Raw genomic sequence first — 70,241 nt, 5'->3', positions numbered from 1 at the left:
TCTATTTTTATAGAGTCTTGTCATCTCCTCCATTTGACTTAAATGTGCCCCTTCACCCGAGGGCGCAGCTTCCTCCTAAAGTGACTCAACTCCTCTTCCGCCTCCAAGCTCCGTGGGTCGAAAAGTAGCCGTAGATTGAGGCTCCTCAGTTGACATAGGAAATACAATCACTTCTTGGTTGTTCTTATGGATGGTGTGACACTACCGTTTCGTATTTAGGCTAACGATTTTGATTCCCAACCGATATTGAGGCGCTTTCAGTCGGATTGTTTCGTTTTCATTTTCCAATAATATTCATTTCCAACAATCCATACCGTATTTGGTTTCATTTTTTAGGGATATAAAAAACTGTGAGATTGAAAATGGTTTTGGCCTTTCGGATTGTTGCCCCATGTCATTGTCACACCGAGATTGATGATACCTACGTGGCGATAATCTATACTATAAGGATCCAAAACAACTGAAAGTCACACCCACCAATAAACTTACCCCCACCCTCTCACAGAAGGCCCGCATGTCAGAATTTTTTTCGTCGCTCCCAGGCTCGACGAAACCGTCTATCGCGAAAAACAATGATTCGGCGCTGTTTCTGCCTCCCCCGGTGTTTTCTTTCTCACCGTCCGGCCTACCCGTACCTGCCCACGCGCCATGCCCGTGAGACGCGCTTCCGTGATTGCAGCGCGCGCACGTCGATTGACGAGGAAAGGAGGTTACATTCCCCATCCCCTCCCCTCCACTCCCCTCCGTGGACTCCATCCATCCCGCAGCCATGGCATCGACGCGCCGGGGGCCGGGATGGAGGGTGGGGCTGCGCCCGCGCTTGTGCACCTCGAGCGGCGTCTCCCCCCACCCTCCCAAATGCCGGCCATGGCGAGCGGTCGGAGGAGGCGGCAGCGGCGGCGGCCCGCGGCCTCCTCGATTGAGACGAGGCGGGAGGAGCTGACGACGAGGCTTGCGGCCTCGGGGCCCGCAGCCCTGAGCGCGGGCCGCGGCGGTTCTGGAGGCTGCGCCGGCACTCCCCCTGACCCTCCCAGATGCCGGCCACAGCGAGCGGCGGTGTGCGGCCGGAGGAGGCAGCGGTGGCGGCGGCCCGCGTCCTAGATGGGGACGAGGCCGGAGGATCTGACGGCGAGGCTGGCGGCCTCGGGGCCCGCAGCCCCGAGCGCGGGCCGCGGCGGTTCCGGCACCGGCGCGGGCGTAGAGGAGGCGGAGCACGAGCGCATGCAGGCGCTGCGTGAGATCAAGAACCAGATCATCAGGAACCGGAACAAGAAGCTTCTCTACCACCACCTGGCCGCCGTGACGGCGCTGGCAGAGCCTGGGGCCTCGCTGGCTATGCCGGCCCATATCCTGGTTGAAGTATTAACTGTTTCTGCACTAGACTATATTAGCCTCATATATTATCATGTTGATGTTTCTTCTTATTGATGACATGTTCTTGGTGCTTGGGGACTAGGCTGGGAGGTTTGGATGGATGGCATGGAAATCACACAGTTCACATATTTTCAGCAGGTAGATCCAACAAAAGAGTATGCATTACTTCGCCGCCTACACGGTGAGAGCTATTTGAAGCGTTATTCAGTTCATTTGCAGTGAAAAGAATGCAATGTATTATTGAAAAAGCAGCCGTGTTCGTAGTAGTATCATTTCAAACATACCATTATACACTATCTTATACATACCATTTACTTATTTTTATAATTATATACTTTTTTCATGTTTTGAATATTTTGTCTGTTTTTACCATAATTGAGACCTCATAGTTTGTTTTCAATATATATATTTTTTAAAAAATGCTTGTTGCAACTAAAATTTAATTGTTATGCATGTTATGAAGGAATTAGGAATTAGTGATCAATTCTGTAATTAAGTAATTAGATTAATGACATCATTATGATGTCACTAGGAAGTTACCATGCATGAAGGAGTCATCCCAAAGGGACATGTCCCTTGGGCCCTTGCCTTTTGGTCTTGTATATAAGCAACAATCAATCAATGGAAATACACATCCATTCACGATCATTCTCTACTCTTTCATTCACCCGACGACACATTATCACGCACGTTGCTTTCCTGGGCACAAGAAGTCTCTTCGCTGAGAACAGAACGGCAACTCACCATGGAGACTGAACTCGCCGACGGCGGCGCACCCATAGACGAGAAGGCGGTGGCCAACGGCCGGCCCTCGGCCAGCACAAAGAGAAGCGGTCCGATTCAAGAAGAAGAGGACGATCAGGGCGGCGCTCGCGTTGTGGCAGTACCGCCCAAATTAATCCGGCTCAAGTGCGCTAACCATCACCCTAAAGGTAATCCCGGCTTACAGGCACTTCAAACGGAGTAATCCGGCAGGGCTGTCGGGTAAAGTCCCGAAGAATCCACCTGAGCGTCGATCGAACCCAAAGATTACATGCAACCCACACGAAGGTGAGTCCAGAGAGTACAACATTTCATAAATACATTACATTACAGAGTCTTAACTTAATTATTACAAACCAAGTTTGAAATCTCAGAAAGATACTTAAAGTTCAAATTGAAAGTAGTTCAGAGTTCAACTACAGCGGAAATAAAAACGAGTTCTAAACGACGATACAAGATGTCATGATGAAGCCCGTACATGACATCACTCGGCATTGTCATCGTTGGCCGGAGTCGTATCCCACTCTACCGACCAACCAGGAGGTAAAGTACATGGCCAAGTCAAGCTAGCTATCTGATCTTCAAACGTATCACCTGAAAACAAAGTTGAGCCACAAGCAAGGCTGAGTATACTAATACTCAGCAAGGCTTACCCGACTAGGATATACTTAGCCCTCTAACTAGACATGCAAGGTTTTTGGCTTGAGGGATTTGTTTTTGCCGAAAAGCAACAAAGAGTAAGTCCTTATTTTCAGATTTTAGCTTTCAAGTTCTAGTTCGATTAACCATTCTACAATAGCATCTATCCAATAGCATACATGGTGAAAAACAATTATTTTTCATCATCCAACCATATTCCTCATCATCATTGTTCCACTTCTTACTCTATGTGGCAAAAGGGTTAAGCAGTCCCAATATCCGTGAGAGGCGGACGATTCGAATCGAATTTGTTAACCTTGCAAGGCAGACCTAAACACACGTCACGTGGTTACTCCCAGAGTCACGTGCAACATTTCCCCTTTCTTTCCGGGTTGTGGATCAGGGTCACCGTCCTCGACTACAGAGTACGACGACTCTGCACCCGCATGTGCGCGCATGTGAAACGACGTTCAAAGAAGGTGAAAGTAAAGTCCACTTGCCGGGCCAATCAGGTACTTATGCTTACCGATTACCATATTTCTCGGCATGTGGTTAGGACGTTCAAACGCTTAACCACCACTACCACACACCACGGCCTTATCCATTTTCACTAAACTGACGGGGTATCACAAGTACAACAACCCCGCCCGTAAACCTTATATTGCAGTGTATAGTAAACATCCAACTCCTATAATTCTCGCGAGTGACAGGAAATCACTCGACTTCTACCGAACCATTAGCATAGCCAACTAGCGACCTATACATGCTAGTATTCAAACATAGGTACTTAAGGTTATGCAACTAGGGTTCCAAGTAATTCCTATAAACTTAAATGCACAAGTAGATAGGAATAACAATAAGTTGCATAAATTTAAAAAAAATAGACGGGACATGCTCCGGGGCTTGCCTACCTGAGCGGAGCTAGCCTTGGGCTCTTCTGAACTTTGGTTTAGGTCTTCAGTAATTTCAGTTAGATTAACTTGAGCTTCACGCTGCTCACTCTCGGACTCTGGCACCAGCTCGTACGTACCGTCAGCGAGAGTAGTCAAATCTACATGAAATGCACATGCATGAGTTGTGGTGATGGTAACAAACTTAATTTAATTCACTATAGAGTTGTAAAATATTTTCTTTACATCTCCTTGGGCAATCATTTATAGAGTATTATCTAGATTAACTATTTCTTATTAAGTAAGTGAGGGTTTTGTTATTTTTAGAAAGGTTATTTTCAAGTGCAAGCATGGAATATTCCAAACAGCTGATGGGTATAGCTTCTGAAGATGAAATCTTTATGGAGAGTCAATTACTTAAGTACAAACCTGACACAAAATTTTCAGCTATTTTCATTGAGCATATTAATTATTAAAAATACATTAAACAGCTACTGCTAGGATTAAGATTCATTTATACAGAACAAACTCTACAAGTAAAGATTCTACCATTTTTACTGAGTTCTTCTCAACTTATGTTAAGTCTACTGTAAAAATTTCAGATTTAACTAAGCATTAAACAAGGCATGAAAAATAGCACAATGTATAGCTGCATGGATCAAAACTAAATTTCACAGACAGTTATACCAAGATTCTGAGCCTTAAAATTTATAACAATGGTTCCCAACTTAAGTAAAGACTGTAGTAAAAATATTAGATTTTTCCAGGTACAGGAACTATTTTTCTTGATTTATTACATTTCTTCCCACCATAAATTATTTGGATCAGTTTGACATAACTAAAAATTGCATAACTTTTTATGAAGAATACATGCATCTATATAGAGCAACTGTAAAAGTTTCACCTCATGAATCATATCAAAACAACTTGGATAAATAAAACTATTTAACCTAGGCATAAAGCAGGACCTAAGTAAATCTATAGCTAGGCATGATAACTGACTACGAAATTTTTACACAAGGCTATGAATATAACATGTAACACACTGACCAAAAATGGCCAACAGATTATGTATGTAACTTGAGATCTAATAAAAGCTATATTTTCCTTGTGTTTTAAATAAAGAAAACATATTGAGCAAATGAAAAAGTGCACGTAACAAAAGTTGTAGATATCTTTGCAAGGATTCCATAACAGTTGAGTTTACATTTTTCTACAATTTTTAAACAAATTTACAAGTTCGCTGTTTTTGAAAACCAAAAAGAAAAGAAAACGAGATCTTGCATCTAGGCCCCTGGAAGATTTGGGGGCTCGCACATACGCCCCTGGCCGTAGCCAGGAACAGAGGAGGCGGCAGCGGGTGTTTCCCGGCGAGGGAGCTCGCCGGCGGTGGGGGTTAGGTGGGGGAAAGACAAGAGGGAGGCGAGAGCTACTCGGAGGTGGTCTTGCCGAGGTCGGGGGCGGCCGGGAGCGGGGTCGGTGGCGGAGCAGCGGCTCGCCGGCGGTGGCGAACGGCGGCGGCGCCACTCCAGCGGCTCTGGGCGGTGGGGAGCTTGCCATGGAGGTTCAGCGGACCAAGAGGAAGCAAGTTTGGGGGGTCAATTTGAGTCGAGGAGGGGCGGAGCAGGGAGTTCCGCGGCGGGCGGCGGCCGGCGATGGCTCTGTACGCGACGGCGGCGCGCCGGCGGCGATGGGGATGATCGGCCGGGTCAAGGAGCTTCGGGGCGGCGAGGATGGCCCGTTCCGGGGTTCAGTTGGGACCAAGGAAGGGCGGAGAGTAGGGCTCCACTGTGGAGCTCGAGCAGCGGCGGCAATGGTGGGGCGGCGGCGCCGTTCTGGCCCAGGGACGGCTCGGCTCGGCTTGGTGAGGGACAGGGAGTGGAGAGGGAGGGTGGAACGCCTCTTGGCGAAGCAAATGGGGAGGGGAGACCTCAGCAGGAGGGAGGGCGTAGCAATAGAGCGAACTCGGCGCGTGGCAGCAGCGTGGCCCGGGGGCGTGCGCACTGGAGCGAGGTGGCAGGGCACGCTCCTCCGCTCCAGCTCGGGGTCAACTGCCATCGTGCGGGAGCTCGGCAGCCCTGGTTGTCGTCGCGTCCTCGTCGTCCTCCTGTGGAGTGTGTGGGCCTGGCGTGCGGCAGCAGTCGGCATCGCACGGGCAGCGGGGCTTCGCTGCCCACCCTGCCGTGGCGCCAGAGAAGGAACATAGGAGGGAGAGAGAGAAGAAAGAAAGAGAAGGGAGGAGGGTCAACCGAGTTTGACTCCAAATAACTCAAATTTTTGTATTGAAACTAAAAAAAAGTGAACACCAAAGTTGTAGGAAATTCAAAGGTTTGCAACTTTCGTGTTGGGCAAAACTCCAATCGAGTTATGGTTCAAAAATTATTTTGAATTTCCAAAAACCGTGATTCGAATGACTTATCATTTCATGTGAAAAATTTTGTTTTCTCCCCTAGTCTCCAACTAATCATTTGTTTATTAAGACAAGGAAAAGGTGCCTACTCAATTTCACAGGCAGAAAATGGATTGATTTGAAATTTACCACGATTTATAGGTCACTACACGCGTACCCTTACACATAACCTCATATACGTATACGTATATGAAAATCCTGATTTAATTAACTTGGTTATTAACTATTAATTGCAGTTTTAAATAGTGCTAAACACCGGAGGTGTTACAACCTACCCCCCTTAAAAGAATCTCGTCCCGAGATTCAGATAAGCAAGCTAAGCGAGGAAAAGGGGGTGTACCTCCAGTTGAATTCAGAAAACCGGGGAAATTTTGATTTAGGTAGCTTTCAGTTTCCCAGGTAGCTTCCTCTTCGGTATGGTGACTCCATTGAATTTTGTACATTTTAACTGCTTTTCTTCGAGTGACCCTTTCCTTTTGATCAAGAACCTTGATAGGATACTCGACATAAGAGAGATCTGGTTCTACCAATATTTCTGTTTGTTCAATGATCTCGGTGGGAACTCGAACACATTTCTTGAGTTGAGAAACATGGAAAACATCGTGTATTGCTACAAGTCGAGGAGGAAGTCGCACTCTATAGGCCACGGGTCCACAAATCTAAGTGATTTCATAAGGGCCAACATATCGGGGAGCTAATTTGCCCTTTACTCCGAATCTCTGCACACCCTTGGTTGGCGAGACTCGAAGATAGATGTGATCACCCACTTCAAATTGCAAAGGGTCTCTCCTGTTATCAAAATAACTCTTTTGTCTAGACTGGGCGGCTTTTAGATTCTCATGTATTACCCTTACTTTTTCTTCTACCTCTGCTACGAGATCGGGTCCGAATACCACTCTTTCTCCGACTTGCGACCAGCTCAAAGGGGTATGACACCGTCGACCATATAAGGCCTCAAATGGTGCCATTTTCAAACTCTCTTGGTAACTATTGTTGTATGAGAACTCCGCTAGAGCTAGACATTTGTCCCAACTCTTGTCATAATGAATGACACAAGCTCTCAACATGTCTTCCAGGATTTGGTTCACCCTCTCAGTTTGTCCATCAGTTTGTGGGTGATAAGCTGAGCTTCGAATCAATTTTGTCCCAAGAGATGCCTGCAACTGTTCCCAAAAGCGTGCAACGAACTGTGTACCACGATCGGAAATGATTATCTTGGGTACCCCATGCATGCAAACAATGCGATCGAGATAGATCTTAGCATACTTCTTGGCAGTGTAAGTAGTATGTACCGGAATGAAATGTGCCGTCTTGGTGAGTCTGTCCACGATAACCCAAATGGAATCATGCCTCTGACATGTGTTTGGCAATCCAACAATAAAGTCCATACTTATGTCTTCCCATTTCCACGATGGGATAGGCAAAGGTTGAAGCAAACCGGCTACTTTCAAGTGGCTGGCTTTTACTCTCTGACAGGTATCACATTCTAAGACATATTTAGCAATTTCCCTTTTCATCCTAGTCTACCAGAAATTTTGCCTAAGATCTTGGTACATCTTGGTACTGCCCGGGTGAATAGAAAATTTGGACAGATGTGCCTCGTCGAAAATTTGCTTCCGAAGATCATGATTTTTCGGAATAACTAGACGACTTTCAAACCATAGGACTCTGTTATGGTCTTGACGAAAACACTTATATTTCCTTTCTCCTTGAGAGAGTTTTTGTTTAATGATCACAACACCTTTATCATGTAATTGGGCCATAATGATTTGATCCTGAAGAGTTGGTTCAACTGAGATGTGATTTAAAGTGCCTTGGGGAATCATTTCCAACTGGAGCTTCCTCATCTCATGACAGATGGTTTCAGAATAGGATTCCACGGATAGGCAATGAGCTTTGCGACTTAGTGCATCTTCTACAACATTAGCCTTGCCTGGGTGATAGTGCACCTCAAGATCATAATCTTTGATTAATTCTAGCCACCGTCTTTGTCTCATATTTAGGTTAGCCTGAGTGAAGATATATTTGAGACTTTTGTGATCGGTGTAGATATTGCAATGAGTACCCATAAGATAATGCCTCCATATCTTTAAGGCATGAATGACAGCTGCTAACTCGAGGTCATGAGTAGGATAATTCTGCTCATGGGGTCGAAGAGCTCGTGACGCATAAGCAATAACTCTATTGTCTTGCATGAGCACACAACCAAGACCAGTACCCAACGCGTCACAATACACGTCAAAGGACTTGGTATTATCAGGTTGAGCTAAGACAGGTGCTGTAGTCAACTGCTCCCTTAGGGTGTGGAAAGCCTTTTCACATTTTTCATCCCACACAAATTTTACTCCTTTCTTCAACAGTTCAGTCATCGGCTTAGCAATTCTGGCGATAATATCCGTCTAAACCAAGAAAACTGTGAATCTGATGAACGGAGAAAGGAGGTTTCCAGTCCATCACTTCTTGCACTTTGCTAGGATCCACAGCTATGCCTTCGGTAGAAATAGTGTGGCCCAAGAACTTCACACTATCTAGCCAGAATTCACACTTGGAAAATTTAGCATAGAGCTGATGGCCCCGAAGACGTTGGAGAACAATGCGCAGGTGCTTAGCATGGTCTTCCTCATTCTTGGAATAAATAAGGATGTCATCAATGAAAACCACGACGAACTTGTCAAGCTCAGGCATGAATACCGAGTTCATGAGATACATGAAATAGGCAGGTGCATTTGTGAGACCAAAAGACATGACTAAATATTCATAGAGTCCATACCGCGTGGAGAAGGCAGTTTTAGGAATATCACATGGACGAATCTTGATCTGATGATAGCCAGAGCGAAGATCAATCTTTGAGAAAACTCGAGCTCCAGCTAGTTGATCAAAGAGAACATCAATGCGGGGAAGTGGGTATTTGTTTTTAATTGTCACCGCATTGAGAGGTCGGTAGTCCACACACAACCTCAAACTATCATCCTTTTTCTTTACAAAGAGAGATGGACAACCCTAAGGTGATGCACTAGGTCGAATGAAACTTTGTCTAGAAGTTCTTGAAGTTGAATTTTTAACTCGGCCAACTCCTTAGGTGGCATTATATAGGGTCTCTTTGAGATAGGGGCAGTGCCTGGCTACAACTCAATAATGAATTCAATGTCTCTATCTGGTGGCATTCCTGACAAGTCATCCGGAAAAACATCGGTATACTCGCATACCACAGGAATTTCCTCTAGTTTGGATGCGCTCATGGCAAATGCACAAGAATTGGTGCACTGTTGGAAGGGTAAATAAAGAGTAGTGGCTCCTTGGATCGGGGAATTGATTTCAACGGCCCAAGAAGGAATGTCCAAGGCCACTCCATGCCTAGTCATCCAATCCATTCCCAATATTATATCTAGGCCTTCTAGTGCCAACAGGATCAGATCGGTTTTGATGACTTTACTACCCAGTTTGATCGGAACATTTCTTATGATTTGATTTGAAGCAATCTTCCCATCCGGTGTGGATATCATATAGGACCCTTTTGTGTGACAGAAATCCAAACCCAGTTTTGCACCAAATTTTGCATTAATGAAACTATGGGATGCACCGGAATCAAATAGTATAACTGCAGGTTTGTTGTGGATAGAAAATGTACCCGTCATCATTGGTGCACCCTCAGGAAGTTCAGCGAGAGTGGTGAAATTGATGCGCCCTTACCTGACCTAAATAGTCTACTTTCTGCCCTTGTTCTTGTTGTTCTGATTAGAACCTTGGCCCTGGTTTTGTCGCTTGGGTTGTGGGCACTCACGGGCGAAATGAGTTGAGCTCCCACAATTGAAGCAACGATTTCCATCACTTGGACGGGCTGGCGGGGGAGCATTTGTCCTTGGGCCAGTTAACTGAGGGATAGGGAGACGTGCAATGCCCTGCTGCAGTGTAGGCCTGATAACCCAACGCCCTTGCTGAGGGGCTTTCTGAGGAATCTGGGGTGCAACATTCTGCACTATGCGATACCTCTGTGGCTGCGCACTAGAGGGTCCAGCTGGCGCTTTCCTCTTTTTCTCAGCACGGTGAGCCATGATACAGTCCTCTTGAGTGAGTGCTAGATTAACCAGCTCATTGTATGTGTCGACCTTAATGGGGTTTAGCCGTTCCTTGAGCTTGGTATTTAAGACTCTACGAAAACGATCACGCTTCTTAGCATCTGTGTCAGCATGATAGCCCACGTACTGACAGAGATTGTTGAAAGCTTGGGCATATTGGAGAACTGTACGTGTCCCTTGAGTAAGAGCCAAGAACTCATTTAGCTTCCTTTCCATGAGTCCTTCTGGAATATGGTGACCCTTGAATGCAGTCTTGAATTCATCCCAAGTGATAATGTGACCAGCTGGGAGCATGCCAAGGTAGTTATCCCACCAAAGACGCGTCGAACCGCGAAGCTGTTGCGTGGCAAAACGAGCCTTGTTTTGCCCTAAGCATGGCACCAGAAGTAGGGAAAACTTGGACTCGATTGTGCGAATCCAAGCATCCGCATCCAGTGGCTCTTCTGTCTTGTTGAACAGAGGGGGCTGAGTTGCCAAGGATTCCGGGTAACCAGCAGCTTGAGGTTGATGAACATTGGGTCCACCCCGTTGCTGCTGTTGTTGTTGTCCCTGGACGAGTTGGCGGAGTAACTCGGTTTGGGCGGCCAAATATTCTTCGAAGTTGGGTGGCGGCTGCTGCGATCCGCTACCATTTGCGTTCCCGAAATCCTCAGGGTTGCCACGTGTCGCTCCCACCATCTGGAACGGCAAATTCTTTCATTAATATGGTGATATATGACTTCCCCAGTGTATAGAAGGGTAAGCGCAGAAAAGTAGAACTGAAATGAGTATGATAACAATAGGGACAGCAACGCTGTTCATTACAAGAAAACTCATAACTTGCACTATGTTCATCGAAATGCGCCCAAATTTTTACAGAAGATAGATAATTTATCATTCTACAACTTTGGTATTCAACTCCAAAGCTAAATCGATAGTTAAGATGGTCGAAAAATGTAATTTCTGCCTGTCTGTCCAGTCTGCTTTTCAGCAGGCCGAGGTACAATGTTCGGGCCATAACTTTTGGCACACAAGTCTAATGATGGTGAAATTTTGTGAGCACCTAGGTCATGAAATTCACAACAAATTTGGTATTCAACACACAGCCCATAAATGCAAGGAAAAATAGATAAAAATTTAGACAAGTTTCTGCAGTGATAGATTCAACTGCAAGCAAACCATTACAACCATCCATCAAGTTCTTACCCAAGGCCTAAGCGATTAAAGTATTTTTACATCGGATTGGCACTCATTACAAAAGCAAGGTACTCAATTTTTAGTTAGCCTATTACATCACTGTCCAAAAGTTAGGCTACCCTATAGAGGAGTATGCGCGAAAGACTACTTAAGACATCATCTAAAAGTCATCAAGGTTGTTGACTGACGACTCTCTCCTCACTAGTGAGTGAGCTCCCGGAAGTGGTGGCATGGGTACTCCAGACGTAGTGTCAAGTCCTGAGATACCCTGAACCTCCTGGGGCTCCTCCTCCATGGCCTCGGGCTGGGCCTGCTGAGCCTCCAACATCTCGATGTGATCCAAGGCATTATTTAGCTGAACCTGTTGGGCGGTGAACTGCTGCTCCAGAAGTGCAAAGTCAGCATCCCTCTCGTCCAAGAGAACATCACGCTCCTCAATGTGACCCTCAAGTTGGCCAATATGGGCATCAAGATCCGCGATCTGCTCGTTCTTAGCAATCACTATCTCATGGCTGGTCCGTGCAGAAGCAATGATCTGAGCCATGGCTTTGGCCTGTAAGGTCTGCAAGCGGTAGAGTACATTCATGCACTTCACCGACATGGAGATAGTCTCTGCAGCTCTGTTCTGCTGAAGATACCCAGTGTGTCCGACCCGACTAAGCCAGTTAGGGTCATTGGGCTGCTCTGCTGGAAAGAGGCCAATAGGGGCTAGTGTGACAGCTGCATAATTCTTTTCGCAAAACTTATTGAGCGATGTCATGGCTGCAATTTCCCAAGTGTCAACCAAATGGTGTCCAACTACCTCCAGCTCCAAGGAAGCCCAGTGAGCTGGAAAAGGGTGGGGAGCATGAGTCATGCGAACGTGACAGCGCGCAACTCCCATCTCATGGAACTCCTCGCCCACATAGCGCGGGGGACTGGGATACCCGGTATCGCGCATCACTTCCCAAAGAATGTAGGGAAAACTCTGCCAGTGTGTGCACTCGGAGTGGGCACGCCCATCCTCATCAAACACCAGGAGAGCAGGGGCAGCCATCTGTACAAAAGATGTGCACAAGTGAGTGATGGTTAAAACAGATTTTGGGTAGTTCCCGAAAACAAGTATAACTGAAAGCACATAGCTCTAAAAATTCACAAAATTTACAGGAACATTCCTAAGGTTCTTATGCACAACTTTTCTAGTCAACCCAAGAGCTAGATCAGAGCCTAAGAAGGTCTTATCCTTAGAGTTTTCCTCTGCTGTCTGCCCAAAATTTTCAGTGACTAGAGGGCTAGTAAAATGAGTTCTGAGGATAAACTACTAAGCCTAAAATTACCAAATTTTGACAGAAGCTTGGTGAGTAAATTTGGCACAAGTTTTGTGTTGAACACATCTGCAGAAAACATCTCTAGGAAGGCCTAAAAATTCGTACAACCGAAGTGCTCAAAACCGACAGAAAACAGGGTGTCAAAGTTTCTAGTGTACCCCGCTGTATACAAGTCGAAAAATTCTCAAATTTAAACAGAAGCTAGTAGACAAGTTTTGGAGCAAAATTATCCACTGGCACTTCTACAGATAAAGTCATCTACTATGTCAAATAAATTCATGTCCCAGGATATAGCAGAAAAGGACAGATTTCTAGATAAACCTTAATCGAGAGAAGATAAACCGTGCTCATGTGCAAACCTTAATATTCCCAACTAACCCACATATGTTTTCATTGGCTTTCAGTTTATGATCATGATGCATGCCCGGCCTATTTGTCCTCACAAGGAAAACAATTGCCAAATAGCTTTGGACTTACGGGGTTAGCACCGGTGGCATGGCACAATTTACGTCTCTGCCTATATGTATATATCTAGCCGAGTTCTAACCATTCTTAACTTACATAATCGTGGTTAGTGTACCTGCAGAAAAATGGACAAATATATATTCATTGAACCTTTCATGCCAGCACACATGAAAGCGTCCCCATACATTACCGCTCACTATAGAAGCGGCATCCATGCGTCCAACACTGCATGGACAACGCTCATACGCTACCGAGGTGACGTATTCACGGTTTCATTTACTCCCAATATAATCGACCGATGGCCGGTATATTGGCAGCAGCTCAAGTAGGCCACTGCTTGAGCGCAGCGTTCGGTTCGCATCACCAATGGGAAGGTCAGACTCCCTCAGCTGACTGAGTATACTTTACTCCCAATATAGCCAACTAATAGTTGGTATATTGGCAGCACCTCAAGTAAGCCACTGCTTGAGGGCAGCGTTCGGCTCGCATCACCGACGGGAAGGTCAAACTCTCTCAGTTGACTGAGGATCATTACCGTCTTACCTTAGCGTAGGTGCGTCGTTACATAATGTAAAGTATTGAATTTAAAGTACAAAAAGAAATGTGCTGGAAGTCAGTCATAAATAAACCATAAGTTAGATAGCCACCTAGTAACTCCCATAATTTTCCCTAGGGCTTTACGTACTATGCAGGATCCTTAGCGAACCAACGCATTTTCCAAACGCGATTGTGTGGCTAAGTTTTAAGGAAAACTTTTGAAATCTAGTCGCACTCTCGGGTGTGCGCTTTGTTCGGCTCTGATACCAGCTGTGGCAGTACCGCCCAAATTAATTCGGCTCAAGTGCGCTAACCATCACCCTAAAGGTAATATCCCGGCTAACACGCACTTCAAACGGAGTAATCCGGCAGGGCTGTCGGGTAAAGTCCCGAAGAATCCACCTGAGCGTCGATCGAACCCAAAGCTTACATGCAACCCACACGAAAGTGAGTGCACAGAGTACAACATTTCATAAATACATTACATTACAGAGTCTTAACTTAATTATTACAAACCAAGTTCGAAATCTCAGAAAGATACTTGAAGTTCAAATTGAAAGTAGTTCAGAGTTCAACTACATCGAAAATAAAAACGAGTTCTAAACGACGATACAAGATGTCATGATGAAGCCCGTACATGACATCACTCGGCATTGTCATCGTTGGCCAGAGTCGTATCCCACTCTACCGACCAACCAGGAGGTAAAGTACACGGCCAAGTCAAGCTAGCTATCTGATCTTCAAACGTATCACCTGAAAACAAAGTTGAGCCACAAGCAAGGCTGAGTATACTAATACTCAGCAAGGCTTACCCGACTAGGATATACTTAGCCCTCTAACTAGACATGCAAGGCTTTTGGCTTGAGGGGTTTGTTTTTGCCGAAAAGCAACAAAGAGTAAGTCCTTATTTTCATATTTTAGCTTTCAAGTTCTAGTTCGATTAACCATTCTACATTAGCATCTATCCAATAGCATACATGGTGAAAAACAATTATTTTTCATCATCCAACCATATTCCTCATCATCATTGTTCCACTTCTTACTCTATGTGGCAAAAGGGTTAAGCAGTCCCAATATCCGTGAGAGGCGGACGATTCGAATCGAATTTGTTAACCTTGCAAGGCAGACCTAAACACACGTCACGTGGTTACTCCCAGAGTCACACGTGCAACATTTCCCCTTTCTTTCCGGGTTGTGGATCAGGGTCACCATCCTCGACTACAGAGTACGACGACTCTGCACCCGCATGTGCGCACATGTGAAACGACGTTCAAAGAAGGTGAAAGTAAAGTCCACTTGCCGGGCCAATCAGGTACTTATGCTTACCGATTACCATATTTCTCGGCATGTGGTTAGGACGTTCAAACACTTAACCACCACTACCACACACCACGGCCTTATTCATTTTTACTAAACAGACGGGGTATCACAAGTACAACAACCCCGCCCGTAAACCTTATATTACAATGTGTAGTAAACATCCAACTCCTATAATTCTCGCGAGTGACAGGAAATCACTTGACTTCTACTGAACCATTAGCATAGCCAACTAGCGACCTATACATGCTAGTATTCAAACATAGGTACTTAAGGTTATGCAACTAGGGTTCCAAGTAATTCCTATAAACTTAAATGCACAAGTAGATAGGAATAACAATAAGTTGCATAAATTTTAAAAAAAATAGACGGGACATGCTCCGGGGCTTGCCTACCTGAGCGGAGCTAGCCTTGGGCTCTTCTAAACTTTGGTTCAGGTCTTCAGTAATTTCAGTTAGATTAACTTGAGCTTCACGCTGCTCACTCTCGGACTCTGGCACCAGCTCGTATATACTGTCAGCGAGAGTAGTCAAATCTACATGAAATGCACATGCATGAGTTGTGGTGATGGTAACAAACTTAATTTAATTCACAATAGAGTTGTAAAATATTTTCTTTACATCTCCTTGGGCAATCATTTATAGAGTATTATCTAGATTAACTATTTCTTATTAAGTAAGTGAGGGTTTTGTTATTTTTAGAAAGACTATTTTCAAGTGCAAGCATGGAATATTCCAAACAGCTGATGGGTATAGCTTCTGAAGATTTAACTAAGCATTACACAAGGCATGAAAAATAGCACAATGTATAGCTGCATAGATCAAAACTAAATTCCACAGACAGTTATACCAAGATTCTGAGCCTTAAAATTTATAAAAATGGTTCCCAACTTAATTAAAGACTGTAGTAAAAATATTAGATTTTTCCAGGTACAGGAACTATTTTTCATGATTTATTACATTTCTTCCCACCATAAATTATTTGGATCAGTTTGACCTAACTAAAAATAGCCAAACTTTGTCTAAAGAATACATGCATCTATATAGGGCAACTGTAAAAGTTTCACCTTATGAATCATATTAGAACAACTTGGATAAATAAAACTATTTAACCTAGGCATAAAGCAAGATCTATGTAAATCTATAGCTAGGCATGATAAATGACTACGAAAATTTTACACAAGGCTATGAATATAACATGTAACACACTGACAAAAAATGGCCAACATATTATGCATGTAACTTGAGATCTAATAAAAGCTATATTTTCCTTGTGTTTTAAATAAAGCAAAACATATTGAGCAAATGAAAAAGTGCACGTAACAAAAGTTGTAGATCTCTTTGCAAGGATTCCATAAAAGTTAAGTTTGCATTTTTCTGATTTTTCTATGATTTTTAAACAAATTTACAAGTTCGCTGTTTTTGAAAACCAAAAAGAAAAGAAAACGAGATCTTGCATCTAGGCCCCTGGAAGATTTGGGGGCTCGCACATATGCCCCTGGCCGTAGCCAGGAACAGAGGAGGCGGCGGCGGGTGTTTCCCGCCGAGGGAGCTCGCCGGCGGTGGGGGTTAGGTGGGGGAAAGGCAAGAGGGAGGCGAGAGCTACTCGGAGGTGGTCTTGTAGAGGTCGGGGGCGGCCGAGAGCGGGGTCGGTGGCGGAGCAGTGGCTCGCCAGCGGTGGCGAACGGCGGTGGCGCCGCTCCAGCGGCTCTGGGTGGCGGGGAGCTTGCCGTGGAGGTTCAGCGGACCATGAGGAAGCAAGTTTGGGGGGTCAATTTGTGTTGAGGAGGGGCGGAGCAGGGAGTTCCGTGGCGGGCGGCGGCCGGCGGCGGCTCTGTCCGCGACGGTGGCGCGCCGGCGGCGATGGGGATGACCGGCCGGGTCGAGGAGCTTCGGGGCGGCGAGGATGGTCCGTTCCGGGGTTCAGTTGGGACCAAGGAAGGGCGGAGAGTAGGGCTCCACGGTGGAGCTCGAGCAGCGGCGGCACCGTTCTGGCCCAGGGACGGCTCGGCTCGGCTTGGTGAGGAACGGGGACTGGAGAGGGAGGGTGGAATGCCTCTTGGCGAAGCAAATGGGGAGGGGAGAGCTCGGCAAGAGGGGGCGTAGCAATAGAAAGAACTCGGCGCGTGCGCGTCGCGGTGGCGTGCTCGCCGCGCGGGAGTAATGGCCGGGTCTGGGGCAGCAACGAGGAGGGTTGGGGGCGTCGCAGCATGGTGGCAGCAGCGCGACGATGGCGAGACGATGATGGCGGGGTAGCGTGCGGGCGGGCGGCAAGGCAGCAGCGTGGCCCGGGGGCGTGCGCACTCGAGCGAGGTGGCAGGGCACGCTCCTCCGCTCCAGCTCGGGGTCAACGGCGAGCGTGCGGGAGCTCGGCAGCCCTGGTTGTCATCGCGTCCTCATCGTCCTCCTGTGGAGTGTGGTGGCCTGGCGTGCGGCAGCAGGCGGCATCGCACGGGCAGCGGGGCTTCGCTGCCCACCCTGCCGTGGCGCCAGAGAAGGAACAGAGGAGGGAGAGAGAGAGAGAAGGAAGAAAGGGAAGGGAGGAGGGTCAACCGAGTTTGACTCCAAATAACTCAAATTTTTGTATTGAAACTCAAAAAAAAGTGAACACCAAAGTTGTAGGAAATTCAAAGGTTTGCAACTTTCGTGTTGGGCAAAACTCCAATCGAGTTATGGTTGAAAAATTATTTTGAATTTCCAAAAACCGTGATTCGAATGACTTATCATTTCATGTGAAAAATTTTGTTTTCTCCCCTAGTCTCCAACTAATCATTTGTTTATTAAGACAAGGAAAAGGTGCCTACTCAATTTCACAGGCAGAAAATGGATTGATTTGAAATTTACCACGATTTATAGGTCACTACACGCGTACCCTTACACATAACCTCATATACGTATACGTATATGAAAATCCTGATTTAATTAACTTGGTTATTAACTGTTAATTACAGTTTTAAATAGTGCTAAACACCGGAGGTGTTACAGCGCGCGGCATAGAGAGGCGAGGGCCCCGGCCCGAGCGGTGGCGTGGCGCGGCCGCGGACCAGAGGCGGCGGCGGCGCAGCTCGTCGGAGGCACCAGCAGCACCACCATCCCCGCCGCTCCCTTCACCTGCCCGCATCCTCCGCAGTGTGGCGGCCACAAACCGCCCTTCGGTCAAGGCTCGGAGGAGAAGCCCAATGGCGGCGGCCATGGCCGGTGCACTGGAGGATGGGCGAACGATCGAGGCAACACAGGGGAGAGAAGAAGAGGTGGCACAGCATTGCAAGACCGGGAGCGGCGTTGGGGCAGAGGGGCGGCATCGGGGCCAAGGGGTGCGATAGCGTTTCAGGCAAGAGGCCCTGGCGACGGCGGTCCAGGAGATTTGGGGGTTAGGGTAACCACCTCCGCTCCCTGATCTTCACACAGGCCAAAACAGGCCATTCCGTCAGGCCGGCCCAAAATGGGCCACCACTAGCAGGCCTAGCCAGGGCATCGAGCCCCTTTACTCCCAGGCAATCTTTGCACAAACGCCGGTTTCCAAGCCATCTGTGGCTTGAAAGAGGATATGATTGTGCAATTTGCACAGAAAATCTTATTTCTCCTATGATTTACGTGTTGCAACAAAATTGGATTCTCTTAATTAATTGATAGTTAATTAAGATTGTATTGGATATACTAGGGCTCATATGAGCCTAATCAGAGAAGGCAAAATGGTGCCAAACCATTTTGCTAGTGAGGCTAACACAGTAAGTGGATTTTTTTAATCTGATGGGATTTTGCATAAATTATGCCACTACCCAACTATAGCACTTCGTGCTTTGTTGTTGCTCTGTAATATTGTCATTGTAATATATTTTATGGTTTGATTATATTATATTATATTATATTATATTACAATGTCATCTTGATTCTATTATATTTTTGGAATATGTGGTGCATCCAATCCCCCTTTGCACCACATACATATTACATTTGTGACTTCAATAACTATTTTTGGCTATGTTGGTACACCCAAATCCCCTATTTTGCACCAACATATATGTTACATTTGTAATTTTATAATAGAATCGTGGTATGTTGGTGCACCCAAACCACACTTTTGCACCACATACAAATTAAATTTGTTAGTGACTTAGTTGCAATTTAACTAAAATATGAATATCATTAAAATTTGCAATATACATATCTTGATTATTTTGATTAATTAACACAAGGTAATGGAGACTATGGCATTGGCTGCGCTTAATTTGTTGTGAATTATCCTGCCTTGAGACCGTGCCATAGCAGTGATCTAATCACCTGTTACTGAGAGGTCTACATCTTGTTTCTCTAAAACTTGATGATTACCTACGATGTGTTTTTAATCAAAATAAAGGTTTTGGATTTCTCCTTGTCATCATATTATTTTATTATTACACAAGGTAGTAGAGTCATAAGCAAAGACTGCGTTTAATTTCTTGTGAATTATTCTGCCCAGAGACCTTGCTTAGGCAGCAATTTACATTGCCTACTATAAAGATCTACTCTATATTTCTGACATAGAGATTATTTGTCTTGTGTATCAACAAAATTTATGATGATTCATTGTATGGTATACAAATTTATATGGTTACCTACAATGATCCAAAACTATGATAAGATGTACAATTATAAAATATTGCATTTGATATTACAACATCACTATAGTGATTTGAGTTTACCTTAGGTGTAAATTCATTAAATCAATGGTTTATCACATGTTTTGGATATTGACTTCAGAGGAGTCTATTGAACTTGCTCTTGATGGTATCAATATCCTACATAGACAATGGACATTAATATTGATTTTATCCCATAAACTAATAAAATAGTTTAATAACCCTTGATTGGGGTTGTTTATTATAGATAACAGAAAATGTGCCTTACTATTGTTAAGGCACTACATCCATAAAAATTATTGATAAAAATATCTTATGGAAGGAACAATTTATCTATATTAAACATCAATAAGGGATAAAATAGGAGCTAGGACATAAGATTTGAAAGGTTTTCAATCTTAAATTTTAAGCTCTCTAGGAATTTGATTGTTTTTGCCAGATCTTCTAAGATCGCATAATAAAGACTCCCATTTCTATCATAAGAGAACATAAATTCATGGACAACAAGATCATCGAACATAATTCGAATGACTTATTTTGAGATTTGAGAATAATTTCATGGTCCATTGATATTATTTAGTCAATCAAAATATGTTGTAATATTTGTTGTCAATGTGTAACTACTGTGAGTATCGTATTGATGAAATTTGATACTCGACAATACTTATGTATTTTTCTATATATTAGACAAAATTTTCATTGAATTCTTGCCATATATAGATTGTACGTGAATCACTCCAATTTGGAATGATATGTGTCTAGTGGATAATTTGTACCACAAACTTTATAATTACAAAAGCAAAATATTCCTGGTTCTTCTGACAAGAAGAGGGAATAATTTTGGCTATCGCTGTTGCGATGCAATGATAGTTTGGTCGACTCTTCTCCACTATCATTCTTCCTAAGGATATAAGTAAACAATTGATGACATTTAATTATGTCCTAATTCAACTCATATTTTACTAAAGTATAGAGATATCCACATGTGTTTTTTTAGGAAAACACAAAAAGACAACTTTGGATATGGCATATAAGTAATGAGATGGATCTCATTTTTGTTGTATTATGTATACAACCATCCTGTACAACATGTTGTGTATCCAAAATTTTCATACGATTGATCTATTCAATTTGAAATGATCAACTTGGGCATCCAAAGGGATGCGTGAGAAATTAATGGCAATTCATTTGGTCCTGACTTTCCCAAAGTGTGGATACGATAAGTACTATAGGGAAACAGATTTTAAGATCCTCTTATCTTAAAATCAGGTTGACTTTATTAGATTCCTTGATCATATTCAAAAAATATGTATGGGTCCGATACAAAGATTGTGTGGACAGTTTAGGCATTTCATGGTTGTATAGATACATCTATGAGATGATCTAGAGTGTGTAAAATTTACACACTCAACCATGCATTTGGTAGATAATGGCTCTAGTTATGAGCATTATCCTGAACATTACTAAACCTTTATACCTTCAATGACGATTGCTTGGTATCACAAGAGTTTAGTTACATATCCAAAAGCATAAATTTGAATCTATAAGTATAACATTGAAGTCAAAACAAGATCATCATTATTGGATTGCTATCATCAACTTCGTATTGAAGTCGGGTAGATTTACACACTACTGACTTATGATTAATTGCATATCTCCCATATGCATATATAATACTTGGAAATACATGAAGATTTCCTATTTGTGTAAGATTGAGTTACGTTGTATATGTACCACTCTCACCACCGCAGCATACATTGATGGGTTCACACATGAAATTGGGGATCATCTGAAATTTCAAATCTTCGTCGATTGTTCAGCATCTAGATCTCTTAAAGAGGATCTATTTACAATCTATATGCTGGATTTTAGTATAAATGAGCTTTTCCAGGCATTAGGGGAAGATTAGAAGTACCATATATAATGCCTGGAAAACATTTGAATGCATAAAGCATTTCAAGCTTAGGATCACGTACTAAATTAACTGAACTTTGAGTTCAAAAATTTGCATAGTATTGCAAATAAACTGCCACATGCATTTACTAATCATTAATCTAATGCAAGTATGTGCCAGAAAGAGTAGTGGTACTAAGTAAAACCACTCAACTACCAATTATAAATAAGAGGGGGAGCAGTATGGCCATAAAGCATGATTGTTCATGCTAGCAATAGAAGACTTTTCTTCTAAAGTAGTAAATGCAACTCAACCTTTGGTTGAAAGATACCTAGAGGACATTTTATGTCTTGTGGATATTTATAATCCACAACCCAGCTCAGAGGTGCACCAAAATACTGATGCTGGGATATCGGAAAGCCCTGACTCTCATTGAAGGAAGTCACGATGAGTCATTCTGGGTTCATTTTTGAGTTTTGATAACCGGAGAATTATATCATATAAAGACTACATGTATCGATAAGTACTTCTCTGAATAAATTGTATACATTATCCCAAGTTATCCAGTTAATAAGATCATGGCAAAGTACTTTGTCACTCTACTGGAACTTGTTGAGGAAAGTTATAACATACAGAGATAGTTTTGCTCACCAAAAGAGAGGTGTTTTGGACAGTGAAGCCAACACCTAGTTGTACCTTTATTGTGGGTACAAAAGTGTTTTCATCCTAGAATGGATTGGGAACAATGAGGTGGTGAGATTAAAGCAAGACTAGTAGCACAAGGGGTTTATACAAAGCCCGGAGCATTAATTTTCAATGCAGGTTATTCTCCATAGTAAATTATAAATTTTCGATACTAACTTTTGACTGGCAGTACAAAAGCATCAATCTTTACAATTGATAGTTGATAGATGATTACATATGATCACTTGATTTGGTATATTGTGAAACTTCCGAGAAGGAGTTTACATATCCAATACTTACTTATATATAAAATCGCAACATATTCCGTGTATTGCTTAAGTCAATATATGACTTAAAGCAGTTAAGTTGATTTTGGTACAATCAACTTTATATGTATCCTTAAGTTAAACAGATACAAGATTAATTACACGTGGTATTCATTTCGGAATTCTTGATTGGATTTCCTAGTATTATATGATTGTCAATAGTCTTGACATCATTGGTAATGGACACTTGAATAACACATTGTAATCTAAAGACGGAGTTTAGAGATGGAAGACAACGGTCTAAACCAAAATTTTATTTTGTGTTTAGGATCCAAGTATCTTCTCCCATATTTTTTTAGTAAAGCTATCTATATCCATATCATATCGAATCATTTAATATGAAAGGGAATCCTATGGTGGTTCTACCTCATGATAGAGAAACATGAGGGGAGATTGTTTTATGCCATAATGGGTCATGTAGTTCATTATCTCTTGTGCTATTTATGCGCTAATACATATATTGCAAAAGTTCCCGGCTGGATATTATCTTTGCAATAATTTGCTTTCTAATAGCAGCGCTATTCTACCTAAGGTTGGTAGATTGAAGTTAAGAATATCTTTGATATCTTAAAATAGCACATACGAACTTGGTATAATCCATGATCCGATTATGTGGATATTATGATTCTAGTTATTTATAAGATCCCCAAAATTCCAGATCATTGAAATAAACTCTACATGAATATGGAAATATCATTATATAATAGTCTTTAAGTAGACATTTAATGGTCAATTCCATTAATCATTCTGACATTGTACTGTACAAAGCTACACATGGATGTGCATAGCTTGGCATATTGATATATCACATACTAAAGTTATGTGGTATTGATTATATTGAATTAAATATCATTATCTATAAATTAGGTAATGCAGCTTGTGTTGTTTAAATGGAGACAAGTTATACTTAATGCAATATTTTGCATTAAGATGGTTCTGTTTCATAGGTCATATGGGCATATGAACATTTGCAAACTAAGTACTTGTGATAATCTCGAAGAGATATTCAAAAGGTCTACTATACTCCACATTTCATATGTGTAGAATACATTGGTATGAAATGTTTGCAAGTTTCAGGGGGAGAGTCTCTTGTCTCTCTGATTAATAAGTTGTTGAAAGCATCATACTGCACTCTTTCTTTGTATGAGTTTTTCCTTCTGGGTTTCTCATGTAAAGTTTTTAATGAGGCAATATCGACACAATACTATGTCATATCATCCATTTTTCCCGAAGAGGTTTTTGGTGGATGATATTGAGACGTATGATACATTGTACTCTTTTCTTTATGTGAGTTTTTCCATTTTGAGGTTTCTCATATAAAGTTTTTGATGAGGCAATATCAACATAAAATTATATACTATGTCATCTAGTTTTCCTCACCGGAGTTTTTGGAAGATGATATTTGAAGCATATTGACCATAGGGTCAAGACGTTATTAGACTAAGACTTCTGGTTTATCTCAAGGGTCTATTAACATTGGTAATTGTATATTATGGTGTTTCTCCTTATTTTTCCCACTGGATTTTAAGGAGTTTTGCCTAGTATACTGGAAATACTTTGGTTTTTCCCACAGGGTTTTCCAAAGATTCTCCTCGCATTTTTCTTGAAAGATTTTTGGAGGAGATATATTGTATTGCATCTCCTGATTTTTCCCATAGAGTTTTTAAAGAGTTATTTGATTGATACAAGACCACAAGAAGATCAAATTGATTACAAGACCACAAGAAGGACAAATTGATCAAAGGGGAGTGTTATGAAAGAATTAGGAATTAGTGATCAATTTTGTAATTAAGTAATTAGATTAATGACATCATTATGATATCACTAGAAAGTTACCATGCATGAAGGGGTCATCCCAAAAAAACATGTCTCTTGGACCCTTGTCTTTTAGTCTTGTATATAAGCAACAATCAATCAATGGAAATACTAATCCATTCACGTCATTCTCTACTCTTTCATTCACCCCCACGACAATGCAGACACGTGCGAACTAGTAAGGGTAAAAAACAAGTTAAAATAGTGCAAAGACAGAAAACCCTTGGGAGCTGGAGAGAGACACTTGCATCATCCTTTACGCATAATTCGGGCTCATCATGAGAAAAAGGCGAAGCTATATATATATAAACTTGAACATCGATCGTCGATAAAGACGGTTTGCTTTAATCCCTAGACGAGGAAAAGAGCACGTGCGCTAACAGGGGAAAAGACTCGCTATCTCTGTCAGTGTTGGACTTCAACAGTTGAACTTATGAAAAGCAAGGCATTTTCCCTCCAAACGGTTCCTTGGCCCCCAATTCTTCCTGTGTTTAGTTTCAAAAATCAAAATTCCAAATTTGGTTTCCGATACCTGCTTGAAGACTTAAATCTAGATGAAATAAAAAATGCATTGCACAGTTTGCATGTAAATCGCAAGACGAATCTAATGAACCTAATTAGGCCGTAATTAGACGCTAAATTGCTACAGTACTTCATTAGATTAATTACCGTCATTAGATTCGTCGCGAAAAGTTACATTCATCCCTAAAATTTTTTTATAAATAGACCCCTAAAAAAGTTTTATAAATAGACTTCGTTTAGTACTTCATGCACGCAAGATTTTTTTTCGGAAAACATGCGGGCTAGTTTTGTAGGCCAAAGCAACCACGCGCTCGTCAGAGCTAATGAAGCGAGCGAGGCAGCTTCTGGGAAGAAGCCCGGCCGGTCGCCATCTCGCAACCCATGGAACTTGTCTCTCGCTCTCCCGGCGAGCTCGTCGCCGGCCGGGTGAGGGCGCCGCGATGCCTTGGCGGCCAAGCAGCAGCGTACGTACGCCGATCAATTATTAGGAGCACTAAGGCTCTTGTCAGTTGCTGGTCAACGCTGAGGGATGGGTCGTCCAATAATTAACCGAAGCACCTATCTGATGCGATGATGAATTTCCAGGTGACCCCTCCCACCTAAAGTCACGGTCGATCCCATATGACGGGCCCCACACACCACGTGACTCCTCCCCCATCTTTTCCCAGCGCCGCGATCCCTCCATTCCCTTCCCCTTCCTCTCGCTCTCTCGTTCTCTCTCTCTGTTTTTTCTAGATCCAGCAACATGGCGGATGCGACGGGGAGGTGGGGTTCGATTCGCACGCGGATGGGCGCGGCGGCGGGCCGATGGCGGCGCGGCTGCGAAGGCGGGCTCCCCGGGGCTGACCTCCGCGAGCGGCAGCCCGGGCTCCCCGGAGCTCGGCGGACCGGCGATGCGGGCGGCAGCCTGCTGGGGAGGCGCGGCGCGGTGGCCCGGCCAACGGCGCTGGATCCGCGGCCACCGGCGCCGAATCCGCGGCCGCGGCGGCAGCAGCGCGCCCGGGCGGGGCCGCGGCGGCGGAGCGGCGGGGAGGTGGCGCCGCACGTAGGTTTTTTTCAATTTTTTTTCTAATTTTGGATGAATTTTTTTCAGAGCCTTTTTTTGTTTGGATGTAAAAAAAATTTCAAAGTTTTTTTTGTTTTTAATGTAAAAGTTTCTCCTTAAATTTTATTTTGTTTGTTCTTTGAATTTTTTTCTTCCAAATTTTTTTCATCAAATTTTTTTGCGCTTCCTCATTTCTCCCTTTGAAAAAAATTTCAGAAAATTTTTTATCACAAAACGACAAAAAAATTACAAAAAATAGAAAAAAAAGTAGCTGTCGGAAAATTGACCGTACGTACTCCTCCCGTATGGTCGACCGTAAATTAGCGAGACCCCCTATCTGTGGACGTCATGGAAACGCCGCAGCACATGCAGCGCCCACGTATTGACTCTTCGCTGCATCTTCATTGCATCCAGCCAACAGTGTTTCTCTCACATACAAAATCAGCACCAGCCACCAGCACCAGCCAGCCAGCAGTACTTTTCTCTCACAAAAAATCAGCACCAGCCACCAGCACCAGCCAGCCGAACACAGCCATTGTAGTGGAAGATGGGGCTGGGGGCTGAGAAACCTTTAGTTCCGTTTGGAGCCGTACCAACCGTGACTAAAGAGATTCGATGGGTTATTCCAAAGACATTCCAACTAAAGTTATATAGTTATATCTGCTGTATAGATGAGAATGCCAAGAGAACTATATGCGAGGCACGAGATCTCAGATTTGAGTCCCGCGGACAGCAAACTTTGTTTAGCATGATAGACTAGGGTTCCAAACCGAGACTAAAGGGGGTTTGTGTATACTAGTGTTTGCAGCCTGTTGAGAGCCTGTTGTATACTTCTAGACCATTTTTTTCTCAATACTCCCATCTCTCCTCCAAGGCTCCAACTCATTGTAAATCTGAGTGGTACTTCATATAGCCCGATGTATCACCTTACCATATATGCTCTTACTTGCCAGACATCTGCCCAATGATGATTTTACGGGTGATCGGACCGCACCCAACTCATGGTCGATCCACAACATGGCGGGTCCCACCCACATGACTCCTCTCTTTCTCTATCTCTTTCCCCTTCTTCCCTTTTCTCCTTCATCTCCCCCACCCTTTTCTCTGATTCATTGCAGGCGCAGCGCACTGGCGGCAGAAGGGGAGGGGCGGAGCGCCGGTGGCAGGGAGGGGCGGCGCGGCGGGCCGACAGCGGGGAGGCGTGGCGCGGTTAGCTGGTGGGGGAGGTGGCGAGCCCCCAGGTAAGTTTGTCTCTTTATTTATTTTATTTTTTGATGCAACTGTTTTAACAAAAAAAATTTACCCAAGTTTTTTTGTTTGGTTTTGGGAATGCAAAAGTTATTTTACCTAAGTTTTGTTTTGGATGAACAAAAATTTCTTCAGATTTTTTTCTCATAACTTCTTTTTCAAATTTTTTCTCATCAAATTTTTTTTCCTTCTCCAAGAAATTTGTCTAAAAAAACATTAACCTAGTCTGAGAATCGGACGCCAACTAAGGGCGACCGTAATTAGCCTTCCCCTACCGTGTGCTGTCCTCAATGGCGTTTACTCGTTTAAATTGCCTAAATCGGCAATGCAAACCTGAGTGATCATACCCGAAAAAAAAACCTGATTGATCAAGTTCTTATTTATTTAAAATAAACTAAAAGCTGCAGTGCACCAGGAGCGATCGATGCATGCGAATGGTACCAACGGCAGCGCAAAAGCTGAACTTTCCCGCGATGCACCCACCGATCGTTTGGCATACGCCCTGATCCCGTTCACGAGGAATCTGATTCCGTTTTGACGCTAAGCACACCAATGATCCTGCGGGTTGAGTCTCTGTAACCTCGCTCGCATACTCATAAAGCATACTAGGAAGCAGTTTACTCATAAGCAGTAAAGGAACAAGGACGTGAAGCGCCTAGCAATAGCATAGGTCTGGCAAAGTGGCCGAGACCTCGTCGATCCGTATCGGTGGCACCATCACGACCGATGATGCAATGCAAGAGAGGCACCAGAAAGGCTGGGCATCTATCTCTGGTTCGTCACCGGCCGATGAGCATTCGTGGTGCCAGATTTTTTTTGTGACTTGGGTCTATCACGTCGAATTTTTTTTTTTACATGTATGAAGTATTAAATTTAAATAAAATAAAAAACAAATTGCATAGTTTGCTTGTAAATTGCGAGACGAATCTAATGAATCTATGCTACAATAATTGCTACAGTACACATATGCTAATGATAGATTAATTAGTTTTAATAAATTCATTTCGTAGTTTACAGATGAGTTCTACAATTAGTTTTATGATTAATATATATTTAATACTTTAAATATGCAAAGTTTTTATTTCAAAAACTTTACTGGCGCAACTAAAAGAGACCTTACATTGACAAATCCCCGCCGCACCGGCTTTCGGCTGCTAGCAGAAAAATGCATGTGGCACCTACACGGAATCCCGAAAGGAAAGCAGATCGGCACAAAAGTACATGCAGAGACTGACCAGTTGAGGAGGGGATGATGCTGCCGAGTCGGGCCCCCCTCCACCACTACTTCAAAACTCGACGGGAAAAAAATGGTGACTTCGGTGGCAGGCACTACTACGGTATCAACATCGTCATCAATCCACCGTGGATCCCTCATCACCATACTACGAGATGCTAAGAGCAAGTATTATAGCTGGCTGTAAGCCGGCTAAATAATAAGGTGGAGGAGAAAAGAGAGAAGAAGTGGGCTGTAAGGTTACAGCCGGCTTGAGCACAAGAACCAAGAAAATCTGTGAAAGAGACATGGGGGCCATATATTAATTGTGAAGAACTAACTATTGTACAGATGTGTTGAGAAAAGGCTGTAAGGATCACAGCCGACTTGTTGGCTGTATTACTAGCCTTGCTCTAAGGGCGTCTTTAATTAGCGATTTTTTTTGGGTTTGGCTACTGTAACACTTTCATTTTTATTTGGTAACTAGTGTTCAATTATGGACTAATTAAGCTCAAAAGATTTATCTCATCATTTACAACTAAATTGTGTAATTTGTTATTTTTTAAACTACATTTAATGCACCATGCATGTGTCTAAAAATTCGATGTGACGAGAAATCTTGAAAAAATTTGGGAACTAAATATGACCTAAGTGGCAATTTTGAACACCAGGAATGCACTACTACGGTATCAACATCATCCTCAATCAATCATGGATCCATCATCCATAGATGTTTTTTTTTGAAGGAAATCATCCATAGATGTTTAAGTGGCCATTTTGAACATCAGGAATGCTGGTTTCAGGTGACCAAACCCGCTGACGTCCTTAAAACCGGCACTTCTCTGAATGCATTCAAGTTGATTCCACCAAGCATCGACCACTGCCTGCTTATTTGCTCACACGTGTCCAGCGCCCAGTTTTGGTCTTGATATATCTGATCATGGGGTTCCCTTTGATCTTCCCGTTCGATCCTCATCGAGGTTTTTAAACTCGCTCAGGTATATCGTGTCACGTACTACTACTACTACTCACCCCAGCTTGTTTGTTCGAACAGAGACAGGACCTCGGCAATGCGGCCCGTGATTCGCTAATCTCAACTGCCCCCTCTCGGCCTACGCGCGGCGCATGCATAATTTTTGGAGGAGCGCGCAGAAGATCTCTGCGGCCGGGCCGGGGGACGAGACGAGCAGCGACAAATCCCAATCCAAAAGCCCTCGAGATTAACCACCTTCCCCTGTAATCTTCGTCTAAACTAAACGCCCTGCGTCGTTTCGGGAGGTTTTCGTAGCCGGGAGATCCCCTAATCCCTTTCATCTGCCGTTCGATTCTTCCCCGCGGGTGGGGGCGGTGAGGGTGAAGGTGTCTTGCACTCCAAGGAGCCGAGCCGAGCCGAGGGCCGCGCGCGGCAGCCGCGTTTGACCGCCACCACCGGGCGGCGGCGGCGCTGGTGCCTGGTGCGCGCGGCGACGTGTGTCGCCTATATAACCCCTGACCTACCCCGCCTCCACCTCACTCACAGCCGAGCCACTCGTTGCCCCACCCCCCGCATAGATGCCCCCGTCCACGGCCGCGCCGCCCTACGCGGCGGCCGCGATGGCGGCGGCAGGCGAGGGGCCCGGGGCCCTCCTCCCCGTCTCCTTCCTGCAGCAGCCGCTCTTCATCCACGGCGTGGGCGCCGGGGCCCACGTTCTCCTCGCGCTCGCCGTCGCGGGGCGGCTCCTCCGCCGCTGCGTCCGCGGCCGCGCCGGCGCCAAGGACGGGGACGGCGCCGGCGCGTCCCCCCGCCCCGGCGGGCGGGGCGCGTCCCGCTGCTACGGCGTCGCGGCCTGCGCCACGTGGGCGCTGGCGGCGTTCCACGCCCTGCTCGCGGCCTACGCGTGCTACCTGGGCGCGGGCGCCGGGTGGTCGCGCGACGCGGCGGCCGAGCTGGCGGACGCGGCCGCGCGCGCCGTGGCGTGGCTGCTGCTGGCGGCGTACATCCAGTTCGGGTTCGGGCGGCGGCACGACGAGCGGTTCCCGGCGCCGCTCAGGCTCTGGTGGGCGCTCTTCCTGCTGCTCTCCGTGCTCGCCGCCGCCGCCCACGTGGCGACGAGCCTCGGCGGGCTCCCCGTGCCCGCGCGCTCGTGGGCGCTCGACGCCGTCTCGGTTGTCGCGGCCGCGGCTCTGCTCTGCGCCGGGTTCTTAGGCGGGCGGGCGGGCGGCGGCTCTGCGGCCGAGGAGCCTCTGCTGAACGGCGCGCATGGGGCGGCGGTCGGGAGCGGCCGCACCGCCGCGGAGGCGTCCATGTTCACCAGCGCCGGCTTCCTCAGCGTGCTCACCTTCTCGTGGATGGGGCCCCTGCTCGCCGTCGGCCACAAGAAGACACTCGGCCTTGACGACGTGCCGGGCCTCGACCCCGGCGACAGCGTCTCCGGCCTGCTCCCGACGTTCGAGGCCAACCTCGAGGCGGTCGCCGGCGACGTCTCCGGCTCCCGCCGGAAGGCCGTCACGGCGTTCAAGCTCACCAAGGCCCTGGTGCGCACCGTGTGGTGGCAGGTCGCGGTGACCGCGTTCTACGCGCTGGTCTACAACGTCGCCACCTACGTCGGCCCGTACCTCATCGACTCCCTGGTGCAGTACCTCAACGGCGACGAGAGGTACGCGAGCAAGGGGCAGCTCCTTGTCCTCGCCTTCATCGTCGCCAAGGTGTTCGAGTGCCTGTCGCAGCGCCACTGGTTCTTCCGGCTGCAGCAGGCCGGGATACGTGCGCGGTCCGCGCTGGTTGCCGTCGTGTACCAGAAGGGGCTCGCGCTGTCAAGCCAGTCGAGGCAGAGCCGAACCAGTGGCGAGATGATCAACATCATCAGCGTCGACGCCGACCGCGTGGGGATCTTCTCATGGTACATGCACGACCTCTGGCTGGTACCCTTGCAAGTCGGCATGGCACTGTTCATCCTGTATTCCACCCTCGGGCTGGCTTCGCTCGCCGCGCTCGGCGCCACCGTGGTCGTCATGCTTGCCAATGTGCCTCCGGGGCAAATGCAGGAGAAGTTCCAGCAGAAGCTGATGGACTGCAAAGATGTCAGGATGAAGGCAACGTCCGAGATCCTGCGCAACATGCGGATTCTGAAGCTGCAAGGGTGGGAGATGAAGTTCTTGTCCAAGATCATTGAGCTGAGGAAGACAGAAACAAATTGGCTGAAGAAATACCTCTACACATCGACTTTGGTCCATGGAAAAAAATTTCGACCGGTAAATCCGGTTTACCGGAAAATTTACCGTTACCGGTAGTGTCCGAGAAATGGATTTCGGTGATATTTCGCATTTACCGTTTTCAAATTTGAAAATTTCAAAAAAATTAAATAAAATAGGGTAAAAATCTGATAAAAAACTAGACATTTTTATGAGCATTTTGGACTAATATTTTTTGTTGAAATGTAACCTCATATGTTGTGTAAAAAAAAAAGAAAATGAGCTTTTACTGTTGAACGACTCACCTTATCCATTCGCACGCCCCGAGCAGCCGTCCACCCTCCCCATTTCTCCTCCTCCAGTCCTCCGACACCCGAGCTGCTCCCTCCTTGGCTCCCGGCGATTTCCGACCGGATCCCACCGGTTTCCGCGCTCGTGGAGGCGGTTTCCGACCGGCAAGAAGAGGTTTCCGGGCGGGCGCGGGCGCCGGTGCCGCTGCCGGCCGCTCCCGTCATTTCCCGAGCGGAAATCGGGGTGTTTCGGCCGGATTTCGTCGCCGGTCGCGCGTAGCTTCCGCTTGCTCCGGGTTTTGCGGTTTTCGGAAGTTCCGGCCGGTAAATCTTTGATTCCGACCGGTTTTTCTCCCTACCGACCGGATCCGGCTGCTGTGGGTAAGGTTTTTTTTGTTTGAATTTTTTTATGGTAGCAAGTAGTGTAATATAAGTATTAGTAGAAGTATACAATGTTTTTATGGATTAGAAAACGAGAATGTGCATGTATTTGTTATTCATGTTTTGTTATGTATGTGTATGAGTACAAATGTGAAAATTAATATGCATGTGTTATGACAAATTGAGAATGTGCATGTTTTTTTGGTATGTGAATATGCATGTGCATGTGTATGAATGTTGCACCGTTGCAGGTAAATGGTTGACCCTGTTTGGGAGCATGGAGAAAAAAGGGGATCGGGTTTCAAGTGCAAGTATTGTGGCACATCAAAGAGCGGTGGAGGGGCAACACGGTTCAAGGACCACTTGGCACATAGAGGTCATGATGTTATTGATTGCCCTTCGGTTCCCCCCGCGGTGAAGAACTTTTTCATTAGTGAGTTGGACAAGATAAAGGCGAAGAAGTATGAAAGACAGCAAGATAGACGTAGGAGAGATGCTGCAGCTCGAAGTACTCAATATGTTGACTTTGAAGGTGAGGAAGAAGAAGAAGAAGAGCAGGATGATGAGTTGCAGCAAGCTTTGAGACATTCACGGGAAGAGTATGAGTTTAGGCAAAGGGCTGGTCCAAGGTATGAGAGGGGTGGTGGTTCTGGATCAGGCCAGGCACGGGATCCAGGTGGTGGCTCTAGACCAATTGGGAGGATGTTTTCTAGGAGTCGGTCACATATCCCCGAGCGGGCAAGGGACTATAACCTTGCTACTGCTTCCGGACCGAGGCAGCAGAGGATTGATACGGGGCCTTGGACGTCTAAGGGGAGGACTGCGAGAGAGTTGCTGGGTAGGGCGTGGTCAAAGGCTTGCCACTCCGTTGGTATTCCTGGACGGAAGGTAGATGACCCTTACTTTAGGGCGGCCATCATAGAGACACAGAAACAAGGTAAATAATCATTTATTATTGCATGCCAATTTGTATTGTACATCCCGGATCATATGTGATTATTGCATGCAGGTACTGGGGTCACGATCCCAACTGGGAGGGACATTGATGGAAAATATCTTTCAGAGAACGTGGAGGAGATAAAGAAGGAGATCAACAAGTGGAAGCAAGAGTTCCCTGAGTATGGTGCCACTATCATATGTGATTCATGGACCGGTATTTCTCGCAATAGCGTAATCAACTTCTTGGTATATTGCAATGGAATGATGTACTTCTGGAAGTCTATTGATGTAACTGGAAAAATACAAGATCATCATCTCATACTTAAGGTAATCATTTGTATTTTTCTAATGGATCATGACATTTGTAAGAATTTGTAGTTTTCTAATGGATTCCAACAACTTGCAGGAGATAACAATTGTTCTGAACGATATAGGGCCAGAAGATGTGATTCAGATAGTCACTGATAATGGCAGCAACTTTAAGAAGGCTTGCAAGCTGTTGGCAGAGGAGTACCCTCACATTGTGTGGCAGCCATGTCTTGCCCACACGATCAACCTCATTCTTAAAGATATTGGAAAGTGGGATGATCACAAGGCCATGATTCAGAGTGCCCAATATATTTGTCAATGGTTATACAATTCTAATAGTGTGCACTCCATGTTTAAGAGTGCCACTGGTGGGGAGCTAGTTAAATGGAATGCAACAAGATTTGGCACTAACTATATGTTTCTGGAGAGTTTTATGAAGAAGAAAGATCAATTTATGATATGGATGATGTCAACTGAATATAGATCATCACGCCACTACAAGACTGAAGCAGGCAAGTATGCATTCGAATGCATGACCTCTGTTCAATGGTGGGCAAACATGCAGTATGTTATTAATGATGTGGAGCCTCTCTATTCTTTTTTGCGATTTGCTGATCAAGACAAGACTCCAACTTTGGGTGAAGTTCTTATGGAGTACGGCAGCCTCAAGCGTACATATCATACCCGGTTCCATTCAGATATGGCAAGGTGTGACAGGATCATGGAAATTGTTGACAGAAGGTTGGCTAGTGTGTTCGAAGGTACGTATGCGCACACTGCTTGTGCCGTACACCCATATGCTTGTTATGCGTTTGGAATATCAGAAAATGTCTTTGGAGACCTTCGGAAAGGGCTGGAGAAACTTTTTGACATCGACAGAGCAGCACGTGCACTACAAGAGTATGAGCTCTTTCGTCGAAAACTTGGAGAATTCTCATCTGACCTTGCTGCGAGGATGGCAAAAGATAGAGGCACTTCTCCAGCTAGTTGGTGGGCTATGTTTGGTTCAGAAACACCACATCTTCAGATAGCAGCTAAGCGACTACTCTCTCAATGCGCATCATCAAGTGGATGTGAAAGGAATTGGAGTTCCTTTGCCTTTATTCACACAAAGCTTCGCAACAGGTTAAGCAGCATGAAGCTCCATAATTTGGTATATGTGCACTACAACCTTCGGCTTCGTATTCAGCGTGCAACAGCTACAGTTGAGGCAAGTGATTTCGATCCTGCTACTAGCTTCATGGATCTCTCATTGTATCGGCAGACCAGGCCAATTGAAGAATGGATGCAGCATGGTAGATCAAATAGAGCACCAACCTTAGATGAAGATTCTGATTTTGCCGACCCTCCTGTGCCTGCTCAGATCTTGACTGACCTCGCACGTAGGGTGGGTGAGCCAGTAAATGTTGATGATTGGGCCAGAGAGAATATTGGTGACACCCACCTAGGGAAAAGAAAGACCAAAATTCCTCCAAATCAGTCTAAACGAAAAAAACAAAGAAAGGGTGACGTTGAGGAGGAAAGCATTGGCACTGACGATACCACACCAGAGCCTAGTGATGATGGACATGGTGGTAGTGGTGGTGATGATGATGACGACGACGACGATGACGATGATGGTGATGGCAATGAGGGTGGTGATGACAATGACGATGATGATGGGGATGATCGTGGTGGTGCTTCTACTAGTGGTGCTCCAACTGGTGCTATGAGATTTACGGGAGAGACTGCCTTCACTCATGCCACACAAGATCAAGATCATGGAGCACCCAGCTCTCAACGTCGCACAAGAAGCAATACTCGTCCATTAGGCCCGTACGACGGTGAGGATGATGGTAGCTCTACCTCTGTCAGTTCCACCTACAGCTACCCGTCGGCACCCTCCTTTGTGTGGCCACCACAACCACATCCGATGGCTGTCCCTCCGCGTCCTCTATATGGATATCCCCATATGTACTATCAAGGATATCTCCCATATGGAAATCCTCACATGTACTATCAGGAATATCCCCCAGAGCAAGATCCCTCCGAATGAGTACCTAAATATGTAGGTAACACATCTTATTTTCTCACTTGCATTCATTTCTTTTACATCTTCTCACCCATTTTATTTATTCCTTTTTATAGGATTCGACGTTACAATGGGAGTCATCAACAATTTCCGGTCGGTCGTAAGGTTTTCCTATGGGAAAACACCGAAATAAAAATTTTAGAGTATATTATGTGTTAACTATTTGAGACTTGTATTATTTGAACCTATATTTTATTTGAACCTATAAATTGTGTTAACAAGTTGAACCTATATTTTATTGCATTTGGATTGTGGTTTGTATTGATATACATATGTTTTACGTCAATTCTATTAATATTTGCTTTGTAAGAAAATCATTATGCATATTGAACTATTATATATAAGAATTAGATATAATTCTCTGAAAATATTACACTTCTCTTAACACAATTTGTTGTTTTCTACCGTGGTCAACATTTTTCGGTAATTATGCAGCCTATTCCACCGAAATTACAACGGAAACCGGTCGAAAAATACGAAATTCGGTGGTTTCAAATTTGAATTGGTTTACCGACCGGTAAATCCGGTAAACCGCCGGTTTTCGGTATTTTTCCGTTACCGGTGCGGTCCGGTAAATGACTTACCGCCGGTAAGTTTAAGCTCACCAAGGCCCTGGTGCGCACCGTGTGGTGGCAGGTCGCGGTGACCGCGTTCTACGCGCTGGTCTACAACGTCGCCACCTACGTCGGCCCGTACCTCATCGACTCCCTGGTGCAGTACCTCAACGGCGACGAGAGGTACGCGAGCAAGGGGCAGCTCCTTGTCCTCGCCTTCATCGTCGCCAAGGTGTTCGAGTGCCTGTCGCAGCGCCACTGGTTCTTCCGGCTGCAGCAGGCCGGGATACGTGCGCGGTCCGCGCTGGTTGCCGTCGTGTACCAGAAGGGGCTCGCGCTGTCAAGCCAGTCGAGGCAGAGCCGAACCAGTGGCGAGATGATCAACATCATCAGCGTCGACGCCGACCGCGTGGGGATCTTCTCATGGTACATGCACGACCTCTGGCTGGTACCCTTGCAAGTCGGCATGGCACTGTTCATCCTGTATTCCACCCTCGGGCTGGCTTCGCTCGCCGCGCTCGGCGCCACCGTGGTCGTCATGCTTGCCAATGTGCCTCCGGGGCAAATGCAGGAGAAGTTCCAGCAGAAGCTGATGGACTGCAAAGATGTCAGGATGAAGGCAACGTCCGAGATCCTGCGCAACATGCGGATTCTGAAGCTGCAAGGGTGGGAGATGAAGTTCTTGTCCAAGATCATTGAGCTGAGGAAGACAGAAACAAATTGGCTGAAGAAATACCTCTACACATCGACTTTGGTCACTTTCGTGTTCTGGGGAGCTCCTACCGTTGTTGCTGTGGTGACTTTTGTGGCTTGCATGCTCATGGGGATCCCATTGGAGTCCGGGAAAGTGCTATCTGCACTGGCCACATTCCGCGTGCTGCAGGAACCAATATACAACCTTCCTGACACGATTTCAATGGTGATTCAGACCAAGGTGTCTCTTGACAGGATAGCATCCTTCCTATGTCTGGAGGAGCTGCCCGCTGATGCTGTGCAGAGGCTGCCAAGTGGGAGCTCAGATGTTGCAATTGAAGTCAGGAACGGGTGCTTCTCCTGGGAGGCCTCACCACAATTGCTGACGCTGAAGGACCTGAATTTCCAAGCTCGGCAAGGCATGCGCATTGCAGTTTGTGGGACGGTTGGTTCCGGCAAATCAAGCTTGCTATATTGCATTCTTGGCGAGCTTCCGAAGTTATCAGGAGAGGTTAAGATTTGTGGGACGACTGCATATGTCAGCCAGTCAGCATGGATACAGAGTGGCAAAATACAGGACAACATACTGTTTGGCATGGAGATGGATGATGAGAAGTATGAAAGGGTCCTTGAATCCTGCTCACTGAAGAAAGACTTGGAAATTTTGCCATTTGGTGACCAGACTGTCATCGGAGAGCGAGGAATCAACCTTAGTGGCGGGCAGAAGCAAAGGATTCAGATAGCCCGCGCTTTGTATCAGGAAGCTGACATCTATTTGTTTGATGATCCATTCAGTGCAGTTGATGCTCATACAGGATCCCACCTTTTCAAGGTACATGATTCATTATACTTAAGCAGTTAAGTTCCATCTTCTATGTTCAGTAGAAATTTCCAACCACACTACTAGGTCTCTTACCTGCTTATATTGCAGGAATGCTTGCTTGGGACTTTGGCTTCAAAAACAGTAGTTTATGTTACGCATCAGATTGAATTTCTACCAGCAGCTGATCTCATTCTGGTGAGAATTTTATTGGTATTCTTTTTATGGATATTGATTGCAATAAAATGTATCTCCTTACTAGGATTGTAATGTAGGTCATGAAAGATGGGAGAATAGCACAAGCAGGCAAATACAATGATATACTTGGTTCAGGGGAAGAATTCATGGAGCTGGTTGTTGCTCACAAGGATGCTCTGATGGCATTGGATGAGATTGATGCCGCGGATGGAAGCAAAGAGACCTCCCCTTCCAGAGGCACAGCAAAGCTGACCAAATCACTATCATCGGCCGAGAAGAAAGACAAACAGGACGAAGGGAACAATCAGAGTGGACAGCTGGTGCAGGAAGAAGAAAGGGAGAAAGGCAAAGTTGGATTTTGGGTCTACTGGAAGTACCTTACCTTAGCCTATAAGGGAGTTCTTGTGCCGTTAGTGTTGCTTGCGCAGATACTTTTCCAAGTACTACAAATTGGGAGCAATTACTGGATGGCTTGGGCTGCTCCCGTTTCAAAGGACGTTGAGCCTCCAGTGAGCACGTCAACACTGATATCTGTCTATATCGCTTTGGCCGTTGGAAGCTCATTCTGCGTCCTCTTAAGAGCGCTGTTTCTTGTAACGGCTTCATACAAGACAGCAACTCTGTTATTCAACAAGATGCACATGTCCATATTTAGAGCTCCTATGTCATTCTTTGATTCCACTCCAAGTGGGCGCATCTTGAATAGAGTAAGTAATCTGCATGTGACAAATTTCTTAGGTCCAACCTTTTTTTTCCGACCATGCTAACACATGGCCACATGGACATGGATTCAAAACTTTTCAGGCTTCAACTGATCAAAGTGAAGTGGACACCAGCATCGCTTACCAAATGGGCTCTGTTGCATTTGCTATCATACAACTTGTTGGAATTATTGCTGTGATGTCTCAGGTTGCATGGCAGGTCTTTGTTGTTTTCATTCCTGTAGTTGCAGCGTGTTTCTGGTATCAGGTACGCCCATTTTATCCTCATTGAGCTGCAACGGTTAAATGCATCTAATTACTCATGCCTTTTTGCAGAGATACTACATTGACACAGCCAGGGAGCTGCAAAGGCTAGTAGGTGTTTGCAAAGCTCCTATCATACAGCATTTTGCAGAATCAATAACAGGATCGACTACCATCAGAAGTTTAGGCAAGGAAAATCAGTTTGTTTCAGCAAATAGCCATCTAATGGATGCCTACTCTCGACCGAAATTCTACAATGCTGGAGCGATGGAGTGGCTTTGCTTTCGCCTGGATGTGCTGTCATCTCTTACATTTGCCTTCTCTTTGATATTTTTGATCAATCTTCCACCCGGTGTCATTGATCCAGGTATCACATTAATTCTGAACAGTTTCTATTATTTCACTCAATGGTTGATAAAAATGGTCTGAGTTGAAGCGAGCTTGTAACTAACTTTGCATCCTACCCATCAGGGATTGCTGGTCTTGCAGTCACATATGGGCTTAACCTGAACATGCTCCAAGCATGGGTTGTCTGGAGCATGTGCAATTTGGAGAATAAGATCATATCAGTAGAGAGAATTCTGCAATATATGAGCATTCCTGAAGAACCCCCGCTTTCCATGTCAGAAGATAAGTTGGCTCAGGACTGGCCATCTCAAGGAGAAATTCAGCTCCGTGACCTCCATGTAAATCCTCTTTTCCTGCATTACAATTTTGCTCCGAAGAACCTGCATGATTTTTTCATTGTTAATGAATTCACAGAAATCAAGTCTGGAAAGAAAACAGTAACTCTCTCATCATACATCTGCACAAGTGATATATTAATTATAAAAAATGAAAGGATAATCATATGCTTGGTGGAACAGCCTGTTAACGTCTAGTTTGACGCAGGTGAAATATGCCCCACAGCTGCCATTTGTTCTGAAGGGACTTACAGTCACATTTCCTGGAGGCCTGAAAACCGGTATTGTTGGAAGAACAGGAAGTGGCAAATCTACCCTCATACAGGCCCTTTTCCGTATCGTGGACCCAACTATGGGCCAGATACTAATAGATGGCGTCGACATTTGCACCATTGGTCTGCACGATCTGCGATCCAGATTGAGCATCATTCCTCAAGAGCCAACCATGTTTGAGGGTACTGTAAGAAGCAACCTTGACCCTCTTGGGGAATACATTGACAATCAAATCTGGGAGGTAACTTCACCTCTCACGTCTTCCATTGCTTGTCTGTTTGTTACACTCTCACATAACAACTTTTAGCGAAATTGTAAAATCTATCTGTTACTCTTCATTCCAGGCATTGGATTGCTGTCAGCTAGGTGATGAGGTTAGGAAGAAGGAGCTGAAGCTTGACTCACCAGGTCTGATTCTACCTGTTCATTTCTTCCATACATCATTAACGTTTTTCCCCCAGTACATGTTTCTCCAAAAATGCAGGCGTGGCACATGTTCCTGGGTAATATTCTGAAACTCCTCTGAAAAACTTCCGATTGCAGTGATAGAGAACGGCGAGAACTGGAGCGTGGGTCAGCGTCAGCTCGTGTGCCTCGGTAGGGTAATCCTGAAACGGAGCAAAATCCTCGTCCTGGACGAAGCCACCGCCTCGGTGGACACCGCCACGGACAACCTGATCCAGAAGACGCTCCGGCAGCAGTTCTCCGAGGCGACGGTCATCACGATCGCGCACAGGATCACGTCGGTCCTCGACAGCGACATGGTCCTGCTCCTCGACAACGGTTAGCGCCCACGAATCTCTGAATTTTTCTCTTAACGCCACCTCTGGGTTTCTGTTGCGAGGCGTGTGGCCTGACGCCGCGGCTGCCGTTTGCCACAGGTGTGGCCGTGGAGCGCGACACGCCGGCCAGGCTGCTGGAGGACAAGTCGTCGCTCTTCTCAAAGCTCGTCGCGGAATACACGATGAGATCGACGCACACGTAGCCGGCAGCAGCAAGAAAAAGGCTTCGTGCCGCTTCCCTCCACGCCGTTGAGGGGGTGGCAGGGCTGGCTGGCTCGCCGACCATGCCGGCGGATTGTTACTGGTCGCCGGCGGCCAGGTAGGCAGGCTGACTCGTCGATGATGCCGAAAAATTTAATACCGATCGCGTTAGTGCTAATGCGGAGCTAGCGCCAACCTAATTGCTGCGACGTTGAGGGTTCAGGAAGGGTGAGGTCAGGTGGCTAGAAAGGGGGATAGAAGTAGTAGTGCTCATGTCTGAGCAGGCTAGCACAGTTTTTTCTCTGAACATTAGAGAAAGAACCGTGCCCAGGATATCATGTGCTCTGACCACGGACTACACAGGCCGGGGGATGTTTCAGAGATTATTGTAATCCAATATTTTGATGGTCGAATAAAATAGTGAAGCGTCAGCAGGTTGGTGAAGAAAACACACCTGTTGTTCTTACGCTGGCTACAGCATTCTTTCTGGAAGGCCGTGATGCGAGCAAGCGTGCAGGAAGGAATACGGAGAATGTGCCGGCCCTGTTGCTTTCAACAAGTTTCCACTCTCTTCGAATTGAGAGACGGGCGTCGCATTCAGCTTATTCGTCAAACCATCCAAGTGACCCAACCACCGCATGGCATGTGCACTCATGCGCAAAGACGCATCATCTCACATTCACACGTTGCCGGCCACGGCCACCCCCACACCGTCGTGGCCGTGTTGAGATCACAACTTCAGGTTGAGGCCAAAGCTTAAGCAACAACCAAAGAAAAGGGCCAAGCTAAAAACTCACACCAATAGACCCAACATGCATTGCCGTTTGCAATCATCTTGTGAAGAAGAGCATCCTGGATTCCCGGCGCAGAAGATTCTAGCACCAAATCGTCCAACAAGGTTCCATGCTCCGGTATCCAATCCTCACCTTTTGCTACTTGGCGTGTGTTATTGTCATCACGTTTTCTCTGCGCACGGTGGCGCTCTTTCGGTGATCACTTTTTCTTCCCCCTCTCTCCAAAAAGTGGCGCCACATCAACTCCGGCACGGAAATTCTTGGATTGCATTGCCAAACTGCAGGGATGAATTACACGAGAGCAAGGAAGAATTACACGGCGTGCTGACACCCTAAATCCTACCAAGGCTATGTTTAGATCCCTGGAAAAGTGGGAGAAAAAGTAACATCCGACACTGTAACACTTTTCGTTTGTTTGTGGTAAATATTGTCCTACCATGACCTAACTAGGCTCAAAAAATTCTTCTCGCAACGTACATCAAAATTATGCAATTAGTTTTTTTATTTAACTACATTTAGTAATCCATGCATGGGTCATTTGCTATATTTAATATTTCGATGTGATGATGTGATGGAAAGTTTGGATTGTGGGGGGGGTTTTGGGGGCATCTAAGGCCCTGTTTAGATCCGATGGGGTGTAAACGCAAAAAAATTTTACAAAGGAATCTAGGTAATTTGAAGTACTAAATGAAGTCTATTTGTAAAACTTTTTGCACAGATGTGTTGTAAATCGCGAGACGAATCTAATGATACTAATTAATTCATGATTAATCAATAATTAGTGGATGGTTACTGTAGCATCGCTGTTGCAATCATAGATGAAGTATGCTCGTTAGATTCATCTCGCGATTTACAACCCAACCATGCAAAAAAATTTATAAATATACTTCATTTAGTACTTTAAATTAACAAGATTCATTTACATTTTTTGCGTTTACGATTTTTTTGCGTTTACGGAGTGGAAACTAAACAGGGCCTAAACACACCCCAAGAAAGAACAAACTGCTACTGGTAGTTCTACAACGGGTTGATGGGACGGGCAGGTAAAAATAGTACAGCTACATCAGTGAAACAGACGACCAAGAGAGTAAGGGGCACAGTAGGAAAAAAAAAAGAAGGGAGGACGAGAAGGGGAAAACGTCATCAGCAACAGGAACGAGAACGAAGCCAGCAAATGTCCTAGCGTAACAGACTAACAGTGGGGGTCAGATCAGGCGAGAAAAGTTCACAGCTCCTAGCACGAACCGGCGCCATCAGCTCTTGGTGAAGTGGTGCTTCTTGTCGCCGCCCTTGCCGGCGCCGGCACCGCCGCCGCTGCTCCTCTTGCTCGCGTGCGCCGTCGTGTTCTTCAAAATCTGCGCGGCGGCAGCAGGCAGCATCAAGGAGTCAGGACAGGAGGGGGAATGTTTCGAACCGAATCGGCGAGTCGCCATGCACGGGGAGCGAGGGAGAGAATGGTGAGCGGCGCGGAGCCGACCTGGCGGAGCGTGTTGTTCTCGTTCTGGAGCGTGGAGACCCGCTGCTCGAGCTCGGCATTGCGGAGCTCGAGGTCCTTAGCCTTCGCCTCGAGCTCCGTCAGGTACGCCTTCTTCCGCTCCCGCGCCTGCTGCGCCGAGACGCGGTTCCGGAGCAGCCGCTTGAGCCGGTTCTGCTCCTTGTCCCCGGCGGTGCGCCCGCGCTTCTTCCCCGCCGCCGGCGGCTGCCCCTGCGCCCCCGTTGCCGCCACCAGCTGCCCCTGCTTGCCGTCCTCCTTGGGGCGCTCGTCCGCGCCCGCGCCCGACGAGGCCGACGCCGACGCGCCGCCCATCTCCGGCACCCGCCGTATCTCCTCGTCGCTCTCCACCCCTGCGACATGCAGGCATCAGCTCCAGCTGCCGAATTTAGCTAACGGGGGGAAAAAAGGAGAGCGCGCACGAAATCTGCCAAGGCCGATGCATGGGCGCGACACCTACCTCCTTCCCTGAGGTTGTTGGGTGCGGAGCTGGAGGAGCGCTCGCTGCTGGAGGGGAGCGAGCTCGTCGTGCTCGTCTTCGCCTGCTGCTTGTCCTGCTCCTGCTCCTGCGCCGCCATCTCCCTCCTCCTCCTCTCTCTTCCCCTTCCTAGAAGTCCAGAACAGATCAAGATCTCCTTCCTCCCCAAGTCCCACCACCACTCCTCCTCAGGCTCCGCCGCTCCGCCTCCTCGAGAGAGAGAAAAAAAAACAAATCTTTGCGCACGCCAGAAGGGACAGAGACAAGGGGGGAAGAAAAAGCAGATGCAGATCAGACGAGAGAGAGGGCGGGGGAGGAGAGAGACCAGAGACGGAGTCTGTGTGCGGGACGGCGGGGAAGAGGGGGGCGAGGAGAGAAACGGAGGTCGGTGGGGCTGGGGGTTTTTGGATGGGACGCCATCCCCGCCGTGTACGGCAACGCCATCCTACGGCCGCGGCGGGGGAAGCGTGGCGCGTCGCGGCACCATACACGCCTCCACCGCATCTGACGGCGACTTCCGGAACGCGTAGCTGCGCGCCCATCCCTGCGATCAAGCCCCACTTGTCATATTCCCAGCAATCACGCACGCCTTTTTTCTCTCTTTATGCTCGTCCTGTTGGGTGGCACCCAACTTTGTTATAATCGTGTTAGCGTAAAACTGCACATAACGAAGCCACATTTGAATGGATTTCACCTCAAAATCATGTGAACTTCCACCCAATTAGTTTAGAGAATTACGCTTAGGGATGGTAAAGGATTTTAATTTTTATCCTAGATAATTTAAGGACCGGGTTTTAAAAAAGCCGGGATCAAATCTAATTCAATCTTGAACTAAAAAAAGTTAAGAATCAAATAGGATTGTGATAGATAATTTAAGGACCGGGCTCTAAAAGAGCCGGGATCAAATCTAATTCAATTTTGAACTATAAAAGTTAAGGATCAAATAGCATTGTGAAGAGAGTATTAAAACCATAGCCTATTACCACTCCTAATTCACCGTGTTCGGCTGGTGTGGAGGGCAGCAGCAACCTAGCAGCCAGCAGCCTAGCAGCAGCGAGCAGCCAGCAAGCCGAACGGCTGCTGCCGCCAGCAACAGACGGAAGCAGCCAGCAGCAGCGAGCAGCAGCCTAGCAGCAGCGAGCAGCCAGCAACAGACGGAAGCAGCCCCCTCCTTACCAGCCGAACACTGTGATTATGCTCACACGTGGTTCACTATCTTCCCCGTGGTCCGTAGCAATGTCCTTATCCAATAAAGCCTAGTTTTGAATTCCGGAGACCTATCGACCTGGTTGCGGTGGCAAGGCGGTGGGTGTGGTGGCCACCGTAATGTGGTTATGTGGTAGATCGTATGGTGGTGGAAATCCTTGTATGAGGTGTCACATCTTTAATTTTGCCATAGAAAAGTGTGGTAAGCAATGGAAATGAACCAGGCAAGTCTCAAGACAATCATCAATAGAACATACGAGTAGGAGCATCTGAGAAATTGTAGCTAGTCAACCCCCCTTGATCCATGGACGCACACCTTCACGTAAAAATATCCATGCGCACACACCATCACGTAAAAAAATAATTTATGCAGATAGAATATAAGAAAAATAACAATCGTATAGGAGCGTGTTTCTTTTTTTCCTGGAAAAGCGGAACTTTTTACACCATTGATAATTCCTGGAGACACCAATCACTAGCATGGCAATGCTATGCTAAATAATAATATATACTCCGTATATATATTCCTATGAAAAGATCGAATAAGAAATGGAATAATCTACTGACACCGTTGCGACCCCGTTCACCAGTTACCAGCATCAACCGCTCCTTCCGGGAAGGAAGTATGAAACATGTGGAACCCCAGCATCAGCGACACCAATTAGGTTATGCTCATGAGTTACTACTAGTGGCAGCCTTCTTCCAGTTCGTTGGTGGATCCTTGTCTGAATCATGGGAAAGCAACTTACTCCCTCTGTCCCAAAAAACAAGTTATTCTAGAATTCAAATTTTGTCCCAAAAAACATGTCATTTTATCCTATATAGAAAGTGCATGCACATATAAGAATCAATCAGCGCCAAATAAGGATAATAAATAAGGGCAAACATGATCATTTTACCTTTTTGTTAATTTGTCCTAAAATTTCTAGAATAATTTATTTTTTGGGACGGAGGGAGTATTCCTGAAGCGTGGACCCTGCTTACTTTTTCCTTTTAATTGTTTGCCAAATGACAATCATGGTCTAGCACAGTGCAATCATAGCCATAATAGATCCGTTTATGCCCAAGTTCTCAACGCCAGGAAAAAAATCAAGGAGGGGCTGAAAAAAATGCTACAACAACACAATACCATTATGTCACTCTTCAAAAAACAAATATGATAGTTTGAAGTAGTTTTATATTAAAACATCGATAAACGATGAAAATCGCAGAATACATCATGAAAAATAAAGGATGTAGTTTATTCGTATTGAAAAGCCAAATTATGAAACTAATAGGCGCCACGTGTGTCGGTGACACCCATTATTCATCCGAAGAAGCAATCTACACAAAATAGACACAATTGATTAGTCAAACGTATATGGACCTCCAAATTATGAATTTAGTCATTCTTCTCATTGAAAATTTTCACTTTTTTGAGTAATGGCTCCCATCCATTTTCCCTCATATCCTGCAAGCCATCTTTCACATCCATTATCAAATACATTGCGCTTTCCAAGTTGATAATCATCAATAGGTTTGCACTTTCTCAGATCCCCAATTAAATTCGAATGAACTAAACTCTGCTGAAGGTTTCTTTGATTGAGATGTGCTCTCATTAGTATGTGGAATTGAAGCACTTGAACTTGAAAAATATGTATGTGGAGTTGAAGCACTTGAACTTGCAAAATATGTGTGTACGGTTCTAAGTCTGTCGTACCAATCAAATACATTGAATCATCAATCATTCAAAATGAAAATTGAATCACAGATTCACGGACAATAAGACAAAAAACTAATTTAACTTAAGTTATTCACCTAATTTCTTGCTATGCTAACGCACTGCTTGGAGCCTCGCAGCCTGGGTGCTCGACTGCTCGCCTCGGCAGCCTGGCCGGCTGGCCCCCTGCAGCTACCGGCCGCAGCACGCCAGCACGACTGCTTTGCGCCTGTTTCGCTCGCCGCGCCTGGCCGGTTGGCCGCGGGGCGCCTGCCGCTCGCCGTGCCGCCGCGCCTAGCCGGCTGGGAGCACGCCGCTTACCGCTCGGCGCTCGGCCGCTCGCCGCTCGCCGCAGTGCGCCGCCGCTGCTTGGCCGTCGCCTCCGCTCGATGGCCCTGGCCCCTTGCCGGATGGATGGGTAGGTTTGCTCTATCCCCCTGCCTTGTGCTTGTGCGGTTGGGCCTTGGGCCTTGGACAGTTCAGCAACTGGACATTTGGGCTTAAGTGGCTGGAATTTTTAGTGGGCCGAGACCGTGATGACTAACTCATGAGCAGGGCAACGCTCCGACGGCCCAACCAATCGTCTTCTACCTTGAGACAGACCTCCAGCCTCCCCTACTGCTTGTTCTTGGACCAAAAATCCATGGAGGGGCTCCATGGCTCCGGTGGCGGTGGGGGTGGAGGGGGGGCTCGAGTCCCCCTGACCCACCGCTGGATCCACCTCTGTGGTGGTAGTTTGCTGGTCCGCGAGTTTGTCCTCCTCCACACCAGCGTGGGCAGCCCCTTTAATAAAAAGACTTGGATAGCCCTTTTAATAAAGAGGCTGCCCATGCTGCTTGGCAACGGCGTCGGCTTGGGTTTACGACTCGCTGGACTGATATCGAGTGAGAAGCTCTACAGTACCCTCTTAGTCATCGTCCCATTTGTCATGAGCATGCTGTCCCCCACCGTCCCATTTGTCATGAGCATGCTGTCCCCCACCCCCCTCTTCGAGTACCTCGAGAGGAAGAAGGACCTTGCCGCGTCTAGCCAGTAAGTATAAAGTTAATTATTTTTTTGATTTTGTTCAACGGTGTCAAACAGGTAACTAACAGTGCGTGAATTGCAGTGGTAAAGGTGAAGCTGAAGCCCGATGGCAGCAGACAGCACTCCTGCTTCCACTCTGCCTGGCTCGACTGATGACCGCTTCAGTGATCGACAACTATCTTTTTTTTGAAATAAAACTCTACTGCTATCTTTTGTTAGTAATAATCCTAGCACATTAGCTTTGCATGTTTCCTATTTTGCAATGCATGTGCACGAGCACCGACCTGTGGGCAGCCGTGTGAACGTAGGAGGGCGCAGCGGGAATAGCTCGCACGACCCTGGAGTGATCGGTCGTGGCCACGGCATCGTGAACGTGGGGATGGACACGTTCAGAGCGTGGTGTGCGGCGGCCCTCGAAAAAAAAAATCCAGCGTTCCATACAAGAAGAGCCCAACCATTTTAGCACATGTTTGTACTATTTACATTAACGTACGAACAGGAGTATAGAGATGCAAACACCCTGTAGAGCTGACAATCCATTGAAGTCAGTGTCATATGCTGTAAACAATAGGCCAAACAAAATTTCAGCCCCTGTTTAGTTCCTAAAAAAATTTCTACAGTACTTGTCACATCGAATCTTTGAACACATGCATGGAGTATTAAATGCAGTTGAAAAAATAACTAATTACGTAGTTCAATTGTAAATGACGAGACAAATCTTTTAAGTCTAATTAGTCTATGATTAGATATTAATTGCCAAATAATAACGAAAGTGCTATAGTATCCAAATCTAAAATATTTCGCGAACTAAACACAGCCAGAACGGAAAGTAGAAGCCTTTTTCAGAACAGGGCAAGGGCAGTAGGAGGTCCAGCCTGAAAGCAAATCTGCTTCGCAGGACCGCAAGCATGATGACAGTTCAAGGGTTAAACAACACGTCCACAACCGCGATGAGCCAGAAAAGCACATACCACAAGCCTTTCTTCAGTAAGAAAAGTTTTAATATTGCAACAATAGTGCACAACAACAACAACAACATAGCCTTTTTTTCCCAAGCAAGTTGGGGTAGGCTAGAGATGAAACCCGAAAGAAATAAGTTCAAGGTTCAGGCACATTGATAGCTAGTCTCCAAGCGCTCCTATCCAAAGCTATCTCTTTAGAGATGTTCCAATCCTTAAGGTCTCTCTTAACCGACTCATCCCACGTCAGTTTAGGTCTACCTCTACCCCTCTTTACATTATCGACTAGCTCAAGGATCCCATTACGCACCGGCGCCTCAGGAGGCCTTCGTTGGACATGTCCAAACCATCTCAGCCGATGCTGAGTAAGTTTCTCCTCAATTGGTGCCACCCCGACCCTATCCCGAATAACTTCGTTCCGGACTCTATCCCTCCTTGTGTGCCCGCAAAACCACCGCAACATCCGCATCTCTGCTACACTCAGTTGCTGCACATGTCGTCTTTTTGTAGGCCAACATTCAGCACCGTATAATATCGCCGGACGAATTGCTGCAACAATAGTGCACATTGAAAAAAATATTGATAGAAAAAAGGGATAGGTAAAATGGGACACACTTCGGAAAAAGAACTTAAAGCGCAAGAAAATAAAGGTACATACTAGAAGAAGGATGGATTGTGGTTGTGGATATCCTGCATGGCCTTTCAAGCAATTAGTTGACTGAGAGTGACCACATGAATTAGTTTTTTTTTTTAAAGAGTGACCGCATGAAGTACCAGAAAACTCGAGAATATGCAGGAAGGTCAACAAGCTAGTTACATGGTCCGGAAGAAGATATGCTGACAGCGACCTCAGAGAAGACTATGTACTGCTAATTGTATATAACTTGATAATCCTATTCCTATTTAGTCAACATGCAAAAATATTGCTTTAAATATTGTGAAGGGTTAAATGACCAAAAGAGAGTGTGTAATGGCCAAATCAATCTCTAGGTTTCCTTTAGATCGAATTCAGACCAAAAGGCCGTCATAGTTCTAGAAATAGCTGCAGAAACTTGATCTCAGCCTTGTTGCTGGTATTATTACTCTCACATACTAGTTAGAATTACCATCTAATTGTGCTTACTATGGAAAACCTCATCAATAATTCTTTTTTGTGACTCATCAAATAAGTACCACTACCAACCATTTAATTTTCCTCTGCCGTATATGATATTGAATTTGACTGATTAGCTATTTCAGATTTTGAGCCTAGAAACAAATATAAAAGTTCTTCTCACCTAGTGCACCTTGGTACTTTCCTCTGTAGCAAAAGCTTACTATATTTGGTTATCATCAGAAAACAAACGCCACAAAAGTTTCAGATACGGCCCATCTCTCCGGCAACCAGAGGCAAAGTGCATCAGGCCAACCTGCCCACCTGGAAACCACTAATGGATAGCTTTACTAGTAGAAATTCCATTCATACGCTTCAGCAGTGTGCCCATATTCTGCTTGTTCATGTCGTATAAGAATAAAAAAAAAGCTGCAAGGCCTTCAAGGGTTTCCTAGATACGCCAAGGGAAGACAAAAATGATGGACAATAGTGAAGACGTACAGAAGAAAACGTCACTAACATGTTCAATGTATAAACAATGCAACATCAGGTACTTGTGCCACTTGAGAGCATTTGAGCAGCAGAAGCCAAGAAGATGGGATCAAATATATACTATATATATGGGGGGCAATAGCCTTCAGTTTGCTTTTGCGTAGCAATTCTTCCAATCATTGTTTAGGCAATAATTGAGACAGATAAACTACCAAGCAGCACCATCCAAGACCCAACGCCTGCGTCCTGGATAATCAACCAGTGGATGTCCTAATCTACCGATAAGTATTCGCATTTCTCATAATGATCTTATACGGCATTTTGCCGCTTAGAAAACTTAATGTCTCAACCAACAAAGGGAACTAGGTTACCAGCAGTCCAAAAGGTGCAAATCCTTTCATAAGCACGAAGATTTAATATGTCCTAAAGAATCAATCAAGATCATGAAATGGATTTGTTCTATCAGAAAAGATACGATGCCGCAGCATATCAGGCAAAGATAAATGACTTCTTTTTTCACACGTGTTGAGCATGTAACCAACAATACTCTGTTGGTCTTGGATGTGTACCGATCTTGAGATAAAACAAGAGCACCATGTTCATGTAGAAGGCGCAGAAGCAAGGTCAAGCAAGACATAATGTTTCATGTACATGGGCGTTTACACATATATACACAGTATGCTACAAAGAGATGCACATACTCTAGCATGTATAGGAAGACAGTCACTCAAGAATACAGTTTCCTGTATTCAAGAATATAGGAAGAAGGAGAAGCTCACAACCTGTCCAAACTACAATTATACATCTCATATTCTAGCATCCACACATGACTTGAACTTCTGCAGGCTCAAGAGGAACTGAAAGACTTGAAGGATTTTACATCGCCTTAGTACCTTCTGGGCTTGGATGGCTCTGAAGCTCCACCCTTCCTGAAGATCCCACAGAAGATGCAGCCAGGAACCTTGGGTGAAGGCGGGTCCAGGGCTGGGGCTACACGCCGGGTATGGAAGCCCTGGTTGCCGTCGTCGTGGCGCCGCCTGTGCTCCGCGCCGTCGTTGCGCCTGCGCAGCTGCAGCCCAACGGAGCCGACGCTGCGGGAGTGCCTGAGCTCCTTGAACTCCGTGGCTCCAGTGCCCTCTGGCTCCCCCTGGTTGCCGTCCTGTGAAGACATGAGCCTCTCATCCCAGACCAAGCCTGATGAGCCGGACCTCCTGAAAGTTTGTGAAGATCGCTGCAGCCCTGCCATGGTTACTCACCTCTGTTCTTTGGTTTGTGACTGGAGGTGTCTGTGTGTACGGTGTGCAATGGAGGAGGAGGAGAAAGAATGGTATGGCCGTGGCTAAATACGAAGTCCACAAATGGGTGAGGACGAGGCAAATTGCAGGGATAGGGGGCCCGATGATGGCGACGCGCAAATTTGCTCAAGAGTTAGGGAGGTTAGGGAGGTTTGTCTGCACTCTGAATTGACATCACGCCATGAGCTAAACTAAGACAAACCATCCACTGTGTATTCTAATCTATGGTTGCGCTACCCCAGACTTAAGGTTTTAAACTTCTAATCTACTCAAGTGCTGACGAACACATCAGCCCAAAGTATCAACCACGGCAACTACTGATGTATCCTGTAATCAGCCAATAATGCCGTTCATTCATTCATGATTCTTAATTCGTCGGCCATGGCCGTCAACATCACTGCACTACTGCAGCAGCAGTCCACGGTAGAAAGCTCAGCTCTGCACACATTGATGCAGCAAAGAGCAAACCTCCTCCACGATCGATCCACAACAAAAACACGGCGAAGCCTCAGCCTACTTTTTTTTTTGTATCTCCTTCTCTTGTTCTTCAGAAAAGAGGCACAACTCAATCGAGGTCGAAGTGGCCTGAACGGCGGCCAAAAGAAAAGAACCGTGTGGCGAGCAGTTCTCGGCAGAGCGCGAACAGCAACGGACTGTTCATGGATGCCCCCCAGGTGTGTGTTCGCTGAGGCGAGGAAGAAGGCGACGCCACGCGCGTGGCAGCCAGGCGACCACCGGTCCTCGTCGGCCCTCTCCGCCGGCGACGTCAGATCTCTCTCCATACGCGGACCCCACCTTTGCTGTGCCGGCGTGGCATCCTGGTCTCAATGTGAAGGATATTGCGCTTGCCTTCTCTAAACCGAGTCGCATGACTCATGCGATTGTACTAAATAAGAACAATTATTGGACCGGAATGCAAGAGAAGCAACTGTCGAGTAACAGAACTGGGTAGATGTATCTGAAACTGCCAAACAGAGTACAGGTTCCTGTTTCGTAAACATCGCATGCAGGCGCAAACAGGGACACGCCAACCGCAGAAATAACGCATAGCTCAAAACCTATAGAATCCTCGGACGAACATTATTCAAAGGAGGCAAGTTCTGAACCAAATGACGCGCGAAACAAAAGGTTCAGGTGTGTTTTATTCACTGCAAGAGCAGCAGGTATGTCAGTAGAATCTACTGTACTCTCAGAACTTGTATACCATCTCTGCCGTGTATCCTAAATCTTTCAGACGGCCAGAGACCTGCACAACACGGAAAACGGAAACATTAATGAAACAATAGCATGTTCACGAAATGAAATGGACAGTACAAGGAGTCAAGGATAAATGAAAGGCATGCTCTACTAGTCTAGTGGACAATGCCACACTAGTTTACAATCCAGGTGTTGACAGTTTTAGGGAGCACTCCCTCTGGACCTATTCTTGGGAAGGGAAAGTGGATAATAGTATGCATAACAGTTATCCTACTTCCAGTCTTTCTTCAATTAAGAAACATTGAATATAAAGTTCGCAACTTACTATCAGAAGTAATAATATAAATAACAAAATAAATCCACAATACCTCGCCCTGAGATCTATCCTTTGCCTTGTCCCCAGAGATGTGATTCATCATTCCTGGTGGACCACAAACCTGGCAAAACAAATACATGAAACAGCCGGTGTTCCTTAATTAACCAAAAGTAACAAAGAAACTAATGACACCAAGAAATGAAGATAATACTGGCGATCATCATGACCAAGCTTACAGGAATAAAACTGATCAAATGTAACTTTGTGAAAAACACACATATTCAGAAGAAGCTCTGAGCAGATATGTCATGAACTACTCACAAGGATCAGCGAATCCTCCCCTGGGCCTGGCAAACCTTTCAAAATCATGTCCTTCGATACAAAACCAACACCACCCCTCCAGTCAGCTGATGGCTTATCAACTGTATAGAACACCTGATTTTGCAAGGATAATGTCATGCTCAAGGAAAAAAATAACCCAGGTTCTGATGAACTAATCATGGCGATATAAACCTTGAAGTTAGGATAGCTACTGGCAAGTCTATCCAATTCCCTTTTGAGTAAGATATCATCTGGCGACACGTTGGCATAAATTAAGGAGACCTATATAAGAATAATAAAGAAACCAAGCAAACATAAAATTAGAATCCATAAGGGAAAGGCGTAATCCACAATGAAACTATTGTTGTTAACAATATTGCATGAAAATAAAGACATAAATCAGTTCTGGCCTCCGGCAGAATGCCTATTTGAGGCATTATGTGAATATATTGAGGGGAAACTATTTGTTTTGAGAGTCAACAAAACTTTCTCAGAAAGAAGCAAGCACTGCTTAATGCATGAAAAAAGCCAGTTTTAAGGAATCTTCAGAATTTTGTGATCACAACTTACCTGAGTTTTGTCATCAGGATTTTTTAGGATAGCCCTGACAACCTGCAGCATTGGTGTTATACCAGTACCACCAGCAATCTAGAAGCAAAGATATAAACATTATTTGGTAGCTGCCATACAAAATACATGAATAATTAAATAAAAAAAGGTTGCACCCTATGCTGGAAATACATGAATAATTAACATAAATAATTCATCTGTCATTGTCCTTGCGGCCTTGTGAGGATGAATCAAATGGTAATTGGTCAAGTTTAGGCTATCTTACCATGCCAATCTGTTTTTTCATGTTCGGGCTATATCTGAGCTTCTCAATGGGCCTAACAAGAACATAAAAGCTTCAGTGACAAGAGGCAGTTGTGCATAGAGGAACCTAAGGAATTTTTGGTGAAAAAAAAAATTCATGTTTCTTTACCCTTTGACTTCAACAACATCTCCTGGCTTCAAACTTGCAAAGTACTGGCTCATTTTCCCATCAGGATAAACCTATACATAGCACAATTAGCAAAAATAAGAAAGTATAATATGCAAGGTATTGCCTATGAACAGAAATCAAATGCATGAGACCTCTATCCTACTATTCTTGATTCCATTTTCAAGACCAACTTTATTTGGACCTCCTGTGATCTACAGGGCAATAAAAGTTCTTGAATTTATACACTGGATTCTGTAGGTACCTTGATCAGTAGGTCAAAATATCCTTTAGAATCTGGATCAGAGATAGGCGTGTACCTGCAGAAAACAGGATAAAATACTGATTTAAATCTGATTGAAAAATAATACTATTTTGTGTCCTTAACTACAAATTTCCTATGCTGGTGATCAGCTTGTGTTTATACTTATTCCTAGTTTGTGTTAATGCTTTACAAATTACAAGAAATACAGTTCCAAAAGGATGTTCATGTTGATGGCACTTAAAACAGGCTAATTGTATGCTGGACTCCACCATGCATTTGATTCAGTTGGCACAGAACTTACGGGCGAATAACATATTTTCTTCTTCCCTCCACTTCCTCACCAATAGGAGCCCTGCAATGAGTTCCATTCTAGGTAGTCAACACACAGGTTAGAAACTAGCTCATAGCTATCAGGATAAAGAAATAAATGATGCTTTAAGGGAAACAGGAGGAGAGTAAGGCTTGATGGACAGCTTCTAAAGTGTGTATAAATAGTCTACAAGACAATCCAGCCTTCTCTACTTTCTAGACTTTACTAAAAAAAAATCAATGAACATGAACAAACAGCAGAGAACATCAACCTTATTTGAGTATACAAAAATAACATTTTGCTTTGCACAACAACCATTAGCGAGAACACCGACTGAAATTAAGATAATGAATATCATCCCATATATAAAGTTGAAAGGGAAGATTTCATTCAAAAATATACAAAGTGATTCTCCTAGCTAAGAAATTAAACCCTTGCAATTGGAGAAGATACCTTGTGATGAGACACGAGGCAACATCGAGGCCCAGCTTAGTATTTGGGTCAAATGAAAATCTGCAAGATCAGATTACTTGCACAAGCTTCTTATTAAGGCAAACAAACTTGATAAAGTGTGAATAAAGAAGAAGCCACTAAGAGGGTCATGGGAAAATGATGGTGAATGTAATAATCAACACTTAGAAATATAGCATTGCAATATACTACGCAAGATTACAAGATATTCACGTAGTGACAGCAAGACCATCTATCCTGTCAAACACCAAGATAAGGAAGTTGCAGAAAAGAAGTATTTCTGCAGTACTGTAATCCAAGCAGAAGTTCTGCAATCATTACCTGAATAACTGTGAGTTGTGGCTAACTTTCGCCTTCTCTTGGAGTTTGAACTCCAACCACTTATCAGGGTTAAGTGCTGAAAAACAAGATGCTTTTCCGTAAAAACCAAATAAAACCACAATGATCATGTAATCATGAGGAAAGCAAAATTCGTACAGAATATTCTGAATTATCAAAATTCCATAACCATAAAATTGATTCAGAGTTCCATGACCCTAGAACTGCTTCAAATAAAAAAAAGTGAAAAACTACATATTGGCATCCAGAATGAAAGATTCTTTCATTCTTTGTCAACCTTTTCGTGGTAATATGTAATATGAAGCAACACTTGGACACAAAATTTCACTATTCAGCCAGATAAATAATCAGAGTAGGCGAAACATGCACAGAAGTCCTAAACAGATGTAAACTCATCAAATTGAGAGTTGAGACTATGTGCTAATGCACAGAGTTACACCATAACAATTGGACAATGGTATGCCTCTAGCAGCACATTTAACCACCGTTCAGAACAACATTCTCAACTACTGCTTGTAAGTCCCAACCCCAGAAGATTCATAAAAAATTCTTATGCTCCATATTAGAAACAATGCGGAATCAGGAGCAAACATCATCTTCAGCTCACACAACCACGCGCAAAATTGAACTAATTTCATAGGCAGATGCGTGTAAATTGATCAAACCACATATCCACGAAACCTAGATCGGAGTAAATTCTGAAAGGAAGGAGATAGCTAACTCACCAACTTTCTCACCGGCTTCCTCGCCCTTCTCCAGGTGCGCCTGCAATCATCCGGCACCGTGAGCCCAACGAAAAGAAAAAAGCATCACCGCTCATTCAGCAGTGGCTAGGAATGGAGGAAACGGAAAACGAAATGGGAACAGCGGGCAGTTCTCGGTCTCGTACAACGGTAGGGGAAGACGAGGCGTAGAAGAGCGCGGCTCCACCACAGGCGGCGGCGGCGGCGGCCCCCAGCGGGACGCGGCCGCGGTGGGCCCCGGCGAGCCTACGCAGCAGTAGCGCCGCCATGGCGATTGGCGAGGGAGGCGAGAGGACTCGTCAAGGGATCCGATCTGACGGGAGCGGAAGCGAACCATGGTTTTTTTACCGCCGCCCAGCGGTAGCGGCCGGACCGGTTTGCCGGAAAAAACTGCCCAAATTCAAAATCCATACAAAAACTCATGTTCAATTGGTTTCTATCGGCTAGCCGACCGGTTTGACCAGTTTACCGGTTCGGTTTAACTAATTAACGATCGGTTTGAGTGGTAACCGATCGGTTTGAGTGGTAACTTGCCAAATTCAAATTTTTTCTTTTTTGGTTTAAATTCAAATGCCCGCAAAGTATATTAAATAAATGTTTGTATAACATGTTTTAGTCTAAATGAACTCTCCAACCCTCTTTTGTACTATTTTTACATTGTATTTGTATATTTTTGTATGCACGCTTTTTTTTTTAACTTCAAATGCTCGCGAAGTATACTAAATGAACGAATATTTGAAAAAAATTTGACACCATTAGATTCGTCGCAACTTAAGTATTTTTAGGAATTTTTTGGGAATTTTTTATTTTTTAAAATTCAAATTTGAGTTTTGAATTTGAGCCGTTTTGAAACCGGCCGGAATCAAAACTGGTCCGAACCGATTTGACTGGTTACCGGTAAAATCGGTCCAGTTCTGGTCGGGATTTTAACCCTGAAGCGAACCAGCTGGGGGTTTTCCTCACACACATACCGGCGTTGCTTTGTTTACATATGGCGAAATTAGAGCGGAGGATGAGTGTGATGCCCGGCGCTAAGTACTCGTGCTGATGCAACAGAAGGTCGGAACCACGCTTTCAGTTTAGCATTTCACGCTCTTTAGGAGACTACAATGTAATTTACGAAATCAATTAGTTTTAAAAAAAAATACGTATTCAAAAGGGATGAAAATGACAATAATAAGAAAAAAAATCTATTTCTAACCATCGAACTATCGTCACAGTTTTGTTTTAGCCATCCAACTTGAAACCCAGGTATCTTTAATCATTAAACTATGAAAACCAGACAAATTTGACAATCTATCAGATTTCAAAGGTGATTTTACATATATGTGTATTTTCTAAAACTCATAGAATCTGATTTAATCTCTAAAAATTCATAGCTCATTTGATTTAAATCAGAAAAATATAAAATGCATATCAAAATTTCTCAAAAAATATAATTTCCCAAACCATGCTCTACTTAGAGTTGTCTGGATATTATTTATTCCTTTTGCTAGTGTTTTACTGCTTGTAATTGTGATATTATTTATTTAAATTAGCGTTTGATGCTATAATAGATTAGGATATCGACCAAAAGGATTCATGCAAGATAAATTTATACTAATTACATATTCATTTGATTTAAAATAAATCAACTATAAATTCTGAGAGGTTAAATCATATTTATTATTTTTAGAAAATATAAATATATTCAAAACCACCTTTGAAACCAGGTAAAGGGCCAAACTTGTCTGTTCTTTATAGTTCGATGGCCAAAGTTAACTGGTTTTCAAGTTCGGAATTTTTTTTTTAAAATGGACTATTCTAGATATAAAGTACCATGCATATTAAAGAATTGTTAATAGAAAAAGATGAAGAATTATCTTGAGAGAGTTAAAATCTTTGAGATTTGTGCTAATGTGAACCTTAATAAGGTCATCCTTAGCACCTTTATATGTCTTCTTCTTGATGAAACTGTGCCACCATCACTTCTTCTTTTTCCTCTCTTCACTTCCATTCTTCCTAGCACAACCGCGCCACCATCACTCCATGTCTTCCACTCTTCCAATCACAACAGCGCCACCATCGCTCCTTTTCTTCTCTCCTAGTGTAACTGCGCAGCCAACTGTTTCTTCTCTTCCGCTCTATTATTAAGTAGTATATTATTTTGGGTATGGAAATGGAGCTATGGTATTTATTGTGGTGAAAGCAGAGGTAAAATTATTTATTAGAGAGGACGGAGCACTATCAGCTGTAAATTTAATGCATTTGCGAAAATCATGCTGCAATTAATAGAAGTGTTATATTTTTAAGAAAGTAGTGGTTATATTAAAATATGACGTGTTATTGTGGAGGTAGCATGAAAAGCCATAGAAGAACGGTGGTATGGACTTATACTTTTACGAAAATGAATTGAATTTACGAAACTTTGTTACACAGTAAAGTTGCAGATTTTGAAATTATAGGCAACTTTTGTGTTGATAAATTTTTGATTTGAAGATGTTTTGGTGTCTAAATTGTAGGTACAACGGATCGCATGCAAGCGTTTGTGCAAACGAATTTCAAAAGTGTTTTGAATTTTAGAATTTACTCTATAATAAAGTTGTAGTTTTTGAATTCTTGATCAAATTCTATGTTGAGCAACTTTTCATTCTAACACGTTTTGGTATTCAAATCGTACGTATAATGTTGCTCGCGTAGAAGTAATGGATGGAATGAGTTGTAATTCGATTTAAATAAAATCTAAGGGTTTTCTAAGGAAAATCCTGAGAGAGGACCAGGACGACAGGTTGATTTTATGAAAACTCGAGGTTTTCTTTATAAATTTCCTTAAACCTGGACTGTTGGACTGAAGGTTGATTTCGAGAAAAGTTGAGAATTTTTTCGTAATGAGAGAGGTGGACGGCCTGCAGGTTGATTTTACTAAAGATTGAGGTTTTTTGCAAAATGATTAGGAATGGCACGATCTTGGCCATACGCCCGTCCGATCCAACGGTCAGGAAAAGTAGATGACGTGGCCCTATGAGATTCTCTGGTTTGGTGCATGAATCGTATATAAAGAGATGATAATAAGATTAAAAGATTAAGACTTATGTTGTCATGTAGCTATTTGTAGGAAAGAAAACAATCGCGAGATATTAATAAGAGAGGAAACACAGATTGATTCTAGGAGCAGAGCCGCGGGGAACGGGATCACCTAAAATTGGCGGTGTGGCAGGGTGGACCGAAGGGTTAGCAACGCGAATGTGATAGAGAATAGAAATGATGGCAGAAATGCAGGTTCGATCGGACGAATTACATGCAGGGATTGGGATACAACAGCAAACGAGATACAAAAGCACAACATCAATGACAGCATTGTTCAGTTCAACACAGCAGATAGATCGCCCAGTTGTCACGGTGATCGACGGCGGCAGCAGGTAGATCAACATTGGCGGCTGCGGCAGGTAGGGGGATGCACGGTGAGCGCTCGATCAGTCCTCCTCCGGCCAGTCGCCGTAGATACCGCTCGTCTTCTTGCGGCCAAGAAGCTCCAGTCGGCTGAACTTGCTCCCGTCCTCCCCGGCGGGAGCAGATGGGAAAGCCCTCATGGCCGGTGCGTAGCTGTTGATGCTGCTGCTGCTGCTACGGGCCCCCGGTGCGTACGCCGCCCTTGCAAGCGGCGTCGCGTTCCTCAGCGCGTGCTCCACCGACCTTGGCCCCCCAGGGTAGCGCATCTCTGCGCGAGAACACGAAGGCGAGGGAGATCAGAGCGCGATCCGCGAGATCCGGGCACGATCGGCCGCCATGCACACGTGCAGGGCGAGCTAGAGCGCGTACCTGCTATCGCCGCCGCCGACGCGTGCGCGTAGGAGCACCGTTCCCCGAAGTGGCAGGTCCCCCTGTCCCTGAACTCGAAGCAGACCTTGCTGTAGTACCCGCCGTGGGGGGCGTCGGCGGCGGATGGCGGCGGTGGCGGAGACGGAGGCGGCGGCGGCGGCGGCGTCCTCCGCTTGAGGATGAGGCCCGGCGGCACCCGCCCTCGTACGCGAAGGTGCACCCGCCCTCGTACGCGCACTTGCCGCTCGCCTCGAACTTCTCGCACAGCTTCGTCTTGTAGAACACCTTCTCCGGCGGCTCCGGGTGCTGATCCATGAAAACCCCCACCCCCTGGTAGTTGTGCTGCGGCTGCTCCCTCTCCAGCCCCCGCTCCCGCTCCCGATCCCGATCCCGCTGGTGGCGGGCGTGCTGGGGCGCCGCCGACCCCGCGGGCAGCACGATCGGGGTCCGGCGACGCCTCCCAGCGTCTAGCCCCCAAACCGGCGGCGGCATCCCTCTCCATGGCCTCACTCCGCTCCGCACCAAACCCTACTCCTAGCGCCGGTAGCGTGATCCGCGCAGCCGCCGGGCGGGCGGAGGCCGTAGATTTATGGCGAGGGGCGACGAGGCGACGGCCCGGGCGTGCCGAGCCGAGGCCGAGGCGGCAGTGCGCGGCGAATTTGGGGGCCGGCGCGGCGCTGCCCGTGGCAGTCGGGATCGGGTCAGGAGGGGACAGGCCGCCGGCTGCTGGCTCCAGATTGGACGCGACCTCCCGGCCGGATCGGCATTTGGGCTGCGCCGCTCGGGCTCGATCAGACGCGCTGCGAGGCACGCCCTCGTCGAATTCCGCGCGAGCCGCGTGCCCGTGGCGGCGTGGGCAAGGTGGTGCCGTGCTGGCGACCTGGCGTGTTGTGCGCTGCGCCTCCTCGTGTCTGCCTGCGTCGTGGGGGCGTCGCCGGTGGGCTGCTGGGCTTCGGCCTTGCCGTGGACTAGGATTGGTTGTGCCGGTTGGGCCGCCAGGTCTAGCAGGCCGGACCGCTGCACGCCCCTCATATGGGCTGAATTTTTTTTTGATAAACTCTGGGCTGGAGAGTTTTTTTTTTTGATAAACCATGGTACCGGAAGCAGAATACTTCATCTAGCTCTCCCATAAACTTGAAGGCTACAACTATTTTCAGAGGCTGATGAACCCCTTGAAAGACATGTCTAAGACTGACCCCAACAGGGTGATGCATCACGCGACGCACAGTGCTTTTGCATCTCCGACGGTCCTGTGTGTGGTAAAAACGAGCTTCCAACAGGAGAGCTATAAACGAAAGGCATTTTGGCTCGGAGGAGAGAGGAGACGTAAAAATAGAATCCCTCTCTCCTCGATGCATCTCACAGACAAGCAACAACTGCAGCGCGGAAGTGTCAAAATTTCCAGCTGCGCGCGAGAAACGGATCCTCTCCAGAGCAACAAGGCCATACGGGGTGCTTTGCAGGCGGCCGGCGACAGGATCTTCCACGGCGAGACCTTCGGCGGCACAAGCGACTACTGAATCGACAAGGTGCGTTGCCCCCAATCTTCACTCCTTCGATCTGTACAAGGTATTGCCAGATTTTGAATCGTTTCTTCCAGTGCTTGGATCGGCATCCCACGTTGCCGGCGACCATAGAAGGTAGGTAATTTGTTTCAGATTTGTTTTTGGAATACAAACTTGTAGATCTGGGGTTGGATTGGGGATTATCTATATGTGGCAGGAGGGGGGAGGGAGAGCAGGGGATCCCTCGGATGTAGGGTGCTTGATTCCCCTGCATGCGCCATTGTTTCTTTTCTTTGCTGCTTGTACGTGTTGATGCCGGTTGTTTATGCACAACTTTGCATATAGGATTCGCCCTTTCATCAGATGTAGTACCAAATTAGTAGTGTTTGATTGCAACAACCGTGGGGAACTTGTGTTGCAGTATACATCATGCATTTTCTCCTGAGCATTGACCTCAATGTATCTACAGGATGGACCAGAACTTTGGCGAGGATGGATCCCAAAGCAATGTCTTGTTTGCTTCCGACCAGTGCACATTTCATTTTGATACTAGTCCATCAAATTTCCAAGATTTAAACATGCACCAGGTATTGACATGGCAATAATATTGGAGTCAACTATTTTCTTGAGTTAATTTGTTGTCACTGCATGCAGTACAATTTTGTGAGCCCACATCAACCGATGCTCACCTCGCCCTAGGTAGTCTCTGAAACAGTATGGAGTCAACCAGATGTTCAAGAAATTCCTTGTCCCCCTGCAGCATCCAAGAAGGGGAAGGACAAGAAGGTATCTAGGAGGGGTTCGAACTTTACAACAGAAGAAGATGCAGTGATATGCTCGGCGTGGTTGAATGTGACCACAGATGCTGCAATTGGTAAGTTCAACACATTTTGTTGGACATAACCAGCATGTTGTGAGTGCTAATTCAGTGGGAGTATGTGCAGGATGCAATCAAACCGAAGGCGGTTTCTACAAGTGCATACATACCTATTTCAAGCAGAACAAACCGCAAGGAAGTGAACACAGCCAGATTGCCATTCAAGGTAGATGGAAATTGATCCAAAAAGCAGTGAGCAAGTTCTGTGCCTTCAAGGCCATTATCGATCGTCGCAACGAGAGTGGGAAGAATGAGGCCGATAGGGTATGCACGGTTATTGTAGCATGAGTAAAATACATTACTGTCTATAGTTTAATTTACTTCTCAATGTGCAGCAGATCGAGGATGCAGTGAAGATGTTTGAGGATAAAGAACCGTTCCATTTCATGCATTGTTGGAAGATACTTAAGGATCAAGCAAAGTGGAATGACAAGCTTCTTGAGCATAGCGGCGGGAATGCAACAACAGATGGGAACACAGTTGACTCTCAAGGGCAAATGCCTTCAGGTAATAACAATGTGCCAGAAAGACCGGAGGGTCGAGATAGCGCAAAGCGTAGGAACAAAAGAGCAGCAGAATCAGAGGCTAGCACAGCAGTTGAGGTGCTGCAGCGCATTCACGACAACAGGGAGAAGAATCAAGCAAAGGAAGATGACCAACTTGAACAGATTCTGGCCAGGAAAGATGAAAAACTGAGTTTGCAGAGGGAAATCTTACAGATGAAAAAACAAGCTAGAGAGGAGGACTTGCAACTGAGGAAGCAGGAGACAGAGTTGCGAGCCAAGCAAACTGAGGCACAACTCATGACTGCAGAGGCTGGAATAATGGGTGTTGACTTGGAGAAGGTGGCTCCACATCTTAAAGATTACTACATCGGAATGCAGCGTCAAATCATGGAGCGTCGCGGATTTGCTCCAGGCAGCAACAACAACACTAAATAAATTATATATTGTATTGAACTATGTTACCATTTGTGTGAGCTATGTCATGTTTTTCTTATTTGTATATTGCCCTGAACCAATTGATTTAAGTTGAATTATGTATGAACAATGTTATTGTCCTATATTCTTTACTGGAGACCACATAAATTGGGAATCATCATAGTTGTTCATATAGCAACTTAAATGCATTACACTATTGTCCGAAATACAAAGGGGCTAGCTGTCCAAAGTACTAAGCTGTCCAAAATACAAAAGGGCTAGCTGTCCAAAATACAAAAGGGCTAGCTGTCCAAAATACAAAAGGGCTAGCTGACACCAGTGCACTATTTTTCATCTCCAGCGGACTGTCCTGATGATCCCTTCATCGCCCAAATGTGCTCCACAAGATCTTTGCACAGTTCATAACATGTTTCCTTGTTCTTTATAACTGTGTAACCATCCATCATTTCAGCGATGTTGTTAACAGGAGGGTCTGATGGACCAGGCCATTCTCTGTTTTCAATATGAGGTAGGTTAGAACCCCTTTCATCGGCAATGATCATGTTATGCAAGATAATGCACGCCATCATAATATTGCGTAGATCAGAAGGTTTCCACAACCGTGCTGGGTAATGAAGTATCTTCCACCTGGCTTGCAAAACACCGAAGGCACGCTCTACATCCTTTCGACATGCCTCTTATCTTTCTGCAAACCATCCATCCTTGTTGTTAGCAGGAGCAGGGATTGACTTCACCAATGTGGCCCAATCTGGATAGATACCATCAGCTAGATAGTACCCTAAGTGGTAATCGTTGCCATTGACAGTAAATTCCACAGGAGGCACACATCCATTTGCTAAGTTATCGAACACTGGAGATCGATCTAACACATTGATGTCATTGTGTGATCCTGGCATTCCAAAGAAAGCGTGCCATATCCGGAGATCCTCTGTTGCTACAGCCTCTAGTATGAGTGTAGGTTTGCCTTTGTGTCCCTTATACATTCCGTGATGACCAGTCAGCTAGACCACTCCCAATGCATACAGTCAATACTTCCTAACATTCCTGGAAACCCTCTGGCAGCATTTACCTGAAGAATATGCTTCATCTCCTCTGCTGTTGGTGGTCGAAGCCATTCCTGACCATACACTTGTATAATTGTTTGGACAAATTTCTTCAAAGTCAGCAGAACGGTTCTCTCTCCCATTTTCAAGTGATCATCTAAAGCATCTGCTAGACCACCATATGCAAGCATCTTGATGGCAACAGCGCACTTGTGGGTAGGAGTGAATCCTGCTTGACCAACACAATTGTTGTTCTGAGCAAAATATGAGTTAGCGGCTGCTAGCTTTTTGACAAGGTCACAGAACAATTCTGGTCTCATTCGGAACCTACATATATACATCACAGAGCAAAGTAGTTAACATCCGTAGTTGCCTCCAATGTGTGTTCCTAATAAAATGTTGGGCAACTAGTAAACATGACAAAGTACCTTCTCCTGAAGTGGTCCTCATTGTAAAGTGGTCGTTCAACAAAGTAATCAGCCATCAATTGTTTATCAGCACCGGCACGATCACGGTTGTAAACTCGATGTCCTGGAACAGAACCCCCCCCCCCTTCGACGTTTCCGCTGCAGTATACAAATTGCAGCGGCAGCTTCAATCTCGTCGTCCTCGTCCCTGAGGTCAGAACTACGACCCAAGGATGAAAGTCGAAAGTATTTTGATGCCATATCGGAAAGAAATAAGCAAAATCTGAAAACATAGACAGTACACCATGAATGGGCACTAGCGTAGAGCGCTGCCGCACTTGTTTCGCTCGCCTCCCACCATTTTAACAGTACCACTCGATGGGGAGGAGAAAATACGCGGGCCCTAGTGTAGAGTGCGGCACTTGTTTGGCTGGACTCCCGCCATTTTCACAGTGCTACTCGACGGAGAGGAGCAAATGCGCGGGAATGTAACTATCAAAGCCCGCCAACCAGCAATATAGCTCATGCTGTTGGAAACAACGCATTTTTACTGCACCGCACAACACTGTGCACGCGAGGCAAACGTAGTTTTGCGTCGGCAATATGCCTTGCACTGTTGGGGTCAGCCTAACAAACAAATTTCTTAGTTGACGTGTGAGCGCCGCTACCCGTAGCGGCGCGCGGGTAGCGGCGTGCCGGCTACTCCGGCGCCGGCGAGCTGCGGCCTGGGGGGATGGGGGAGGGGGTGGCCAGGGAGGGTGGGAGGTGGGCGGAGCGAACGCCGGCGAGGTCACCGGCGGCCGGGGTGGTGGCGGAAGGCGGGTTGCCGGGGGGGGTGGGGGGCGGTTCCCATGGCCACCGGCCATAGAGGAGGGGGCCGGGGGTGGTGGTGGCCCGGCGGTGGAGGTGAGTTGGCCGGCGGAGGGCGCGGTGGCGCGGGAGCGCCGCCGGCCGGCCGGGGCCGGACAACCGGTGGACGGCGGCGGCGGGGGCGAGGAGAAGGCGGCGCGGTGGCGGGCTCGGTTAGGGAGGGCGGCGGCGGAGGCGGTGGACGCCGCCGGAGCCGGAGGAGGAAGAAGGAAGGAGGAAGAACGAAGGAGAAAGAAGAACAGTAAAACAGTACCTGTTTGCTGGCGACGTGCGTTCGCCCGCTAGCATCCCCCTCTAACAAATACTGGTAACCTGCCACTTGGTTGGGGTTTATGTCAATGTGTTGCTTTTGCGGCTTCGTCCAAAAGGCAAGGCAGCCAGACATGATTCAGAGACTAACATATACGTCTGTGCACCTTGTTAGCTTGATTAACACCATGCAGCTGCTCGTACACTTTGATTGTTTGTATCTACTTGTGAGTGCCACAGGCGAGCCAACATGGGGAGGAACAATCTGGTCCTCGCCCGGGCTAGCAGGGTAGTGAGAAGTTGGGCTGGCGTGCGAGAGGTTCACCAGACGTATTTGGGCCGATTTATCTGTATGGCTCATGAAGCCATCGTTGCAATCGACAAACTGGGAAGACACAACCTCGATCGGTTCACGAATGGTGGTTAGCGATGGCTAGAAGATAAGAGGGGTCTCGTGCAAAGGACTAAAATCTCTAATCATTGTTTAGCGATGTGCGGGGGAATGGAGAGATTGGGCCTTGTGAAGTCCAAAATAGACTCGACAAAATAGACTTGAACGAAAGAGACCCTTGTGGCCTTAACTGCCAGCCTTCGGCCAGGACGCCAGGTGATCTCTAAAATATGATCAGTAGACGGACTCTTTGGTCAATGGTCATGGTTCCAATGTCTTGGCACACCCGATTGATCGGAATCCCAACTCACCGGTTCCTTCTTTCTTGTTCTCTTGCTACTACTAGTTCGATTTCAAGCAGAAAGCTTGCAGTTCTCGTGGCTGTAGTAGTTGTAAAACACCTCTACTCCTAGTAAACTATCGTCGTTGATTGGCCACTTGAATTTTTTAAAAGATCTAATCTAATAAAGTATTTCCACTTGATGTTTGCGCAGCGGCGAGATCGGGTTTCAATAAGCACAGAGATGCTAAGCCATGCGTTGAATCAGTCTGTGTTTCAACAAGCTAAGCAGAGCTGAGATTGATTTCTGATTTTTTTTGTGATTCTTTTATACATGAAGGCACATACGTATGATTGAGAACAAAGCTCTGGCAGTAACAAATCCTAAATCAAAGGACACTAGATAGGAAGGATCACTAGCCATCCCAGGTTCAGTTCACCAAGGTACGCTAATAAGTTAGGTTTTACTCCACCAGCCTTCCTAGGTTTTAATTCTCCCATGAGATTGGCCATAATTGTTGACAATCAAGTTGTGTTAGGGTGTCTCCAAGCAGAGGCGGATCCAGGGGGCTCCAGCCCCCCTACCCCATGTAGGCCCCCCACCACAAAAAAAACAAATTTCAACCATAAATGATGAAGAGGAAGGAGAAATGGAGGAAGAAGAAAAGGGAGGAGTGGGGAAGAAGAGGAGAAAAATAAACCCCCTAAAGTTTCATCCTAGATTCGCCACTGTCTCCGAAAAATCCAATTCTGATAGCAGTAAGACTCTGGGAACAAGGGCAAAAGATTGGAAAGGATGTGCATGGTGCGGCAGTAATATGGCAAGAGTATAGTTGGATTCATTCCTTTTTTATCAACTGGTTAGTGATCAATTACCTCATGTCAAGTTTATATGTATTTTTTTCACTTTGTGTTTAGAAAGGATTAGATAATAAGGTGTTCACGTAATGATGTTCTGTGTAACGTAGCATTTGCTTGCTAGAAAAAAAAAATATAAGTGGTCCTTCGGTAGGATCAATGTTTGTTTGAGAGTTCTCACATCACTCTGGCTAATAATATATGATTTGACATGGAGCGATTCTATATAAGTTTACCCTAGCTTATTATTGGAACCACAGTACATGAAGCAAATAACAAGTTGAAGCAAACCAATTAAGACCTACCTAGGTGTTCTGGTCTGCTCCGACGTCCAACTTTTGTTATGCCATGGTAATATTCTTCGAGCCTAAGAGTAGGCGGCAGAGGCACGAAAAGCTATTATTTATATGGTTGCATATTGATATCAATAAAAATTCAAATATCATGTGTTTCTGATAAAAATGTTTATTACTGTGAAATTATTTTTATCTCCCGTGATAACACACGGGCATGAACTTAGCTTTTTAAAAATCTAATTAATCTAATAAAGGATTTCCACTTGATGTTTGCGCAGCGGCGATATCGAGTTTCAATAAGCACAGCCGAGATGCTAAGCCATGCGTTCAATCAGTCTGTGTTCAATAGAGAAAGAACACGAACCCATCTACAGTCATCGTGATTGTTGACATCGTTTTTTGACACGTGTCAAAGAAGGTGATTTTTGTGAAGAGAAGGTGGCCGATTTGGAAGAAACAAAAAAAATATACAGTGTTGGAATCGGCCGATGGAGTCCGTCCGATGGACCAGAGGAATATGCCGCGAAGATGCTGATTTGTCTGTTCTGGTGTTCGGCCGATGGATAGTTGCCGATGAAGTCAAGGAAGGAGGAGAGGATCCGGACTCTGCGAGAATCTTGATGATTCGATTGTAATATTTAAAGTAGTTTATCTTTTAGAAATTTTTTCTTTTTAGTCAAGTAATGTTTGCCGTAATCGGCTAGGACTTGATAGCGCTAGGCTATATATACCAGTTGTAAGGGACCGGAAAAACTTGATACACATCCAATACAACAAACTTTACAATTTCTTTGCACTTTTTCGGCGACTTCGCCTTTTCTCTTCTTTTTCGACAAGTTCTTTCAAGTTGATCAAGGACGCATCACATTCGAGCGACTTAATTTGCTGGTGAGTTTTTGTTTTACCGAGTATATTTCAGCTTTAGCTACCGGGCGCATCGCTGTGGTTTCGTTCAAATCTATTCAAAAATTATCGAGTTTATCTAGACTTTGACTTCCGGGCGTATCGCTGTCGTCTCGTCTAAATTTATTCACCAATTATCGATATCGGCCATTATCCCATCTAAAAACATACTAGATCGGCTTTAGATTTTGGAGTAACACCTTTGTTATCTCAAGAGTCGGTTTAGATCTGTTTTTAGCTTCACATCATCTGAGTTATACATTTGTAACTTAGATCTTGTCATACATACACGATCGGCTACTCAAAGCCGGTTTTGTCGTTTAGTGTATCGGCTGATTCTGCCGATACGCTCGTTTACTACGCGCTTGTATTTAATATCTTTTTGTCGTCTATAGTATCGGCAAAGCTTTGCCGATACGCTCATCTGAGAGATATTCGGAATCCCAGCCGATACGCTCTCGAATTTGACTTTGTTTTCTTCCTTGTCAATTTCAGGTCAAATTGACTGGCACGCTTGGTTGATTTTTTCGTGCTTGGCGAACACTTGCCCTCGGATTCTAGTGTGTTGATTTTTGTGTCAACACATCTTTTGGCACGCCCGGTGGGACACGAAAAGCTTCAACATGGTGGAACTTACTGATAAATCTGTAGTTAGTGAAGAAAACCAGATTCCTGTTTCTGAAGATAAGCTCAAAGAAGAACAAAAGAAGAAATATGAAGAGCTGGTGGAGATATTCAAGCGTGAATGCCTCAAATCATACAACGTCAACATATCTGGTGAGGTGATCAAGAAGTTTGATCTTCCATCTTCCCAGCCATTGACAGAGGCTCAACGTGAAAGCAAGATGATAGACGCAGTTGGTCAGGCTGTGGCACAAGACTTCATCAAGAGTGCAATAGTCATGGGCAACACGGTGCACAATGCAGTGGTCAAGACTTTTGCTGAAGGCACGTTACCAGGGTGAATGGGTCCTTGCTATATACAGCCAGATCAGGTGCAATGTACTCCCTTGGAGGTGTCTATGGCAGCAGCCCTATCGGCTTAGAATAGCCAGGCAGGAACAAGCAACGGTCAAACTCCACTCCAGATGACTACTGCAACATCGGCGGGTACGGCAGATCCTATCTACTCAGCCGCGCCGCCGATTGCTACAACTGTGCAACGTGGATCTGCATCTGTATTTTCTAAATGTTGGGATCCTGCTACTGGGTATGGTATGCATCCAGATTTCTTTTCTACACCACCCAAGATGCAGTTTAATGCATCGGCTTCTCAACCGATAGCCTCTCAGCCTGATCCATTGGCCGTACAGCCGATGGGTGCACAGCAGGATGCATTGGCAACACTGCTGAATGCACAAGGCGCATAGAGTCCACAACAGATGGCACAACCTAATGCATCGGTGCCACCGCCGATGACCCCACAGCAGCGTCTTGCTATCCTGCTCCAACCCCAGTCTCCTTCAGAAGTGTTATTATTGCAATCTCCGCATCAGAAGGGAATCAACTGGATATTCCACAATCAAGCAACTGGACAGATACGGTGTGTCAATGTGCCGTACATGGATATTACTGGTCAACAATCGGCTAACCCATCAGCTACACAGCCGACGATGACTCAGCAGACACCTAATCGGATAGCCCAGCAAGCACAATAGATGCAATCGGCTGGACAGCCGATGAACCATATAGCTCAGCAA

At 45.5% G+C, this 70,241-nt stretch overlaps 4 protein-coding genes, 2 long non-coding RNA genes and 1 pseudogene across 12 annotated transcripts; 2 read left to right on the top strand and 5 right to left on the bottom strand.

Moving 5' to 3' along the window:
* The first annotated feature begins 30,142 nt into the window (after positions 1 to 30,142).
* LOC120676752 (ABC transporter C family member 3-like) lies at positions 30,143 to 41,112 on the top strand. 5 transcript variants are annotated; one of them, XM_039958082.1, is made up of 11 exons: positions 30,143 to 30,802; positions 36,074 to 37,558; positions 37,658 to 37,744; positions 37,822 to 38,451; positions 38,549 to 38,713; positions 38,782 to 39,076; positions 39,181 to 39,395; positions 39,601 to 39,906; positions 40,010 to 40,073; positions 40,209 to 40,448; positions 40,547 to 41,112. In XM_039958082.1, the coding sequence occupies exons 1-11, from the start codon at positions 30,602 to 30,604 to the stop codon at positions 40,648 to 40,650; spliced, it is 3,792 nt and encodes a 1,263-aa protein (XP_039814016.1). In that variant the 5' UTR covers positions 30,143 to 30,601; the 3' UTR covers positions 40,651 to 41,112. The 5 variants fall into 5 exon arrangements, with proteins under 5 accessions (XP_039814016.1, XP_039814012.1, XP_039814013.1 ...); XM_039958078.1 differs by having other exon boundaries at positions 30,143 to 30,826; positions 36,089 to 37,558; XM_039958079.1 differs by having other exon boundaries at positions 30,143 to 30,853; positions 36,116 to 37,558.
* Positions 41,113 to 42,437: 1,325 nt separating this feature from the next.
* On the bottom strand, positions 42,438 to 43,794 carry LOC120676754 (transcription factor HY5-like). Its single transcript, XM_039958083.1, has 3 exons — positions 43,395 to 43,794; positions 42,920 to 43,287; positions 42,438 to 42,797 (listed from the first exon to the last, which is right to left on the bottom strand). Exons 1-3 carry the CDS (start codon positions 43,510 to 43,512, stop codon positions 42,696 to 42,698), a joined length of 588 nt encoding a protein of 195 aa, XP_039814017.1. The 5' UTR covers positions 43,513 to 43,794; the 3' UTR covers positions 42,438 to 42,695.
* A 1,969-nt stretch (positions 43,795 to 45,763) lies between these two features.
* Positions 45,764 to 46,772, bottom strand: LOC120674296. Its single transcript, XR_005675042.1, has 2 exons — positions 46,416 to 46,772; positions 45,764 to 45,941 (listed from the first exon to the last, which is right to left on the bottom strand). It is a non-coding gene; the product is annotated as an uncharacterized LOC120674296 (long non-coding RNA).
* A 3,689-nt stretch (positions 46,773 to 50,461) lies between these two features.
* On the bottom strand, positions 50,462 to 51,336 carry LOC120674132 (MAPK kinase substrate protein At1g80180-like). The gene has a single exon (XM_039955255.1). It carries the CDS (start codon positions 51,131 to 51,133, stop codon positions 50,774 to 50,776), a length of 360 nt encoding a protein of 119 aa, XP_039811189.1. The 5' UTR covers positions 51,134 to 51,336; the 3' UTR covers positions 50,462 to 50,773.
* Positions 51,337 to 52,103: 767 nt separating this feature from the next.
* LOC120674131 (NADH-cytochrome b5 reductase-like protein) lies at positions 52,104 to 56,457 on the bottom strand. Of its 2 annotated transcripts, XM_039955253.1 has the most exons (13): positions 56,270 to 56,457; positions 56,106 to 56,145; positions 55,363 to 55,438; positions 55,024 to 55,083; positions 54,562 to 54,612; positions 54,261 to 54,315; positions 53,999 to 54,069; positions 53,852 to 53,903; positions 53,587 to 53,664; positions 53,209 to 53,298; positions 53,017 to 53,130; positions 52,748 to 52,816; positions 52,104 to 52,428 (listed from the first exon to the last, which is right to left on the bottom strand). In XM_039955253.1, exons 1-13 carry the CDS (start codon positions 56,390 to 56,392, stop codon positions 52,372 to 52,374), a joined length of 936 nt encoding a protein of 311 aa, XP_039811187.1. In that variant the 5' UTR covers positions 56,393 to 56,457; the 3' UTR covers positions 52,104 to 52,371. The 2 variants fall into 2 exon arrangements, with proteins under 2 accessions (XP_039811187.1, XP_039811186.1); XM_039955252.1 differs by having other exon boundaries at positions 53,017 to 53,298.
* Positions 56,458 to 59,333: 2,876 nt separating this feature from the next.
* LOC120672694 lies at positions 59,334 to 60,423 on the bottom strand (annotated as a pseudogene).
* A 908-nt stretch (positions 60,424 to 61,331) lies between these two features.
* LOC120676597 lies at positions 61,332 to 62,828 on the top strand. Of its 2 annotated transcripts, none has more exons than XR_005675918.1 (6): positions 61,332 to 61,450; positions 61,522 to 61,561; positions 61,896 to 62,013; positions 62,081 to 62,300; positions 62,371 to 62,567; positions 62,642 to 62,828. It is a non-coding gene; the product is annotated as an uncharacterized LOC120676597 (long non-coding RNA). The 2 variants fall into 2 exon arrangements; XR_005675919.1 differs by having other exon boundaries at positions 62,639 to 62,828.
* The last annotated feature ends 7,413 nt before the right edge of the window (positions 62,829 to 70,241 follow it).

Source organism: Panicum virgatum, chromosome 5N (assembly GCF_016808335.1).
Source record: "Panicum virgatum strain AP13 chromosome 5N, P.virgatum_v5, whole genome shotgun sequence".
Classification (NCBI taxonomy): Eukaryota; Viridiplantae; Streptophyta; class Magnoliopsida; order Poales; family Poaceae; genus Panicum; species Panicum virgatum.
Note: the sequence above shows the minus strand (reverse complement) of the source record. Positions and strands in the feature narration are given on the sequence as shown.

What these genes read in the sequence shown, in the direction of transcription:
- LOC120676752 (XM_039958081.1), top strand. Translation starts at nt 30,602, where the DNA reads ATGTTCACCAGCGCCGGCTTCCTCAGCGTGCTCACCTTCTCGTGGATG. An exon ending in GTGGGCGCATCTTGAATAGA is followed by an intron (nt 38,452 to 38,548) that starts GTAAGTAATCTG and finishes AAAACTTTTCAG; the next exon opens with GCTTCAACTGATCAAAGTGA. An exon ending in CAGCGTGTTTCTGGTATCAG is followed by an intron (nt 38,714 to 38,781) that starts GTACGCCCATTT and finishes GCCTTTTTGCAG; the next exon opens with AGATACTACATTGACACAGC.
- LOC120676754 (XM_039958083.1), bottom strand. Translation starts at nt 43,512, where the DNA reads ATGGCGGCGCAGGAGCAGGAGCAGGACAAGCAGCAGGCGAAGACGAGC. An exon ending in CAACAACCTCAGGGAAGGAG is followed by an intron (nt 43,288 to 43,394) that starts GTAGGTGTCGCG and finishes TGCATGTCGCAG; the next exon opens with GGGTGGAGAGCGACGAGGAG. An exon ending in AGAACAACACGCTCCGCCAG is followed by an intron (nt 42,798 to 42,919) that starts GTCGGCTCCGCG and finishes GCCGCCGCGCAG; the next exon opens with ATTTTGAAGAACACGACGGC.
- LOC120674132 (XM_039955255.1), bottom strand. Translation starts at nt 51,133, where the DNA reads ATGGCAGGGCTGCAGCGATCTTCACAAACTTTCAGGAGGTCCGGCTCA.
- LOC120674131 (XM_039955252.1), bottom strand. Translation starts at nt 56,392, where the DNA reads ATGGCGGCGCTACTGCTGCGTAGGCTCGCCGGGGCCCACCGCGGCCGC. An exon ending in AGAAAATATGTTATTCGCCC is followed by an intron (nt 54,316 to 54,561) that starts GTAAGTTCTGTG and finishes TGTTTTCTGCAG; the next exon opens with GTACACGCCTATCTCTGATC. An exon ending in ATCCTGATGACAAAACTCAG is followed by an intron (nt 53,299 to 53,586) that starts GTAAGTTGTGAT and finishes ATTCTTATATAG; the next exon opens with GTCTCCTTAATTTATGCCAA.